Below are 72,089 nucleotides of genomic sequence, written 5' to 3'. Positions count from 1 at the left end.
CACCACTGACCCACTCACTGCCTCAGTTCTCATGGTCACTCACTAGAAAGCTCATAGCTCCACAGCTTCCTTGACCATCTGTCACCTGGAAATTCTTCATTGACCTCCTAAAACCACAGCTCTTGGCAATCTCCAGATTATTCTGGCATTCTCACTATTCTTCATGATCTGCCCTGTGACCCGTAACCCCCCATAGGAAAAAAAATAAATCCCAGTATCAGCAAAGGCTACAAAGAACATTTTTCTCTGAAGAAAGGCCTGCTTTTGCCTTTCTCAGCCTAGGTTTTTCTAAAAACAAAAGCATAAGTGGAGATTATTTTCTGAGTACCTAGCAAATTGTGCTTTTGGTCAGTCAACACAAAAGAACCTTGGGGCACAACAATTGGCTACCTTCGTGAGATACAAAAGTGATAGTTCTTTACATTTCTTCCAGATTCCTATGGCAGAGAATAAAACAAAATAATAACAGAGTATCCTGCCATAGGTATGTGTGTTTATTTAGGAAAAAATAGAATTGGAGAATTGATACCAAAAGATTAGCCATATTACTTTTTTTTCTCCTAAGTAGTAAATTAATGGATAATATTTTAAATTTTATATTCCTTCCTCATTTCCTTTGATTTTTCTGTATCTTTTATGATAGCCAGCAAAATAACGTGGATTTCTTTTGAAATGAGAACGTAACAAAAGTCCAAGAAATCTTTAAAAAAAAGAAAGTGGAAAAAGCTTCATATCAATAATTTTAGCAGTCTCAGAAAATGCATTTTTTAGGAGAAAACTTGAAATGATCAGCTAATATGAGATTTAGGCATAGCGATCCAAATTTTTTTTTTCCATAATGATCTTATCTACAGTTGCCTTAGGGGATATTCAATGGTGAAAAGTCATACATAATGATAGAAACTTAAGCATGCACTGGGACATTCCAGGACTCAAAGCCTCTGCTAATAACCTGTGTGTGTCTCTGACAGCAGAATATCTGTTAGAAACATGTTTCCATCTTTTGTTGTCCACGCTGTACCAAGCCACCACTGTGGCCTCATCTACTGAAATAGTCCAGTAAATGTTCGTCTAGTAGGCTATATCTTCTCCCTAAAATTGTGCTTCAAAACGTAAAGAAATCTCTGCATTCTATGGGGAATTTGTCAGATAAAAAAGCTGCTACTGAGAAGAGAACAAAGCTACCATATTGCAAAGAGGTTTCTTATTCTCACATTTGCATTGTCTATTATTCTTTCTTTTCCAGGGCTTGTCCCTGAGTTCCTGCAACAAAGCTTCCAATGAACTAAAAGGAAGTGCTGTTGAGACTAGATAACATCAAGTTTTTCACATCTAAAGGATAACACTTCTTTTTCTCTCCTGTTAATGTTATTGATATATTGCCTAAATGTCAGCTAGAATGTTGCGATTCTTACAATCTTGTTCCTGAACTCAGTGACCAAGGAAAGCAGCTTCAGAATAACTAGGGATACTACAAATGGCTAATTTTTATTTTTAAGATTCAAGAAATTTTTACTTGGAAAATTGATTCCAAAATTGCATTTAGTTAACTGGATCACATATATTTAGTCAATATAGAATCTACTCTAAAGTCAGTACACTGAAAAAAATAAAATGATAGACAGGTAGATAGATAGATGATAGGCGCATGGGTAGATAAATAGACGGATGAATGGATGCATGGAGGAGGGGAGAGAGAGAGAGAGATACTAGACTATTTCCTAACAATATTAGAATTATTCCTTCCTTGCCATTCTACTTCTTTTCTCATGACTGCTCAATTTATTTTTTGTTACTTGTTGGTGAGGAAGATTTAGCCCTGAGCTAACATCAGTGCCAATCTTCCTCTATTTTTTGTATGTGGGACACCTCCACAGCATGGCTGGTGAGGGGAGCAGGTCCACACCAGGGATCCAAACTCGTGAACCTGGGCCACCGAAGTGGAGCACACAGAACTTTAACCACCCAGCCACAGGGCTAGGCCCATGACTACCCAATTTAAAGCCCCAAATTTCAAATATACATTCACAGAATCTTAATCCTTAGAGACACTTAGTGAAATAAGGATTGAGAATGCCACATGTTCTGTCTTAGATATTCACAGTATATGTTAGAAGTGACTCCTAAGAAACCCTGAAGTAAGGAAGTCTGGTTAGGTATGTTTAACCAGCATGTCCTAAACTTATTTGACCTTGGAACTCTCTTTTAGTGTTCACTTTGAGAAAGATGTCTCTTTTTTTATTTAACTTAGTTTCGTAGATCCATTAGCTTTACTTGCTTGGAACAGAAAAGGCAGAAATCAATCAAATCTATCGTATTTAAAAGGAAAACAATATTAAGCAGGTACATCACATTAGCACAGATTTGGGCACACACATCCCTTTTGTTATATTCCTCTGCATTACTATTTGTTCCTATTTTTATAAATTAATACACGCTCACTGTAAAACAACTCAGGCACTACATTTCAACAAATGGTTCCTGATTAAACTCTCTTCCCCAGATAATATCATCTAATTGGGCACATACGGATCCTGGTCCTACCCCCTTTGCCTGAAATAGGAGTGTGAATCAGACATGGCATCTGTGCCTTCCTGAAGACAAACAGCAGGGGAGGTGGCACTCAGCAGCTGCGCGTCACCATCAGTCACCCTCCTGCAGCAGGTGAGGGGCCAAATGTACTGGTGCAAGAGGCAGACGGAGGACTGAATTGGAATCATTTTCAATACTAATGAAAAACAAAATCCTGGTCACTTTGATCCAAATAGAGCAAAATACTTTCAATAACCCAACAGGGTAGAAATACCATTAGAGGGGTAATTTTTTTCAATATTTTTTTTTTCATTTCAAGCAATATCTTTATTTGATGATAACAAAAAGAATAGCCTTTTATATTTTAATTTTTATTAAAGCAACATGCGTATATGGTTTAAAAAAATAAGCACTATAAAAGGATCTTAAAACGAAAAGCAATAGTCTCGAGCCCCACTCCTACCCACTAACCTCAGGTACCACTTCCTACTTCTGTTTGTTTCTAATCTCTTGTCATGGTTCCCTCTCCCACTCAAAATAATATGCTTATGGCATAATTTTTTGATTTAAGCATTGAAGGCATTATCTATTTACTTCTGCTCTAAGAAAGAGAATTTTTATTTTATTGTCTTTGTTTTAGTTCTATTGGTTACATTTGTGTCTGTTAATAATATACTTATTTTGTTATTCTGTGTACCTTAAACATTGATAATATTTATATTCTGTGCTATAGCTACTTTTTACATCTTCCCTATTTTGCCTGTAGGTTGATTTTAAAATTGGAAATAAATTAACTGATACTATCCTTAGTGGAGGATTTTGCTTATTGGTAATCCACGGTATTCCCCATCTGTTCTAAACTCTGCCTGCTATTTCTGGGGCGGGGTTGGGGGGGTCACCTGGAAACCACATTTCCCTGACACTCGCTCACCAAGAGGATTCTAGAATCAATTTAGAGTGGTCCAGTGAGATGCATTTGGAGAAATGTTGGAAGGCAGTGTAGGGGAGGAAGACATTTCCTCTACCCTCTCTGGGTTCTTCTGGCCGGAGAATGAATTAAATTCACATGAGACAGAATAACAGGAGAAAATTAAACAAAGCTTCATAATATGTATTCATGGGAGAGGCTCAGGCAACCTGAGCAACTCACCAAAATGGCTGAAGCCACCACCTTAAATATCCTCCTCAGCTAAAGACAAAGGAGGATGTTGGCAGTGGGGGGAGTCAGTTACAGGAGGTTACCAGAAAAGTACAGTAAACAAGATGCAAGACTTGCCTTTGGCATTGATTAAGAGTTTCTAGGGGCCGGCTCCATGGCCGAGTGGTTAAGTTCGCACGCTCTGCTGCAGCGGCCCAGGGTTCAGATCCTGGGCGTGGACATGGCACCACTCGTCAGGCCACGTTGAGGTGGCATCCCACATCCCACAACTAGAAGGACCTGCAGCTAAGATATACAACTATGTACGGGGTGGGGGTGGGGGTAGGGGTTGAGGAGATAAAGCAGAAAAAAAAAAAAGATTGGCAACAGTTGTTAGCTCAGGTGCCAATCTTTAAAAAAAAGAGAAAAATCTGAAAAAAAAAAAAGTTTCTAGAGATAAGGTCATCCCCACTTCTTCCTGGTACAGAGAGGGAGACACCCTTACAGATGGAGATTTCCTTTACAAGTGTAAATGTCTCTTAACAAAGGGTAAGTAAATTCTACTTTTCAGAGTTTCTTTCCTGTCTTCAGTTTTTAAAAGTAACCAGCCCAAAATAATCCTCATGCCAAAGAGACATATCTTGGGGTGGCCAATTCCAGTCCCCCACAGCAGAAAGGAGGCAGAAGCCATTCTTTCTCTGACAGAGGTGGTGGCTGGCACACTGGACTACAGTGACGTGTTTGCAGCAGCCAGCTAGGTTCCATATTCCCTGCCAGTCCCCTGCTCTGGGCCAGCAGAGTACCTAGCAACTTCTGTGATGATTTCACAGCTTTCTTCCATCTGGGGCAGCTTCCAGACCTCTAGATCCCACTTGTAAAGGTTTGACCAAAGATTGGTGGCTTAATTTTCACTCCACTGGCCCTTTCAATGATTATGCAAGCAATTAATTGTCTGCCCCACTCTCCTTAAAAGACTTTTCAGTGTTTTTCCCACAATGAAACTCACTGGTACATGTTTATGTATATTTCATTCACAGAAGAGCCAGTTTCTTCTCCATAGGTCCAATGTCATTACCTCTATGCCAGTCAAAAGAGAACATTATCTTGCTCCACATGGGTTGGTCAACATCATGCCTCATTTGTGTTTGTTTCACATCTGAGCCACAGCTTTGTTTATCATGGAATTGGCCTATTTCCTAGTTGAGGAAAACTAACACAGGCTTTTGTCACCATGTCATTAATATCATCCAGCATCTTAATCGTACCCATTTCAGTTTTCTTCTTTAAAACAATGCGATGTACTCTTTAGAACTACTGTGTTCCAGGTCTGCTAACACAACTGCCATTCCAGGATTAACTCAAACCAAACACCTGATTAGTGCCACTGTTTACCATATCCTATGAAATCTTTCCTTCCTTTCCTCTTCCCCTCCTTCCCTCCTTTTCCTTTCCTTTTTTTCTGAGCATATTTCTTTGACTAATTTCTTCCAAATAAAGCTACACAGAAACTACGCTTTCTAAGTTCCAGTGTTCTTGAGATATTTTAGTGTGCGTTCTCATTTGATTAACAGTTTGGCTGAGCATAAAATTCTAGGTTCAGTCCTTCTTTTCTCCAACCTTTCGTGGCGTTAATCTGTTGTCCCTTGCCTCCAGGATTGCTGTGCTGTTCTGATTCTTCATAACCTGTGCGAGCATTTCCCCCCCCCCACCCCCCCGACTCTCCAGAAGCATTTAAGAACTTCTCTTTATCCTGAGCATGCAAAATGTCACAAATGTGAATCCAGGTGTGTCTTTTTCACTTATTCTGACCATCAGGAACCCTTTGACTCTGAAGATTCAGTTCTCTCTTCAGCCATGGGAAATTCTTTTCTCATATTTCTTCAAAAATGTCCATGCCACACTTTTCTTTGTTCCCCATTTCTGGACCTCCTCCGTTATAACACTTAGATTGATTTTTCTGTTTTACATTTTCTTTCAAGTTTCCTTTAGTTTTGTAATTGCTTTATTTTTTTAGACAATTTCCTCAGTGTTATCTTCAAACTCTAGAATGGAAGATTTTACTTTAGTAAAGACATGTATAATTCCTAAAACTTCTCTCTTGTTCTCTACATTTTCATAGGTTCTTGATTTTTTTTGCTGTTACATTATCCTCTGTTTACTGAATTATCTCTGTTTCTATTGGAATCTATTTTCTTTCTTTTTCTTGACTTTTCTCTTTCGTGCTATTGGTCTTCTTCATATATTTTGGATGTTTTCCAAGTCTGAGAATGAGGGCCTGGATTGTGTTTCCTAAGGAGTTGGTGAGTTTCCTCTGCCTGCTATGTGTTGACTTCCTTTTCTTGGGCATATCAATATATGCATTCATATTTTAACTTTAGTTCTTCTCAGCATATAGGAATGTATGTACCTGAGCAGGACGTGGGACTGTCTGCCTTCGCTTGGGCCCTCAGATAGGAAATGAAGCTCTAGGTAAAGAAGTTGTCCTAACGCCAGAATGGGGAAGGTTTTAATCTAGGACAGAAGCACCCACCCTGAGAGCCTTACATTTTAGAACAGAAATTCCATATTTTTTCGTCTGGTCTGACCACAGTGACAGGAATGGGGGCAAGGCAAGGAAGATAAGAAGCAAACAGTTGTAGAAAAAATGAAGACCTACCTGGTGAGGATGTTTAGAAGGAGCTTGAGTTAAGGAGAAAATCACAGCAGAAAGCCTGAGGTAACATCACACATCCTCAGTAGATGTGAATGAGAAAAAAATGTAAAAAAGAAGATAGTACCTTAATGGAATAAAATACACTAAAGTGCTCAACCATTTAAATATTCAGTAAATAATAATTGAGCACCCCCACTGTGCTTAGTCTTGTTCAATGTCATCTATTCTTTAATTTGACTGTTTCATCCTTGCCTGTAGCTGAGGAACTCTTCTTACTCCTGTCTTCGCCTATCTAAGTAAAGGGTTTTCTTCCTGCTCCCTGCCTCTCAGAAGAATACAGCACAGGTAAGTGTGGCCTAGACATGTCCTTACCTGTGGGCTGACCCTGGCACCTGGGTGAGGCAGAATCTTGGCGCCATTAACATTTACGTCATCACCACTTCAGAAAGCCGAACTCTGTGAGGAAGTTGCAAAAATGAGAGCCAGCCCAAGGACTACTCCTGACTTTGATCATGTTATGTGTATTTCCAATTACATGCATTATTTACATGGTATTATTTGGAATTATTGTAACAGCTTGGAAATTTATTACTTGATTTTTATAAGCTTTTGCATATACCAAAGGTCTCCCTATTATATTTTTATTATAAATGTAGGTCTTTATTGTTTTGTTTACTCTTTAGTCCTTGGAAAATCTGATGGATCTTTTTTACTTTGTAAATTTTTTTCCCAAGTTAAGGTTTCACAAAATGTGGTCTGTGACTCTAACAATGGGTGCTTGGGAACAGACTGGTCTCCTGGGAAGTTACTCCAAACTCAGGCTACTAAGAACGGGCCTCCCAGGCATCTGAACTTTAACGTGTTCCCCCATGGTGATACCTTGATGCTGGAATCTTCATGTGCATAATTAAGTACCATGGGGGATGCAAAAGAAATGCCTTGAGCAACCCACGTGCTGTGGGGACTGCACACACAGGAAGAGCCCACAATCTTTCATTGTCAAATGCAAAAGGAGTGGTAATAGCAGCTGTACCCCCGGTGGCTCCAGTGCCCTTAGGCCTTTTGAGTGGAGCTGCCAGTGTGAGAGTGCAAGCTTGAGGTAGCCCGAGGGGACTGAGAAAGTGTCAAGTCCAGGTTTTGTCAAGGATAAGCCTGGACAGGAATGAGAAAACCTGTTGGTCAGTATTATCATTGGCAATTTCTTAATTAGGAAGCCATTGTTTCCCTTTACCACTCTACCTTAGTATAAATTACACACATGAAAAGGCAAAATCCATTCCTCCTTGCTTGCCAGGTGAGTTAGCATCTTGCTAACCTTTTCTAGAAGGACCTGTACTTCAGGACTGCAAGTGTACATACATAAGGAGAATTAAATAGCCATAGACCAGGGGTGGGAAAATTCTCCAGAGGGTGGTAAACATTTGCATTTTTTGTTTATATAGGAATGTTGATTCCCTTCCTTAAAGAGTGGAAAAGAGGTTTGTTTCAATTAAGACCTAATGACTATTGAAATATAAATATGCATTAATAGTTAGCATGCAGCCCCACCTGCACAGCCAAACATGTCACCCTATTACCTCCCATGTTGCAAAAAACTTTCAGCCAAAGTGATGGGTGATTTTAAGGTAGAATCTAATGTAAGTGAGTGGGCATTTCCGTGTCCCAACCCCCACCTTATAAATAACTTGAGTTCTTTTGAAAGTAATGGACTTCCTAGTTAACAGGGATGAATTCATATGAAACAAAAAATTTGTTTTTTCAAATTTTGATACACTGTGAGTCAGTATACAGTCACAAACATCATGGATAGGGGAAGGGAGGAATTACACTCAGGAGAAGCCCGAAGGAAAGAGGAAGCTGGATACCAAAAAGGGAAGCAGCTGGGGAGAGGTAGTGGGGCAGAGGAAGTGGCTGTGCCCGGCCCCCAGCCCACAGCCATTTACCTAAGAGACAAACACCCCTCCAGCCTAGGCACAGATGTTTTAAGGTACAGATGCTGAAAAGTGCAGCCGTTTCCGTGGCCTATCCCCCAACGTCTGAAACAGCTGATATTTGCCCTTTTGGGTTAAAACCTGAGAAAACCGGTGCACGAAAATGTCTACTTTTTTGACAATGTTTTCTGACTCAGATGAAAACCTGTAAGAGCCCTCGAAAAGATTTCAAGCTTTCGTTGTTGTGGTGGTTCCATTCTGCTGTTGGCAGGATCAAAGCACACACACGAGAGGCTTTCTTTGATCCTAAGGTGGGGATACTTATTCCAGTCTAAGTACCGTGGTCCTCAAAGTGGAGAAGCAAAAGAAAAGCAACGTGAGGACAGAAACAAGGATATAAAAGCCACATGCCTCCTAGTACTGAAGTCATTTCCCATTTGGTCTCACCTTCCTAAGTTTTAGCTAATTTAAAAAAATGTTTGGGGGCCGGCCCCGTGGCTGACTGGTTAGGTTCGCGCGCTCTGCTTCGGCGGCCCAGGGTTTTGCCGGTTTGCATCCTGGGTGCAGACATGGCACCGCTCATCAGGCCATGCTGAGGAGGCATCCCACATGCCACAACCGGAAGGACCCACAACTGAAATATACAACTATGTACTGGGGGAATTTTGGGAGAAAAAGCAGGAAAAAAAAAAGTTTGCCTTAGCATGGCTTTACGATATTCTGATCCACTGAGGATTTTATTTACAGTTGGTTTTGGTTGTTCTTCAAAGGTAGAAACCGTATCTCTCTGTTCTTTTTTCACATTTACTTCGAGCGAAACCAACTCACCCTGTCTTTTTGAGAAACACAAGCCATATTCCTTCTGAGAAAAGTAAAGAAGACATTTTTATTTTATTTTTAGCCCCTGTTTCTAAAATAAAGCACAGCAAAAAAGGGCTGTTGGCAGAAAGAAACAAAAAGTTCTATCAAGCAAAAATAGACCCACACCAGGTCCCATGCTGCTCCCTTTTCCCATCAGTGTGGATAGTTGTCCCCACAGACATTCTTCACAAACTAATAGCATTGGGAGTACTCTGGCCTGGTGCTCACCCAGCTGGGCCTGGTAACCACACAGGAGAATACCCTCCCAACAGTAAGAGTGAAGCCTTTGCAAAGAATACCAGGAGAAATGCAAAGCTCTCCCAGCAGCCTACATGGCTCAAAGCACTCTGGGCTGAGTGGTACTACTTAAATAAAAAAGAAACTACAGTCTTCATTTTGTTTCAAGGCTTTATAATCATGACCAACTTATAAACTCAGAAATGCCTATCTCCAGTGTTAACAAAGTAAACACAACTAAAGAAAACTGATGCATGTGCCGTCTCAATCTATACCTAAAACATGTTAATACTATTATTTAAATTTTAAATATACATATTTATTATGGAAAATTTTAGAAAATACTTTAATTTTATGTAAAAGATTTTTGCTTCTGTCATATCACTGGATAGTTGTTGGTTTTTTTTAAATTCTAAATCCCTTGCATGGCAAACATAAAGCATTTTGAAAGTAGTGTTAACATCAGAAAACAATGATTACTAAATATTAAGATTCCTATATGAATTGAATGTTTTTTGGGGAGAAGACAGATAAACTCCAAAAACCATTCTCTCTTTTCTTCCTGCATCCGCTTTCATAATGGTGTCAGTATTATCTTTCTTAACAATTACAGGGTTTAGTGGGAAAATGGTTGAATTGTTTTCTTATGATGTTTCTTTCTAGTAAGAGTAAAATGCAGTGTGTCAGATGAAGGCCTTTAGGAAAAAAGAAAGGCTAGGATTTGGAATAAAACACTTCAAATAAGGAAGGTAGAAGTACACTCATATTTAGGACCACAAGATAGGGCTTGGAATGAAGGTGAAAGAGAGCTGGGTAAGAAATCAGTGGAGAGAAGTTTCTGTAATACGGTCAGCTATGTCTAACAGAACTACGGAAAATCATGCTGGGAAAGCATATTTGGAAGAGCAGAGAGGGAATTCACGAATAAAATCTTGAACTAGCCTGGACAATCAAAATGCTGTACGCAGTAAAGTTAGTAAAAGCATTAATTCTTCAAGGAATTTAAAGAGCACATTAGAAAAGTAGTGTAACTTCATTTATACAAGAAGTTCTGGAACTTGTGAAATCAGACAGCAAAACATAAACACCAGGTGCTGGCGACTCGAAGGCAGGCCCCCTGTGGTCCGTCAAACTGGTGGACTGCTTCCTTTTCTGAACTGTTCAGCACCTGCCTTCTCTGCCAACTCTTTAGCCCCTTGAGTGTTCTACTTAACATGTTTAACTCTCTTTGGACAGGTGTCTGAACTCCCATCAATAAACTTGGAGATTCTAGGGAGCAAAGAATGTGCCTTCTATTTCTGGACTACGAGCCTTTACAATGTAGAGGGAAATGATGTTTGTTTGGTGTTAGCGGTGTCCCTTAAAACATTAATGGAGAACATTATATTTTCCTTGTAAAGGTATCTTTAAAATTAAGAGGAAAATGCTTGATGTTCAATAAATATCCAGTGACTGAACTTAGTATAGAATCCAGTTGAGAGATTTAAAAAACTAAGGAAAAAAAAAAGACATAGGTGTGTACGTTGCACCAAATTCTTGGTAAACATAATGTAATTGGATCATGATATGGTAAGTACTATATGCAAGTGCCATTCTCTCCTTCCAAGTGTGTAAAAAACACAGGGAATGGCTCTCTGTGTATGCAAATTGGACTGAAAGGGAATGTACAAAATATAATTTAAGTGATAGGATTTTAAAAATTGACATAGTTCTTTATAACACTGATTTAACTTCAAAACATCACAATTTTGACCAAGAAATGAAAGGGAAATATCACTAATGTATTTATTGCTAAGACTTCCTCTGTCTATGATTTTGGCCAAGTCTCAAAGTATGGTTTTCAAATCTTTTAATTCATTCCTTTAACAAACATTTACAAAGCCCTTTTTACTGGGAACTATGATTCATGCCAGGTACATACACGTCAGCAAGACAGACACAATCCCTGCTTACTTTTTAGAGAGGGAGACAGATGATGAAGGTAATGATTTCTCAATTATCCCCTCATGCAACAGATATTCAGTGAGTGCTTAATACCTGCCTCTACCGGACCCTTGAAATACAGCGACAAACAGAACAGAACAAACAAGCTCCTTGCTCTCATGGAACTCAGCTTATACTGAGAAAGAGATATCATCAATTAAAAGGTAAATATATAAAAAGTTTTAAAATGTTATGGAGATAAATAAGGCAGATCCACGGGCCAGGAAATGGAATCCTGCGGTGTGTGACACGAGTTTATGTAGGATGGTCTGGGAAGCCCTCCCTGGAGGAAGGGAGAGAGGGAAGGGTGCAGTTAGCAGGGAAGAATGTTCCACCGCCCAGAGATGGTGATTGCGATAGCACCAACAATTGCTGACAGGCGCTGAGGCCTTGTTACGTGCCAGGTAGTGTTCTACACACTTCACGTGTATTAATGTGTTTATTCCTCATGACAACCCTAGGAGGTAAACATTATGCTCACTTTACAGTAAAGAAACTGAGGCATAGACAAGTCACGTGATTGGTCAAGGTCCACGTTTCTTAATATGTAGAACTACAATTTGAACCCAGGTAGAATAAAATTCCTTTTTAAAAATAAGTAAACAGCAACAAAAATAATTACAGGCTTTGGTAAGTGGAAAAATAGTGAGTGGGGAAAAAAGTCTGAAAATAACAGGGAAACCACTTAAGATAAGGTCAAAAGAGAAGGCCTTTCTAAGAAGACCACGTTTCACCTGAAAACAGAAGGATGAAGAGGAGTCATCTAAAAAAAGATCTGAGGCAGGGGCATTCCAGAAGAGGGAAGAGCATGTGCCTACGTCCTGTGGCCAGGAGGAGCTGGGCAAATAGGAGGAGCTTGAGGAAAACCAGTGAATATGGAGCCCAACGAATAAAGAGAAGCTTCATAAGAGATGAGGCAGAAGAAACAGGCATGTTGGCCTGACGGGAAGTTTGGATTTTATTCTAAGTCATTGGGAAGCCATTTATTCAGGGTATTATCTGGTTTTGTTTTTAAAGATCACTTTGTTTCTACGTGAGGAACGAATTTGATTTTCATGACATAGAAAATGCGTTGAAGAAAAGGTTAAGGCTCGCATTTTCTTCAACTACACAACATAAAGACAGATGAGGAACAGGCAAACAGCTTCTATGTGCATGTACAGATGCACTCATAATATATGAATCCTAGTGTCCAATATTTACTTATAAATGAGAATTGTTTTTAGAAAAACTGCCCTGGTTGCACTCACTTTGTTTTTTTAAACAGACCTCATGCAAGAGGGATATTCTGCCTATGTTCCCTAGGATTTCTGAATCCTTGCATCACTGGATTTACTGAGTGAGAAAGAGAATATGTTCCTTGTTCCTCATAAACCTCACTCTTTCATTTTTTGACTAATCCTCTAACTAGAGAAGGTCATTAGAATGTTAGTTATGGTTTGCTTGGACTTAACATGTTAAAATACCTTTTAGCCACACATTGAATATATAATTTTCTGTTTGTGAGAAAAGGCTGTTGACAGAAGACTGTTCCGGAACAATACAAACGAGCTCCACCTCAATCTGTTTTCGCAGGAATGTCCGATGTTTTACAGTACTCTGTGGTTTTGCATTTAGGATCACATTTGGAACTGAACCGCTTTCTCTTCAGTAAAGCAGAACTAAAATGACACAGCTGTGAAGACGTGCGTGGTTTTTAGAAGAGAGCGCTGCCCCGTCATGAGCACCACCAAGTGGCCAGTGCAGATCCTGCAAGTCTCCCAAGCTGTCACTTGGTTGCAAGGTTCTATCCAAAGAGCCGACCGGCTGTCCGCTCAGAGTATGGATTTTTAAGCACATCTTCTGAGAAATGAAGTTAATGACTGAGAGAATCCACTTGTTAGACTTCTTCAGAACTTACCCAAAGAATAAGAATTGCTGATGTGGTCTGAAGTCCCAAATGTGGTACTAAAAGTACTGTTTGATGCAGTGACTATCTTATACAAATAGGCACAATGATAAAAGGGGACCGAAAATGAGCCCCAAACTTTGGATCATCTCTCTCCGTCCTGATGTGGACTGACACCCTTTCACAAGCTGAAGAAACATACTCCTGTCTGCTCCTGGGGTGTAACCCCCCTTCCTCAAGCGACTTTAACCTAAGAACAGGAAGGAGATGAACTCCCATATTCTCAGTTTCACGTCATAATATTTCTCGTCCCATATATGTACAAACATAAAGTGAAAGATTTTTCACATTAACGCCTTGTCTAATTTTTCTTTTTTTTAACTATGTAAAATCTAGGTTTGAAAGCACTAGAATATGTGGCCTCTGCCCTACAGACAGTGAGACTCAAAGGACAAAACAATACTGTCATCCTCTTCTCTGGTTGCAAATGTAAACTGTGTCCCGAGGGGAGGAGGTGGCGCATGCTGGGTGGCCTTAGGTAAAGAGAGTTGATCTGAAAGCAGTACTTCAAAGAACGCCTCCCAGACCCTTGATCTTGAGCCCAGCCCATTCCATTCATGCCTCCCTTCCATTGTGACAAACAAAATTAAAACAAATTTTCATTGATCAGGATTTATTCAATATTTTAGGAATTTTAACTTATTTTAGAATCAAAGAATGTTGTCTGGAAATCATTTCTATAAGTAATAAACAAAAGATTGAGATTTCATGAAGGAATTAAAAACAAATGTCATTATAGTTGAAGAAAGCATGTCATGACACACTTGCACAGTATTTCAGAATCTGAAATATATTGCTATTATTGAGAAAAATACATATATATGTGTCAATATAAACAGATTTCTAACTAGACGGTGATTAAAAGTTCCCTCAGGCCCTGGAAGAAGTGGAGGCTGCTGGGGGTGGGGGTGGGGGCCTGAGTGGCCTGAGGACACAGAACAGGGAAGTGGCAGAATGCTCTCCTGCCCACTTTGCATTCATGTGGTATTTTGCAGTTTACAGAATGCTTTCAGGTCCTCTTGTCCCCTTCATTTGAGCCTTACAAAAAAGAGTGACGCACCCCCCACTTAGAGTTAAGGAGACTGTGATTATCTCAGAGAAAATAAATGATTTGTTAGTGGCTGAAAGCTGCGGGCTGAGCTAGAATCAGGCCAGGCTTGCTTCACTCTGCAACAATTTACATTGACTTTATAGTTTTCCAGACACTATAGTGTTTCATTTACTGCCCCCAGGAATGCTGCAAAATGGATAAAGCAGACATCATTCGTAATTAACAAGTGAAAAAACTGGCCTTGAAGGGGGAAGTGATCTGCCCCAGGTCAGGCAGGGCTAGAGCTGGGAGTAGACTTAATCTCCTGAATTCTGACCCAGTTTTCTTCCTACATTTCTCCACTGCTTCCCTCTGATTCTAACAGTCATCTACCCCAAGAATCAATGTTGAAGTGACTCAGAGATCCAAAGAAACCAGAAAACATAATTAGATAAAATTTTTCCAGTGAGAAAGTTGGCCCAGAAAAGGAGATTACTTACATTATAAGTTTTTATTTATATCAATCATCAGAAGGTGCAAAAAAGGCATAAAATGCACAAAAGTCATAAAGTCTTACTTTAAAGAAAAAATGCCTATGAAGGGTAGAGAGTTAGAAGACAATAAAGAAAAGAGAAGTGGGGAGATCTGAAATTCTATCAGTGAATTAGACCTCAATCTAAATTGCTACACATCATTTTATTTGCAAATACTGACCTGAGAAAAATATTCTGGTCTGTAACAAGGCAACTTGCCTGGAGATTTTATATTAAGTAGCAAAAGTTTTCGAAAGAGGTGGATTCCAGAACTACGTCTTCCAGTCTGGCGAATAATCAGATGTGACAGTTAGACTTGTACTTTCAAGTGTTGACGCAAATAATCCATACCCAGCCTATAAATCTACATTGGTGTCAGTTTATTATGAGTGAGGATTATAACCTGGAAAGGCCTTAGAAGGCTTCCAGTGAAGCATGGGTTTCAGTACAGTCTTATATCTTTTTAGAACAAAGAAGATGCATTAAATACACCCAGGATATGTTTTCAAAGAAGTATTCAGTTGAAAATAGCAGGTCAACATGACCAAGATGCCAGGAAAGGGACTAATCCAGGCATTACCAATAGGGCGTTCCCAATAGGACGTAGGAAGGGAAGTATGCATTATCTTAAGAAAAGTTCATTCTTTAATGGTTAAGCAGATGTACAATGTATGTTTGATAGGCCATAAACCAGGCTTTTTAGTTCAAGCTGAATCAGTTTTGAACTCGAATAGTTACCCCGTATACCTCAACATGTGAATATCTCTTGTCACATATAAGGCAAAATGGGGTAATGGCAGGCAGCTCTTAACAGTGGAATGACCCTCAGTATGCAGCCCACTGCTGAGACCCAGGACAAATAGCTCTTCAGAAACAGGGTCAGAAATCCTGGCTCCAGCTCTACTCTGCCAGTCAGGAGCTAGTCGAATACTCTCAACCTCAGTTTCCTCAGTTGTAAAATGATGAGAATAATGAGCATAATAACAGTGACCCCATTATGCCAACCAAATGCTTCGCAAGCACTCCCACAAGCATTCTACACAGAACCCCATTATGTAGGCACTACATTTACTCCCATTTAACTAAACCAAGGCCACAGAAGGTGCAAGCTTAGAGGCACCACTGGTCTGATTCCAAAAATCATTCCCTTAACCTGACTCATTGGAAACGAATTTTTTTTCATGGAAAGTAATACACTGGGCCGGCCCCGTGGCACAGTGGCTAATTTCGCACATTCTGCTTCGGTGGTCCAGGGTTGGCTGGTTCGGATCCCGGGTGCAGACATGGCACCGCTTGGCAAGCCATGCTGTGGCAGGCGTCCCACGTATAAAGTGGAGGAAGATGGGCATGGATGTTAGCTCAGGGCCAGTCCTCTTCAGCAAAAAGAGGAGGATTGGCAGCAGATGTTCACACAGGGCTAATCTTCCTAAAAAAAAAAAAAAGAAAGAAAGAAAGAAAAGAAAGTAATAAACTAGCATTCTGGCTTTACATGTGCGTATTTCATGAGTTTTGCTTGTGAAGCAGTCCGCGCAAGTCCAGCTCCAAGAGTGACGTCAAATTTCTAACACTTTGAAGCTGAAGATCGGATCCCAAACTATGATAACAATGAAGTTTTTGTGTAATTGGCCAGACAGCCAGTCATTGGAGGTGACCCTCTAGGCCTATTTCAAGCAGAAATTTCAGCAACTTCCATCTTACCGCCATCATCTCTTATAAACAATATGGGATGAGGAAAAGCATGGGATTCAAGCTGAGTTCTCATTCCCAGGCTGCGTGCATTAAACCCACATTTATCATACTGAAACTGCAAGAGTGAAGAAAGCCAGCACCTTGAACTTACCCTCTGATTAAATATCTTTGAGACCTCAGAAGAGATAGTAGGAAGGATAGAAACTGAAAAACTTATTTACCAGAAATGGAAATTTGAACTCAGCTTTGGGACACATTGGTACTACCATACTACCATACTATATTCTGTGAAAAACCAGCTAAGATAGCTTTTGGGGAAACTGAGGGATGGGTCAAGTCTCAGAGGGTGAGTTGTGTTGCTTGAGAAATGAACCTCAGCTGACGAAAGCAGAAAAAAATGCTGATTTTACAGCAAGCCATGATCAGACGATTGGCGGACTGAGGCCACCAGTTCCCAACTGCCTGCAATAGACAGGGATTTAGAGACCAAAGCAAGTCCAAACATTTCTCCTCCTCTTAGAGCAGACACAGGAAAGTTCTGCGTGCATAGTCTGGGGTTAGGTAAGGGGAGGCGTGGAGAGGACAGATATGACCAACCTGAAATGAAAAGGTGTGTGTGTGTGTGTGTGTGTGTGTGTGTGTTTAAAAAGCATTTACATTGGGCTAGAAGTCCTCACTCCTGGGGAATAGAGGTGAGCTGATATATAAGCAGAAACAAAAATCAGTCGTTCACTAGAGAAACACTTTGAACTTATAAGATATTTCAGGTAAGACACATTTCCTGCCTACTCCTTAGGCAAATATTTAAAACAAACAGAAAAAAAAAAAAAAGAGGCGTTTTAATCTCCCTTGTATAGATAACACTCCACCCCGTTTCTCCAAGACAGGTTGGCTCTAGAAAAGATCTGACCCATCAAAAGCCTACAGATTGTTGTACAATTTGTATAATTTCACCCCATCTCTTCATGGCTTGGGTGCTTGGACTATCTGTTGCAAAAACCAAATCATGTGGGAAAAGATTTGCTTGAGAAACTAACCCTCAGTGCAAAGGTAACTTGTGAGACCCAGCACTACTTAGCTCTTTCACGAGGGTCTTCCGTTTGCATGCAGATCTAGCGTAAGACGCTGTGCCTCCTGAAGGATGATTTGTTAAATATTAATGAATCCACAAGCTATAAAGAACTCCTGGGGTGGCCTAATTGCTTTTAGAATTGCTTAATTCCTGTGAGTAATCCACTTCATTAATTTTGCCAAGCAATACTTGCTCTGTGTTCGACCTTTCATGGCTCATTTCCAAAATGTTAACATTAAGGCAACAACATTGTTTGCAAACCACAGTCTGGCAAATAAGTCACTAAAAGAAACGCCAGAAACTTTGAATTACATTCACTTTCCTGAACTGCTCCACTTAATGCTTTAAAGAGTAAAACCCCTTGGTCTAAGCTGTCCGATTTTTCCTTAGTATGACTCTGGTAGACTGAAGAACAACTCCCCAGAGACGCGCACCACCTAATGCCCTGGAGCCGTGGATGGTACTTTACCTGGCACTAGGGACTTCGCAGATATGACTAAGTCAAGGACCTTATGACAGGAAGACTGTCCTGGATTAGCCAGGTGGGGCCAATGTAATCACAAGGTCCTGGCAAGAGGGACACAGGAAGTTCAGGTACAGGAGAAGGCAAAGTGATGAGGGAAGCAGAGATTGGAGTGATGTGGCCTCAAGCCAATGAATATGGCAGCCTCTAGAAGCTGGAAGAGCCAAAGAACAGAGTCTTGCCTGGAGTCTCCTGAAGGAACCAGCCCTTCCAACACTTTGATTTTAATTCTATAAGATTCATTTCAGACTTCTGACCTCCAGAACTGTAAGACAAATTTGTGTTGTTTTTAAGCCACTAAGAGTATGGCAATTTGTATTGTGTTGTTTTTAAATCACTAAGAGTGTGGCAACACACAGCCACAAGAAAACTAAACTAGACCTGTCTGCAAATGTATGAAAGTTTGAAACCTTATAGTAAACAGCCCGTGAAACGTTCCCCGTGTTTGCCTAAACTTCTGTCACTTTTTGAGCACAGCACTCAGTCAGTTCCTCAGGTATAAACTGTCCATTGGGCTGGCTACATCTCACTGGACCACCTATAGTTATATTAATGGAGGTCCAAGGCTATGAGGAAGCCTAGCATGAGAGGTCTGCCCGGTGACATGCACCATTGTAGATAGTGACCAACCAAAGGAATCAGATCCTCTCCCAGGCAGTTTTGAGTAGAAGACACTGAGAAGGCTGTAAAAGTAAAAGAAAAAGAACAGGAACGTAAAATTAGACAGGGAAGATAGAGAGAAAAGCTGAGGGACAAAGAGGACAGAGTGAGTAGAAGAGGGAGAAGTGGACACCAAATTCTAGGGACCATGTCACCACACTTCTCCATGATTCCCGTTGCCAGTGACCCCACATTGATGGGAGTGGAGGGAGGGCGCAAATAACTGTTGAGTGGATGAATGGTAGTAAACTGCATTCCAGTTCGTCATGAGAACCAAGATTACTGCTGAGATTGGTTCTTGTGCTTCCTTATTTCTCCATAAAGCCTTCCAGTTACCACACCCTACCTGAGATGACCTGAGTAGGTTGTCCTTTACAATCTTCAAGATCCTAATCATGATTCTCTCTGCCCTAGTCTCATCCTTTTAAAAGATCACTTAGGGAAAGGGACATGACATTTCTTCAAAGAATGGCCAAGAAGCATTTGAAAAGATGCTCAAGGTCATTAGAGAAATGCAAATCAAAACTACAATCAGCCACTACTTCAAACCCATTAGGACGGGTATACTCCAAAAAGTATTAGTGAGAATGTGGTGAAATTGGAACCTTCATACATTGCTGGTGGAATGTAAAATGGGGGAACCATCACAGAAAACAGTTTGGTGGTTCCTCAGTAAGTTAAACAGAATTATAATTAGACCCAGCAATTCCATTCCTAGGTATATACACAAAATAATCTAAAAAATAGGTGTTCAAACAAAAACTTGTATGCAAATGTTCAAAGTAGCACTGTTCACAATAGCCAAGAGGTAGAAACAACAAAAATGTCCATCAGCAGGTGAATTACTAAGCAAATTTTGGTATATACATACAATGGAATATTATTCATCTACAAAAAGGAATGGAGAACTGCTGCATGCCATAACGTGGATGAACCTAGAAAATATTATGCTAATGAAAGAAGCCAGACACAAAGGTCACATATTGTAGATTCCATTTGTATGAAATATCCATAGTAGGCAAATCCATAGAGAGAGAAAGCAGATCAGCCATTGTTAGCGGTTGTGGGGAAATGAGAGTAACTGCTCAATGGGTAGAGTTTCCTTCGGGAGTGATGAAAATGTTCTGGAACTAGATGGGGGGATAGTTGTACAACATTGTGAATGTATTAATTCTACAGAATTGCATTTTTAAATGGTTAAAATGGTGAATTTTGTGTTATGTGAAATTTATCACAATAAAAAAGATTTTTGGAAATATATTTTATGTGGTGTGGTTATTTCTTTGCCACATTTTATAGATAATCACTTCAACTTCTGGTTATGCTGACAGATACATCAAATCCTGCTCCCGCTCCAAGTAGGCTTTGGGACTCAGGTTATTTCTTCTCTCTCAAGGGTCCAGTCTAGGATGCGGAACAGACGTCCCTCCGAGATTTCTCAGAGTCAGATCCAGGACTGCTTTCGGATGGAACTCTGTTGTCAGTGTATAGCTCATTTTGTAAAAAGGAGTAGAAAGCTAATCAATGGCATCTGTTCAGATGAATCTGATCCTGGACTAGCCTCTGATTGAGCAAGAAAAGCTACGTAAAATTTAGGTTCACGCAGACTTTTCATTTCACAATTTTAATATGAGATCAAGATACTTTAAAGAAATTGATCCTGTAGAGGAGGAAAACTAATTTTCCCTCTACCCTTCTAGGTTCTTGGCTGAGAGCCTCCCCTGAAGGCTGTACTAAAAGATGGATTAACAGGAGGAAAAAGAAGTTAGATAACATGTATACCTCCTGTACAAATGGGAGATACCTGGGAAAACTGAGTAACTCCTTGAAATGGCCCAAGTGACCATCTTAAATACCTTTTTCAGCTTAAGACAAAAGAAGATGTTGGGGGATGAGAAGGGGATGTTCATTTTTGGCAGGTTATCAGGAAAAGCACAGTCAACAATGGTAAGGCTGTCATGCAAATCAAAGTTGTTGCCTTCTCTACAGACAAGAGTTTCTATAGATTTAGAGTCATCCTTCTCCTTCTGGTACAGGGAGAGAGACATCCTTACAAATAGAGATTTCCCTCGTAAATGTAAATGACTCTTACAAAACTGTAACTTCTACTTGGTTTTCAGAGCTTCTCCCTTGCCTGCTGTTTCTTAAAAATAACCAGCCTAAAATAATCCTTACGCCAAAGAGGCATATTTTGGGTTGGCAAATTCTGATCCCCTTCAATTCCTTGATAATAAGAGTCAGTACTAAGTGAATTAAGTGAATTAAGAATTAAGTATGACACCATTAGGGAATTATTTCCTTAAAGACAGTGATTGATACTTCAAAAGAATGTTATAGGTATGTCATCAAGCTCTTCAATAAAATTAAATTTCCCAAGTGAAGAAAATGACAGATTGGCCCACTTCTTTCTGAAAAAGATGGAAAAGAAGATTACATAACATTTCTTGCTTCACAAAATATTCCAAAAGTGTTTTTTCAATCAGCAGATGGCGCTGCCAACATATTGCTGAAATTAAGGAGATGACAATGGCCACTTTCCTTAATCCCTTCGATATATAGGAAATCTGGAATAATGTACTAATTTTTGTATCAATGTCATGTTTGGAATAAAGTACACTACTCTTGGCATTAGTTGGCCGCCTCTGAAGTTCTGAAATACTAAGAAATTTAATTCATTTACCACATAGAAAAAAACCTTTCAAACATGATCTTTATTATTATTAATATTAACTAACTTGGATTGGGTATTTCCTATGGGATAGGCACTTTCCTGGGTCTCACATAGGCTTCTTACTTAATCCAAACAAGTTGAAAGGGTGTTATTTCATTACGCAAAGGAGAAAAAGTGAGGCTTGGGCAAGTTACATTCTTGGCCCAGTCCACATCTCTGTGAAACAGAATCAGGGTTCAAAGTGACGTCTTCCTCCCTCCACAGCCCACATCCTTAGCCACATCACCACCACATCACACATAGTGCCATAATGCTATAGGACTGCCAGCATTTTGGAAAAGGACATTTCAAAAACAGGCTTACTAGATGGATATCAATACAGGTCATCTTAAACCACTGAACACACAGAGAACCCTAATCCACATTATTTAAAAAGCTAATTTGATTTAACTCCTAAATGCTGCCTGTGTCCAGAACTCATTCAAAGCTTAAAACGAGTTTGACCTGATTCCTGTTTTAAGAATATTAAGAATGAAAAGTGAGATCCCACTGAGACAAATGGCTAGGACAAAGACCTTGAACCACATTCAGAATAAAAGGCAGCCTGAAACACGGAAATGAGGGAACTGATGAGGATTTTTAGGCTGCTTAATTTTAAAACGGTTTATGATGAGGATTTTAGGCTGGTTACTTTTGAAGCTACAGATGAGAGGCAGGCTCCGAGGACTGGAATTTTGCTTGCCCTTTTGAGAGACATTTGCATTTGTGAGGGAAGGGGAGATGACCTTGTAGGGACCTGAGCGTCTAACCTTTCTAACCTTTACTTAATCCGATTTGATTCTTGTCTAAAAGTCATGGGATCACCCAATGACCAGACCCCACCTGCACTGATACCATTTTAACTTTTTTTCATGTTCTTTCCTTTGTCTTGTAAAGAGATGAATCATATACCTATGCCTTAAATTTAGCCCTAACCCTCAACTCGGGGCAGCAGCAGGAGCTCTGACTGCCCGTGGGTCCTGTCCCCACGCACCAGCTCTGCCTGCCCATGGTCCTGTCCCCATGCTACACTATTCTCTAAATAAAAGAGCACTACTGCCAGATCTTAAGAGTCTAAGAAATCTTTCTTTCGACTCCTCGGCTCACCGACCCCGCATCAGGAACTCCATTTAGTGTATGAACAAAAAGAAGATAAGAGAATGAGACAGTCTGGCCAGCAGCAGAGAAAGCAGAAAGAAGCATGCTTCCATATTTAACATTTGACCTTTTCATGATCAGATATTTTTCTGAACTGTCCTGGGGAAAAAACCAGTAGTTTGTCTGTTGTGACATTATTCTGAGTAAAAGTTAGAAAGATAATGCAAACATTGAAGAAAAAGCAAGTGAGGCACAGGAGTAAGCGTTGTAGATTTTTCTGATAGACAATCCAAACACAATCCTAATCTCAACACAAATTCCATGTGTTGGTTGTTAAAGGTTATCTGATTTAAAAAGAATTCAATACAGTAAGAGATTTTTTCCTTCAGTCTAAAAAACAAAAATTGTTAGTCATCTCTGAAGTAGAGATACACTGGGGACTTGTCATAACCCACACTCTATGTTCCCCTTCAGTCATTTAATGCCATCGCCTTTCAGGAGAACAGGAGACACTCCAGGGTCACGAATGCTATTTTAATAAATTGAATAAGGTTTTCTTCCCAGGCCCCTAGGATAGATCCTAGAGAGCTGGACTGGACCACATTGTTTCTCTGGCATAACACAAAAACCAATGACTCCCTTTACTAGAGGCTGCACCTGAACACTAGCCCTTGACATTTTACCTTTTCAGGACAGACTCGAGATGAGAGAAACTCTCTCAGGCTTTCCCAGGACAGCGAGGTGCTTCTATGCATGACGGCTCACACAAATTGGCTGGGAGGGACAGGAGGCCAAAAAAACCCTGAGAGGGGGCACACAAAAGCATGGCTTCTAATTTATTCCTTCCTCACCCTGCCCTCCTGTCCCAGCACCACAGTCCATCCATTTTCTTCCTTTCAATACTATTTCTAGTATGTTGACCAAGCACAACTCATGTCATATTCAAAACCCAACTTTATTTTGGCCTCCTGTCACACTGTAAAATGTATTCAGTGGGGATAATCATTTCTTGCTCCTGTCTACATACATTGGAAGTGGCAAACAAACCAATTTCAAAAATTAAAAGTTTCCATCCAAAATATTAATCAAAATTCCTCTGATTAAATACCCCTTCTCTCTTCCCCTGGCTTAGGCTAGCTTCAAGGAAAGCCTACAATGGAAAAAGGAAGCGCCGTTGGATTCTTCTGTATTTCTCCCACTTGCACATTTCTGCCTCCTGTCTCTTTCCCGATTTTGTAGCTAGTTTCTTCTTCCTTCTGAGTGGGAGTGAGCATGGCAGAGTGAGGGAGCTAGAAACAAGAGAGAAGGTGCAAAGTGTCGAAAACGGCTGGGGAATATCTTACCTGAACTGGTACTGTTTTCAGCTGGCTTCCCACACGCAAGGTCTGGCAGAAGTTTAGGGCTCACTCTTGTTAGGGATACCTTCTGAGGCTCTTCAGAAGGGCTCATCACTGGAGATTCTCTCCTGAAGTTCCCTTGACTAAGGCAGATGCTTCTCCATGCTGGGTGGTTACTTGCAACTCCCTCCTTGACCCTTAAGTATTGGGTCTTTTCTCCCTTTATGTTGCTGCTCCCCTCTAGGCAGTGCTCTTTGGACGCAAGATATTTCTGCCAGTAGAGTCCACATCTAGACCACAGGAAGCAACTCTGCATCCCGTATCCCTTCCAGTAAACCTGGGGGTAAGGCTGAGCCTACTGCGACAGCAGCGCTCTTGGCTTCATCAGCAGCACAGAGACTCCATCCAAATATTTTATATTCATGAAGATACTAGAGTTCTGGAGTTGCAGATCCGGTTCTGGACCATTTTGTACCCACAGCGTACGGTATGTGTTACATCACACATTTTAACACTTTGTGACAATGTTTTAACCAGTTCTATAATTCCTCACAGTAGATAGTCATGGCTTCCCAGAAATTGCTGGAGTAACATAGTGAAGACTGAAACCACTCTGGCTTGTAGACTCATAATTTTTATCTACTTCACGACACATGCCAACATCATGAGAGTAGTAAAGGGAACATAATTTCAGCTCAATTAATATTCACCAAATTTATCATAGGTTGAACCCTGCCCTACTTTATAGAACCTTTCACAAATCTCCTTCCCCAACAATTTAGCCCCTAAATAATCAGAATCTTAAAATAGGAACTTTGAGAATTGTTGTACATTGGGAGTATACTCCGGTGATCACGCAGCCCTTGATATGCTAATGAAAACAGCAAAAGCCAATGAACACTTGAAAGTAGCTGAGTGGATCCGGACATCCCAGTTTTCTTTCTTCCTATCTGTCTTTTTAAAGATTGGCACTTGAGGTAACATCTGGTGCCAATCTTTCTTTTCTTTTTTTTCTCTTCTTCTCCCCAAGGCCCCCCCCCAGTACATAGTTGTATATTCTAGATGCAGGTCCTTCTAATTGAGCTGTGGGACACCACCTCAGCATGGCCTGATGAGCAGTGCTAGTGCCACTCCTGGGATCCTAACTGGCGAAACCCTGGGCCACCCAAGGAGAGCATGCAAACTTAACCATTCGGCCACAGGGCCAGCCCCCCAGCTTTCTTGATGATGGAGACACTGCTCAGAGCTAGAGAGCTCCTCCCCAACATCTAACATCAATCGAGGCTGTGATCACGGAGCAACATCTGCACGGGCATGGAATAAAGGAGTGGTGGTACTCATACTGTGTATTTACCATGACTGATCTAGAAGCAGACTGTTGAGTCAACTACACACAATAACAGAGAGTCTGTTATCTGAGAGAAGTGAATAGATTGAAAATAGAAGGGAAAAAGAAAGACTTTATGGATTTTTTTTGCCAGTTTGGCAATAAATCTTAATTTTCCACAGTAGCCCATCTATAAATTTAAATGAACTTGGACTTGGAGAAATCTATCAAGAAGTAAATGGTGCCACTCTGATCTTGTATTCACCTTATCTGAGAAAACAATAGCCATCTTTCAAAAATTGGCATCTGAGATACACTAGTTGTCTCTTAAAGTCAGAATTTGCAGTGGTGACACCACTAATCCCTATCTATTTCCCAAATTTTCTTCTCTGTATTTAACAACTAGTCCATATATCTAGAAATATGTCCTCTGTTTCTGGTAACACTTTGACTCGCATTTCCACGACTTCAATATTCACTTGACAGAGGGTCCTCTTTAGGAAGCTGGTGTCAATCTTTTGTGAGCAGATTACCCCTATTTTTTTTTTTTTTTTGGAGGAAGATTAGCCCTGAGCTAACTACTGCCAATCCTCCTCTTTTTGCTGAGGAAGACTGGCTCTGAGCTAGCATTCATGCCCACCTTCCTCTATTTTATATGTGGGACACCTACCACAGCATCGCGTGCCAAACCATGCCATGTCCACACCCGGGATCCCAAACAGTGAACCCCAGGCCACTGAGAAGCGGAACGTGTGCACTTAACAGCTGCGCCACCAGCCGGCCCCAAGATTACCCCTATTTTTAACAGGTAGCTTCCTCCAAAACAGAGAGTTAATGGCCTGGTAGGCACAACACTGTCCCTCTCAAGCCTCTTTTGCTATGGGCCATGAGAACCAAATTATTCTTTAACACATGCTCCCCCCTAAAAGATTTGCCTTTCCTCAGCTCTTCAATTCTTCTGACCCTGAGTGCTTGCCACCTCATTGACAGACATAACTTCAATGAGCTTCCCTTTTTCTGCAGCAGCAAGGCTGAGCTTTTCCTCTAGTCATCTACTATCTCCCTAACTTTTTTAGTTGGCTTTAAAAAATATTTTAACTTGTTTTTTGTACTGCACAAATACCGTTTGTTCAGTCTGAGTCTCTTCCTCCTTTTCTGTTTCTTTTTCCCACAGTCCTTCTTTGAACTCTCACCCTTACGTTTAGAATCTGTCAAGTTTTTCTTCTACCTCTACTCAAACTGGTATAAACTAGCTGGTATAAATGCCCTCCATTGTCTTTATCTGTCCATGGACCAGCTCCATTATCTGTAAGTGGCTGGCCCACATTCTGAGTCCCTGAAATGGCAGCCATGAGCAAGGCTTCATGGATGTCACTGACAATCCCTGAGCAGAAACGGAATCCTTGGATAGCACATGTTCAGATCACTCAGATCACTACAACGTGGTCATTTCTCTTCTCTCTTTGGATACACTCATACACACAATTCCAGAAATCAGAGAATATGGAAGATATAAATCAGAGTTAAACTAATGGCTTGTAGAAGTGATACTGAATCTCTTAATCTCAAATTTGTGTGCCCAATGCACAGTAAGCCAATCACTGAGACATTGGTGCTTGGAGATGGAAAAAGGTTTATTTGAATTGGCCAAAGTGAGAAGGTGGAAGCATAGGTTCTGTCAAATCTGCCTTAACAAGAGAAGAAAGCAGGGGGGTTTATAGAGCCAAGGGGTGTGGCAGGAGGAGTTTCGAGAAATAAAGGGGTAATCATGTTTCTTTCACTCCCAATAAACCATTGGGTAATCTGACTTCTGGGCCCCAACAGCAGCTGGGGACTGGTTACCTGGTGATCCTTGAAGATACTCTCTTTTTTCTGTAAAACAAGCTCATAAATCCTTGTAACCCTTGAGTTACCCCTCAGGGAAAACAGCAAATTGACAAGATTAACTTCTTTTCATAAGGAGGTTGAAAGGTGATCTTACTGAATGTTTACAGTAACCCTCAGATACATGGCTTCAGAAGAATGGGGGAAATTAGGAAACTATTCCTCCTCTGACTGCCTCTTTGCTCCTAGATGTTGGCAGGTGGATATTAGCTGTGTTGACATAATGGAAACTAAAGCTGAAATAGAACACTCTAGGTTAGGAAATCCTGTACAACCCACCAATCATGGCACCATCAATCCAAAATCCAAGAGTTACATATTTAAGTGCTACCTGTTTTGAGGGGAGCCTTTTCTAGTCCCCTAAAATAATTAACTGGTATCATTTTTCTACTAACAAGAGGCAGGGATCAAAATGTTCTCTCAGCCAAGCTTTTTTTTCCACATGGTACTTTGACCTAAGGGTTCAGAATTACTTTTTCATCAGTCCAGATTTCATAAACTGTACCCACCAGTTACAATACTTGCAGGTTGCGGTATTAACAACAGAGGCTGCTTCTGATGCCAGAGTTCTAAACTCTCTGAGGGACTTTTCTTCCCAAATATGTGGATCTTGCCCATACTAATGACAATGTGTTAAATTATGCCAAAATTTACCCATGACTCCATGGTAGAAAAAGCTAAAATAAATAGAGTTCAGAATGCTAAAGTTTTGACCAAGCTGCTACCATCAGCACTGGTTTTTGAAGAAGATTCACAAAGTAGACACTCCAGACAATGTCCATTTTTGTTACTATAAGGCATTGAAGTTGAAGTCTTCTGTAAAAAACAGAGCCAGCTCCAGTGAGGTGCTGTACTGCTTTGGTGCCTTGGCCTCAGGCCTAGGAAAGTCTTAACCAATGGTGCGTGGACCTCCAGACTCTCACCCATATCCCGGCCCTTTGCATTTTGCCACTCTATCAAGAAGAATCAAAGAAAGATAAACCTGAGGAGAACAATAAGGGGAAAAAAGCTAAGCCAGCTCCCACAATCATCCTTGAAAAGGCTCTCCCAAGAAAGAAGCACCTCGGGCTGTTTTACCATGTCTGCTTCATGCGAACACCATGAGGATAGTAATGAAATGTGGTGCACCCTGAGGAAACAAAAGCTTTTACAAACTTTAACTTTACAAAGAAATCTCCATCCCTTAGTACAATAGCCCAGTAATAACTTTACCCTTGATCCAAATCAGAAATCTACCTTATTAGGAATAGACTAAGTCAAAAAGAATTTTAAACATCTAAAAGAAAGGGATCAGACTTCAGATTGGCCAATGGGATTAGAATTTGCAGGGCAGAATACTGGGAAGAAGGGTAGAATATAATATCAGCAGAGTAATTCAAACCTACGTCTGTTATTGCAATTCTATCCAACCAGACCCAAAGAGATTTATTTAGCAAATGCCTAATAAGGCACCTATGATTGCTTTTTTCTAAAATGTCAGCCAACTTTAGAAAATCATTTTTACTAGAAAAAAGTTGATAGATCCAGAACAATTTTACAAAGTTACCCTGACCTGAATAAGTCTTATAGGAAAAGATGATGCCAGTGATGCTTGGCCAAAAATGAATGAGTCTCATAATGTACCATGGATTTTACTGACTAAAAAATGTTAAAGATATTCTTTCCTTATATCCAAGAAAAAGCCACATGCTTACATCTGTGAATAAACTGATCATTCTATAATAGTTGTCATCACAATTCTTAATAGGTACTAGAAAAATTTAAGCACAAAACATATACTACAGAATTGCTGTAGAGAATAAGAAAAATAAATGGGATGGGAAAACATGTAAGATGTGTCCATTATAAATAACAAGTAAGTAAACTGCAAAACATGTTAGAGATAGAATAAATGGAATAAGAAAGTAACACATGTGTGTTTTTGCATAGATTTATAAGGATAGGGAAAAAAAGAAGAGAATTACTTATGGATAAGAAGGGATAAGAGGGGCCGGCCCCGTGGTGCAGTGGTTAAGTGCACACGTTCTGCTTCATTGGCCTGGTGTTCCCCGGTTCGGATCCCAGGTGCGGACATGGCATCGCTTGGCACGCCATGCTGTGGCAGCCATCCCACATATAAAGTAGAGGAAGATGGGCATGGATGCTAGCTCAGGGCCAGTCTTCCTGAGCAAAAAGAGGAGGATTGGCAGCAGTTGGCCCAGAACTAATCTTCCTCAAAAAAAAAAAAGAAGGGATAAGAGAACCAAGTAAACATTAAATATTCCTAAGCACAGAGATTTCCACTTCTTTCCATAAAGGAGTATCTATTACAAGATTAGACAACAAGACAAACGGACAAAACATTAAAACAACTGTTTCCAAAGGTCACACAACAAGCAATACAGGATGTAAGCACTGAGAGACAGAAAAATAGTAAAGTGAGTCCTATAATCACCCTAGATTTTTGCCTGGAGGTAATTTCTGGACCATAGCAAAGGAAGGGTGACATTAATAGAGTTAAAGGGAAGTGTTCAAGTTCAAGAAGCTTATAATTTGTTGGACAAAACACTGTAGAGGAAGGGTTATGTAGAAAAAGAACTACAGAAATATGCATAGGGCTTGCCTTAAGTTTTTGGCTGAACACCAATTTGCAAATGTATAAAGTGACATTCCAGTAGGCCAGGGAAGAACAACTTCTAGGAAAAAACAAATACTAGGGATCTATATGCTAAACAATTCTCCAAGTTCACACTGGGCTGGGAATTGTTTGAGTTTCCAGCGGGTAAAGAGATCTCATTGAACATTTGGGGCATTCAGTAGAAATCTCATGGGTCACATTTTACTAGTAGGATTAAACTAGCCCTAGAGTAAAAGTTACACCAGAACCACCTTCAAAAAGCCTAAAAACAAGCCTTGAAATAATCAAGCCTACAGGAAAGAGTCCTACACTTTTTAAAGGAATTAAAAATTTCCTCACTCAACAATATAAAATTTTAAATCTGTCATCCAGTTAAAAATTACTAGACTTGCAGGGAAGCAGAATATATGACCAATATACAGGAGAAAAATCAATCAATATAAACAGATCCAGGAATTACAGTGAAGAAGGACTTAACAGAGAAGAACTTTAAATAAGCTTTTATAAATATAAAAAGGATACTTTTAAGGACATAAAGGAAAACATACAAAGGTATAAAAAAACATATAAAGAACCTAGTCAGGAGAGAAATGGAAGATATAAAAATAACCAAATGGAACTGCTATAGATGAAATACACAATATATGAAATAAAAATTTCACTGGATATGATCACTAGCATGCATTAGACACTGTGGGAGAAATGATTGATGAACTTGCCCTATGACAACAGAAGCTATACATAGTGGAGCACAGAGAATAACACACTAAAAAAATAATAAATAGTAACTTCTGGAACAATATCAGTTAGAGATATATATATATATATATATATATATGGAGAGAGAGTCTGTCTGTCTGTCTGTCTGTCTATCTGTCTGTCTATCTATCTGGAGTCATAAAAGGATAGGGAGCAGGGAGAGAAAGAGAGAGAGATTTGAAAAAAAAAATGGCTGAAAAATTTTCCAAGTTTCTAAAATTTTAAATACACATATACAAGAAACTCAATTCATCCAAAGCAGGAAAAATTCAGAAAATCACAGCAAGTCACATCATATTAAAATTCCTAAAAAACAGTGATAAAGAGAAAATTTTAAAACTAGCCAGAGAAAAAGGATTCAATATTAAAAAGAAAAAACCAAAGCATTATTACAGAAAACTTGTCAGAAACAATCAACACAAAAGACAATGTAACAATATCCTAAAGTTCTGGAAGAATGGAATTTCAATCTAGAATTCTAAAGCCAGTAAAAAAAAAAAAAATTAAATAAAGGCAAATAAAGACATTTCTGAAAATTGAGAGCTAAAAGAATGCATCAACAGCAAATATGCACTAAAATAACTGATAAAGGAAGTTCTTATGGCAAAAAGAAATTTATACCAATGGAAACTTGGGTCTACACAAAGAAATGAAGAATGCTAGAAATAGCAAATATGTAAGTAAACATAAATAAATTTTCTAATGTTTTAATTTCTCTAAATGGTAATTGACAGTGTAAAGCAAAATTTACAGCAATGTATTATATGGTTAAAACATAAATAGAAATAAAATATATGGCCACAATAACACAAAAGACAGAAGAGGCAGTGATTGTACATTGATGTAAGGCTCTTATATCATACATGAAGTGATAGAATACATGAAGCTAGACTGATGCATTAGATGAATGCTGTAGACACTACAGCAATATTGAAAACTACATTAAAGAAGAAGTCCAGTTAATGTCAATAGTGGAAGTAAATTCTCAACTGAAAAAGATACAAACAACAGATGAGACAAATGGACAACAAACAACAAAATGATAGATATAAACCCATTTTTCTGTATTCATATTAAATGTAAATGCTCTAAACACTCCATTTAAAAGACAGAGATTATCAGACTAGATTACAAAAGCAAAACAAGACTATTTCCTATCCACAAGAAATCCACTTTAGCTATGAATACTAAGATAGATTTACAGTCAAAAGATAGAAATAGAACATAACATGCAAACACAAATCATAAGAAAATGAGAGGTGCTATACTAACGTCAGACATAGTAAACTTCAGGATAAGGATATCAACAGAGATAAAGAGGGACAATTCATAAAGATAAGAGTTAATTTTTTGTAAAGATATAACAATCCTAAGAGTCAATAAAGAGTCAATAAATTTAAAATAATTAAAATCAGACACAGATATATATTCTGTGTTGTCTAACCATATCAGTGAAATTAAAAATCAATAATAGGGGCTGGCCCTGTGGCCAAGTGGTTAAGTTCACGCGCTCTACTCAGTGGCACAGGGTTTTGCTGGTTCGGATGTTGGGCGAGGACATGGCACCGCTTATCAGGCCATGCTGAGGTGGCATCCCACACGCCGCCACTAGAAGGACTCACAACTAAAAATATACAACTATGTACTGGGGGGCTTTGTGGAGAAAAAGGAAAAATAAAAATCTTAAAAAAAAAACATCAATAATAGAGGGCCAGCCTGGTGGCATAGTGGTTAAGTTTGCATATTCTGCTTCAGCAGCCTGGGGTTTGTGGATTCAGATTCCAGGCATGGACCTGCTCATCAAGACATGCTGTGCCAGCATCCCACATATGAAAAAGAGAGGAGGATTGGCACAGATGTTAGCTCAGGGACAATCCTCCTCAAGCGAAAATAGGCAGATTGGCAATAGATGTGAGCTCAGGGCCAATCTTTCTCACCAAAAAAAAAAATCACTAGAAAGGTATCCAGAAAGTATCCAAATATTTGGAAATTAAACATCACATTTTAACAGCCAACGTGTAAAGAAGGAAATAGGAATAGAAATTTTAAAAGCTTTTGAATTTTTTTAACTCAAAATTTGTGTGGTACAAGTAAAACAATATGTAAAGAGAAATCTGTGACATAAATGTTTTTATTAGAGAAGGAAAAAGATGTGAAATCAGTGCCCTATGCTCCTACTTGACGAGTCAGAAAATGAGGAGCAAATTAAACTGAAAGGAAACAGAAATAATGAAATAGTAAAGATAAAATGTAAAGCAGTGAAACAGATGACAGAAAATAGAGAAAAATCAATGAAACCAAAAGTTGGTTAAATAAAGATTAATAGGGGTCGGGCCCATGGCCGAGTGGTTAAGTTTGCACGCTCTGCCTTTGGTGGCCCAGGGTTTCACAGGTTCAGATCCTGGGCACGGCCATGGCACCACTCATCAGGCCACGTTGAAGCGGCATCCCACATGCCACAACTAGGACAACCCACAACTAAAAATACACAACTATGTACTTGGGGGATTGAGGGAGGAGAATAGAATAGAATAGACTAGAATAGAATAGAATATACAACTACGTACTGGGAGGCTTTGGGGAGAAGAAGAACAAAAAAACAAAACCTGAATAGCATTGTACAAATTTAACAAAATTGAATTCATAATTAAAAACTTTACATTCCACTTCTGGAAATATGAAGTAGAAGTACTTTTTTCTATTATACCCACTAAGCACAACTAAAAGGCCTGGACAATATATATAAAATGAACATAAGAAGACTCTGAAAAGTGGAAAGATGATATCCAGAATCATTGCATTTCTGTAATCTAACAACAAATAATTGGAAAATGAACTGATTTTTAAAAAACATTTTTTGGGCTGGTCCCATGGCATAGTGGTTAAGTTCAGCATGCTCTGCTTTGGCAGCTGGGTTCATGGGTTTGGATTCTGGGTCCAAACCTACACCATTTGTCAGCCATGCTGTGGTGGCGACCCACATACAAAATAGAGAAGGACTGGCACAGATGTTAACTCAGGGCTAATCATCCTCAAGCAAAAAAAGAGGAAGACTGGCAACAGACGGTTAGCTCAAGGTGAATCTTCCTCAGGGAAAAAAAAAAATTAATATCATCCACAAATATGAACTACTTCAGGATAAGTTTAACAAAATATATGCAAGAAGTATACACTGAAAACTATAAAACATCACTGAGAGAAGTTAAAGAAGACTTAAAGGTGTGGAGAGATATACAATGTTTGTGAATTGGAAGACTGAATTTTTTAAGATGCCAATTCATCTCAAATTAATCTGTAGATTCAATGCAATCTCAATCAAAATTCCCACAGGATTTTTTTGTGTGTGGAAATTGACAAGCTGATATTTACATGAAAAGGCAAAAGATCTAGAATAGCCAAACAATTATGAAAAGAAAGAAGATTTACACTGCCTGATTTCAAGAGTTACTGTATCAGCAAGCAAGAGAGTATGGCACTGGCATAAAGATAAACATATGGACCAGTGGCCGAGAATAGAGTCCAGAGTCAGACTCACAGGTATATGGTAAATTAATTTGTGACAAATGTGTCAAAGTAATTCTTCAGAAAAAGATGAGTCTTTTCAACAAATGGGGCTGGAACAACTAGATAGCCATATGTAAAGAAAATGAACCTCATGCTCTCATGCCAACTCAAAAACTAATTCAAAGTGGATTATAGACCTAACATAAAAGCTAAAACTATATAATTTCTAAAATGAATACAGAAAAACATTTTCTTGCAACATTTGAGTAGGCAAAGATTTCTTAGAACACAGAAAACAAAAAATCAAAATTTAAAAAATAATAAATTGGAACTCATACAAATTAGAACTTCTGTTCTTAGTAAGACATAGTTAGGAAAATGAAAAGGCAAGCTACACGTTGGGAAACAATATTCTCTCTAACAAAGAAGCTGTATAGAGAATATAAAACTACTCTTATCAACTCAAGATTATTTTTTAAAAATAAGAAAAATATTTTAGTAGACTTTTCACCAAAGAAGATATATGAATGACCAAGAAGTACATGAAAAGATGCTCTACATCATTAGTCATTAGAAAAATGAAAATTTGGGGCGGGCCCAGTGGCGCAGCGGTTAAGTTCGCATGTTCCACTTCGGCAGTCAGGGGTTCGCCGGTTCAGATCCCGGGTGCGGACATGGCACCGCTTGGCAAGTCATGCTGTGGTAGGCGTCCCACATATAAAAAGTAGAGGAAGCCATCTTCTAACATGAATGTTAGCTCAGGGCCAGTCTTCCTTAGCAAAAAGAGGAGGATTGGCAGCAGTTAGCTCAGGGCTAATCTTCCTCAAAAAAAAAAAAAAAAAGGAAAATTAAAACTACAATGAGATGTAATTAAACACCCATAGAATGTCTAAAATTAAAGATTCACAATACCAAGCGTTGACAAGGATGTGCAACAACTGATGACAATGTAAATTGGTACCACAATTTTGGAAAACAGTTTGGGAGTTTGTTATTAAGTTAAACATACATTCACCATATGACCCTGCAATTCCACTTGCAGGTATTTGTCCAAGAGAAATGAAAACATAGATCCACACAAAGACTGCTGCTTTGATACCTATAGCAGCTTTATTCACAATAACCCAAAGCTAGAAACAACCCAAATGTTTAACAATAGGTGAGTAAACACGTTGTGGTATATGCATATAGTGGAATAATACTCAGCAAGAACAAGGAATGATCTACTGATACACGCAACAACATGGACGAATCTCAAAAACATCGTGGTTAGTAAAAGAAGCTAAACACGAAAGACGACATCGTATACAATTTTATTTAGAAAAGACAAAACTAATCTATAGTTTAGACAGAAAGCTGACTAGTGGTTGCCTAGGTGCAAAGGAATTTTTTGAGCTGATGGAAATATTCTATATCTTAACTGTGCAGGTGGTTACACGAGTATATACTTTCCCCAAAATTCATTGAAGTGTAACTTAAAATGGATGTATTTAATTGTATGCAAATTGTCTCAGTAAAGGTAGGAAAATATATATAAATTTCCTAGGTTCGAATCATGCCACCTCTCATAATGTCATCCTTAAATCAGTCACCCATTGATGACACTCACACTGGCCCCTCACGTTTTCTACCCCATACAGATAAAAGCCGTTGCTACTTGATGAGAGCTACTGATCAGACGTTTTGCCCTATGTCTCTGATAGTACAAGTTGACTCTGGGCACCTTCCTTCTGCTAAACCCCCTTGCCTATCTCCAACTTCAATCAGCATAAATCCACCATTAGCAAGGAAGAGTAATGTAGTACAAAGGGGCAGGAATTGTGGATATAGTGTAGCACAGGATTAGGCATTGTGGTCCTTCCTCCCCATTTGTATCCCATCCAAGTCATGTTAATCTGCTCCATCCCTTTCCCCTTGCTTCTCTCTGTGTGTTGATTCAACAAACCATATAATCTGAGATTCTTAATTTAGTCTGTGAAATTTTCCATCCTCTGACCTCTAAATAGTTTGTTGGTAGCATGCCTTGGAGCTACCATAGCATCAAGGTAATTTCACATCTGACAAGAATACAAGCAACTTATACTGTGAAATCCATAAATGTACAATGGGATCAACCTTAAGAATTGGAATTGTCAAGACATTGGAACAAAAAGAACACACGTATCAATGAAATTTAGAGGAAAAAACCTCCTAAGTGAAAGTGGTAGATAAAGAATGCTAAATGGTGGAATCAAAAGAAGGTAATTTCACATACAATGAAAAAATACAGCTTATTATGACATCAATAGGTGCCTGATGTTGGTGAGACAGTCCCTAATCATGACGATAATCATTAATTTTTAAAGGCAGAATGTCAAAGAATACATTCATACTTTTATAAACATATGACATCCATATTTTTGGCAGTAAACATAATTGTTGAAACAGCTTGGCAGGGGCAGATGAGGATATGTAGACATTTTGGATGTAGACAAGTCCTCTATCCAGCTCGAGGAAGGAAGACGTAGAAATTTACAGACCAAGTTTCTTTCCACAGTTTTTCCCCAGGTACCACCTTCCCAACACTAAGACATTCCTGTGCATACATCAGCAATAGGGAACATTATCAAGAGGGAAACAAGACTGAACTTTGATACTTTTACTTGGAGTCTAAATCAGAGAACTTGTGGGCTGACATCCATACACACAAGGCTGATATTCAACCAGTAGGTACTGGTACCACCAGTCCAGTTGTTAATATGTTCAAATACTTCCTCCACGTGTTGATAAATAGGGGCTACCACAATTGCTCACCATCAAGTCCCCTCCCACACACATACAGAACGGCCTGCTTATCCCCTGGACCTCCCAGCTGCCACTAGAGTTAGCATTCATTTGATTCATCAGTACCTAAGGCATATCAATTGCTAAATACTCAATTTATTGCAATAGCGCATGCCAATTCATACACACGGGAAAATGAATTTAATACATCTCTTGGGAGGATGGAATTTTCAGGTCACTGTGTTGCCTAACAATAAAAGGAAACATTAGACAGGCTACATTCTCTCCATTGTTTGCTTAAATAAACAAATGGGGATGTATCTGGGACCTATACACTTGACATGGAGAAAAACAACCTAACTACCTTCCAAGTATAAAACACATTTTGAACGTAAGGTTATTGAATCTTTTGGTTCTTCACATCTTTATCAAGCAAAGGAACTTTCAAAACACCTGATAGGTTACATAATTAAGAATATTTAAAAGAAGATTTAAAGTTTAAGCTCATTAGCAGAACTAGATTCTCAGCAAGCCAGTCTGTGAAATTGTCTTTTATAGCCTACTAGAATTACTCTGCTTTCAAAAGCCTTGAGGGCTTCTGTTAGTTTGATCATCTATTAGGAGAACTATCAAGATATGCCAAGTGGCCAGTAGTTGTTCCCAATCAACCTTTTAGAAAAATGGATGCCGTTGCCAAACACCTATTAAGATCTTTCCTTTCTGCTACGGCAATGTGGATATGCAAATCTTGACATCACAGGTTCTCTAGGTACTTCCTACCACAATTTAAAAATGTATCTTTCCTCCTCCATATTCAAGTTTCACTTCACTGCTCATTTGCCTGCTGTGCTTTCCTTTGATTGTAGTGACACCTAATGTCAGAATCAGAAAGTACCTTCAGCTCAGCCCCTGTCCAGCTTGCCAAGTGACCGGGCTCATCAGGTTATAACTTCACCTTCTCAGCAGACAGAGTTTACTAGAATAATTTGTTGAACTGTGAAAAACATAACCAAAACTGAGTTAAACTTGTTTAAAATGAAAATGGAATTAGTACTTGAAACTATGTGAATCATAAGTTTTCAAAACTGGTTGTTTCTTGAGAGAAGTCTCCTCCTTACAAAATTGAACTTTTGGAAAATTCCTAATACATTATATCAGGCCATCCTATTGACAAAGAGTTTTCTAACTTAGTTTCTGGGCTTAGTGGGCTCATTTGAATAATAGTTGTACTAATAAATAAGGGAACTAATATTTATTGGGAAGCCATCAAATATCTTTTTTAAATGACATTTATTGTTTAAAAGTTAACATGTGCATAATAGGAAACTGAAAAACACGAGAAGCAAAGAACAAAGTCATCCATAATCACAAGCAGTTTACAGTCTGACATGTCCTTCTAGGTCCTGTGTGTTCATCTACACAACTAAGCATCCATTCTTATGTAATTAAGATTATACAGTTATGTATCATGCTTTTTCACACATAATGAATATTTATCATTTCAAAGTCCCAAAGCTATATGAGTATTTTGATAACCAAGAATATACTACACCAACTCAATCTGGAAAAAAAAAATGTAATTGTGCCTTTCTTGGCGACAAAAATGGCAAGAAGCCTCTAGATAAAGATACTGGCAGCGTTATGATTAGAATACTGCATTCCCTTAATGTTCAATTAAAAATGAGACATAAAGCAAGAGTACACAAAATACTTCTAATAGAACTCGATATCCGATCTATACTGTTAAAATATTAGCAAGGAGGTATGTTTCCACTGAATTACTTAACAAAGTATTCCTACAGGACAGCCAAAAGAGGTGCACAGAGATCAATGGTTATCATCAAAATGTAAATATGAACACATCTTCATACATCCGTCCCCCTATACTTCCTTTCGCTCCTCTGCTGCCAACCTAACAAACAAGTCCTCAAGTACATTTCTCAGAGCTGGTTTAACAATTCCTCGTCCAAGATGGTTCTTTTCTATCAATTAGAACAAAAAGATACTTACAAATTGGTTAATTCACTAGCTCTACTTTTTACCATACATTGTCACCTCAGGACATCTAAAAAGCTTAGATGCTGCAAAATAAAGAACAAACCCTGTCTACAATAAACACAGGTACTTTACAAAAATGCACTTATAGACCTATGCTATTACCTAAAACTGTCTTCTAGATATGGAGATACCAGCAAAGAGCCCTTCCCTGCACCCTTCCGCTTCTCCCTCCTCCACCATTTCAACGACTAACTGTAGGACTGCATCTAGCTCCAAGAGGGGGATTAACAAAGACATTCCAGAAGACAGTCCTTCCTAAAAACTAACAAAAGGGCATTTATAAACGTGTTACTACCTCTACTTTTACTATACTTTGGGCATTAGGACTTGTTTATCCTTTAATACACGGCAATATTAACTAAAATGCACATACAGAACAATGGTTAGACAGTCTAAACTTATCTAAAGACTCATGAGCACAGAACCCTTCTCTCAGCACTTCCTTCCCTGCCCCTCGCCCCCACACCCAGTGAACAGTCAGCATACCCTCTAAGACATCAAGGTTAACGATCCCATTCCGAAAACGCAACCATTCCTACGAATTAACTGAAAAAATACTTAAAGAGTATTACTTTAACACTCTACTTTTAACATGTGTTGTACGCTTTTAAACATCTAGAAAGACTAATGTTTCAAATAAGGATTTAAGTTTGTCCACCACACACACAGTAGCACTGAATAGACTGCACAGAAAGGCTATAATCTGCAAGTGTCTTCCAAACAGCATCATTCTAGCCTAGAACCCTTCCCCCTCTCTCTCAACCCAGTGCACAAGCATTTGTAATGCTTCGAGGGGATTTGAACTATTTCACTTCCCTCAAGTCGTTTTCAGAACAGTCTTTCCTATTGATTTTAACACAAAGTATACACAATATTTGTTTTCTAACTCTACGTTTGTCATACACTGGCAACCTCTTTAACATCTAGAAAGACTAGATGTTGTAAATTAGGACGCTTGTCTTTTACATACCCTATATACACAGCTAAGTAAAACAAAACGCACAGACATATGGGACAATGGTTAATCTTGGCTAACTATAAACATACTGGTATAAAGCCCTTTGTACTTTCTTCTCCTTCCTCCCCAAACCAGCACAAATATAATAGGTACTGCTCAGAGAGGTGGTTTGATCATTTTGATCAGTCCATTTCTAAAAGACAATATTTCATATGAATTTAACAAAAGGGTGTCTACAAAATGTGTTATTTTACTACCTCTACTTTTAACATACTTTGTGCACTTCTAAACATCTAGAAAGACCAGATGTTTCAAATAAGGACTTATATTTGTCCACTATATACACAGTAGTGTTGAATAAACTACACACACGTAGCAACAGTTACATCTGAAGGCGTCTTCTACTTCGGACATTCTAATCTAGAATCCTTCATTTCTCCCAACTCCTCCTCTCTACCACCAACTCAGAGGGTGAGTACAGGCACATGTGTCACTTGGATGTGATTTTACAATTTCATTTCCAAAAGTCCTTTTCAGAAGACAGCCTTTTGATGAATTTTAACACAAAATGTACAAAATGTGTTAGTTTACTAACTCTACTTTTGTCATACATTGGCAACCTCTTTAATATCTAGAGACTAGATATTATAAAATTAGGACCCATTTGTCCAGTATATACACAATATATACAGAAAAGTTCAATGAAATGTGCATAACATATAGAGCAATAGATACGCGGGCATTTTCTAGTACACACTAGCAAAACATCTTTTGCAATTTCTTCCCTCCCACCTCCCTCAACCCAATGAACAAGTACAGGGTATACTGTTCAGAGAGGTGCTTTAACAATTTCATTTCCAAAGACAACATTTCCCCTCAGTTTTGAAAAGCTATTTATAAGAAGTGTTATTTTACTTACTCCTACTTTTAAAAAAATCAAGCACTTCTAAATATCTAGAAAGACTAGATACTTTATATAAGAACTTACTCGTCCACTATGTACACAGCACTATTAAATAAAATTGCACACACGTAACAATGGTTATAATCTGAGGTATTTCTAAATATGACCATTTTGGCCTGAACCATTCCCTCCCTCACCTCCTCCTCTCCACAACCAATCCAGCAGACAAGTACAGGCATGAGTAATGCTGAGAGGTGGTTGCACAAATTCCTATCTGAAAGTCATTCACAGAAGGCAACACAAAGTGAATTTCAACACAAAGCGGACAAAGTGTGCTAGTTTTACTAACCATTTTGTCATACACTGGCAACCTCTTTTAACATCTAGAGACTAGATGCTGTAAAGTTAGGACTCATTTGTCCATTACATACATTATATACACAGCAAAACAAAATGTACATAACACACAAAAAATGGTTTTGTCTGAAAATGTCCAAGTATGCACACACTAGCATATTACCATTTGCAATTCTTTCCCTCCCACCTCCTCCAAACCACTGAGCAAGTATAAACAATAATATACTGTTCACAGAGAGGGCTTAACAATTCCATTTCCAAAAAGCAATATTTCCCATGAATTTTAGCAAAAAAATATTTACAAAGTGATATTTTACTACCTGTACATTTAACATACGTCGGGCACTTCTAAACATCTAGATGGACTAGATGTTTCAAATAAGGACTGAATTTGTCCACTATATACACAGCAGTCTTGACTAAACTGCACACATGGAGCAGAATCCGAAAGTCTTTGGAACGTGAACGTTCTAGCCCAAGACCAACCTTTCCCTTCTCTCCCTCTTCCACCAACCCAGTGGGCTAGAATGCTCAGAGTTCAGGAGACAATCTTTCCTAGGAATTTTAACACAAAACGTACAAAATGTATTAGTTTACTAACTCTATTTTTGTCATACATTGGCGACCTCTTTAACATCTAGAAAGACTACATGTTGTAAATTAGGACTCATTGGTCCCTTATATACATTACATACACAGCAAAGCAAAACAAAATGCAGGAACATCAGGGACAATGGTTAATCCTGCTCACTATCAACACGCTGGCACAGAGCTCTCTGCACCTCCCCCCCCCCCCCCCCCCACCCCCCGGGAACCAGCGCACAAACACGACGTGCACTGTTCAAAGAGGCAGTCTGGCCCTTCCCCCAAAAGAAACAGTATTTCATAAGAATCTTAAAAAGATATTTACAAAATGTCTTTTTACTACCTCTACTTTTAACATCTATCAGGCACTTCAGAACATCTAGAAAGACTAGATATTGCAGAAAAGTACTTAGCACTATCAACCTCATATACAGTAGCGAGGAATAAAATGCACACACAAAACAATGTCATAAAATGAAAATGTCTTCCAAACATGACCACTCTGGCACCGAGCCTTCGTTTCTTCCTCCTCAAGGTCTTCCACGCCACGTCCTCTAACCCACTGCACAACGGTGGACGCGCGTCGCTCCTGCTGTCGCTTCCAGCGGTGGTCTAACAATTCCATTTCAAAAAGTCATTTCCGGAAGACATTTTTATGATGTTTTTGAAAACAAACGGGCATTTTACAAGACGTGTGATTTTCTAACTCTACTTTATCATACGTCGGCCACCTCTTCCCATCTAGAAGACCTAGATGTAGCCAAAGTTTTCTTTTGAAAGGTTGAGAGAAAAGTTGAGAGCAGCTTTTTCATATTATATACACAGGCCTTCCATAAACGGCCAGTAAATCTTCCCAAAGGGTGGCGGTCACTTCCCGTGGGCCAAACGTGGTCTTTTCCTACCATTTCTGTCTTGCAAGGTCAAGGTCTGACGGAACTGAAACCGAAAGCCCGAGGGCCCGCCGACCCTTCCACCGCCATCAACCGGGGCGCCTCACCTTCGGCCCGAAGGCCTTTGTCCGGTGTCGTCCGGACGAGGGGAGATCTCGTCCCACTGGGACAGAGCAGTCACCGCCATGTCCCGGATCCGCGCGGCTCCAAGGCCTACGGGTGGCCGAGCCCGTGTCCAGCAGAGACGCCTAACGACGCTCCTCGGGGTTCGAACGGCCGCCATTCTTCTGCCCCGCCACGCCCAAAGGCACGACGTCCTCGGCGGCCCGGCGGGAGGCTGCGCCGCGGCCCGGCAAGGTTGGGCAGGGAGACCGGGCTCGGCAGAGTCCAGCCCAGAGAGGCCGCCGCCATTACGACTCGGAGGTGGGGGTGGGGCCAGAGAGTCGCTCCTGCTTCACGGTCGGCCAGCCCGCGGGCAGCCGCGGCAGAGGCTCTGGGCTCTGCAGGACAGAGCCCCCTATGGCCTGGCCGCGGGCCCCCCAGCCCACCCCCTGGCCCCAGGCCGGAGGGCCCCGGGAGACAAGGCCGTGGTCCGCTTCTCACCGCGCTCTCTGCCGGAACTCAAATATCATTTTTTATATTCGTTTATTTTCCCTTCAAAAAAGAGAGCAACTTGAACTTTATACTGTCTTATCTCCGGTAACCATAAGCCAGCCTGGTCCAGAGTAGGACCACACATCTAGGAAATAACTGTTCACTTTGTCGCTTTTCTTGTTCTCTCTCATTTAATCTTCACAACTCTGTAGGATGAACATTATCATCATTTCTACTTACGTTAATAACTTGTCTGGGGCTTCAGTGGCTACTGATCAGGTATTCGAACCCAGGCAACCTGGTCCTAGAGAAGGACAACTGGAGGCTGGGTGCAGAGGGCAAATGGCCCCATGATCATTGTTCCTCAAGTGACTCTTAAGTTATGACAATTGTTAAGGCAATGACAAAAATGTTACAGGAATTATTATGAAATATGTGATTAAAATCAGGGGTTCCGCTGCGAAGTATGCAGTAAACGAGAAAATATTCCTTTCATGTTCTTGCTTTCCCTCCAAGCAGCACTGGAGAATCAGTTCCCCAACTGGCCCACAGCGGCCCACTCCTCCAGAAGTTAGAACCTGTCTAGTCTTCTCCAGGGCCCCCGCTCTTAACCACTGTGAATCCTGACTCCCTTAGTGGGAAAAACACAAAATTTGGGTTCAAAAGATCTAAGTTTGACACGAGGCTCTGTCACATACTGAGCTTGGGCAAGTCACTGAACTCAGTTTAATCTCAATTTAAAGTGGAGCAGGGGGCCGGCCATGTGGCACAGCGGTGAAGTGTGCAGGTTCTGCTTTGGCGGCCCAGGGTTCACCAGTTCAGATCCAGGGTGCAGACACGGCACTGCTTGGCACGCCATGCTGTGGTAGGCGTCCCACATATAAAGTAGAGGAAGATGGGCATGGATGTTAGCTCAGGGCCAGTCTTCCTCAGCAAAAAGAGGAGGATTGGCAGCAGATGTTAGCTCAGAGCTAGTATTCCTCAAAAAAAGAAAAGAGAGAGGATCAGAAGTATTGATAAAATGGCACCATTTTGTGTTAATAAAAAATACATAGGTAGATATATCCAGAGAGGATAGATACAGATAATAAATTAGATAGGTAGTAAATGGATAGGGACATGCTTGAACATAGAGAAAATATTTCTGGAAGAAGGCTCAAGAATTGATAATTATCGCCTCTAGGAAGGAGACCCATAGACTGGAAGATGGGTGGGGGAGAGAACTGTTTTACACTCTTGACATTTTTGTGTTGTTTATTTTTTATATATCCTCAATAAGCTACTGACCAACAGAAACAGATGGACATACAAACACCCACATGCGTACAAAGTGGATAAGTAATCCTAACCCTAAATTCAATTATGACTTATGTGATCAATTAATCTTGTAAAAATATGTCACTACTTTTGAAAGAATTAACCCCTAGTGTGGAGTATCTTAAATTTTCTCAAGCTTACCAGGTAACCAAGCATCTGTGGGAAGAGTATCTTCTTCATTAAAAATAGTGTGGTCTACAGAGAAGTGCCAACTGAAGCTGATGACAATCCCACATGTATTAACCATAAGGACAACTTTGAAGATGATTGCAGGCAATTTCATGAAAAAATAAATATAAGATCACATTGAAACAATAAAGATCAATAATATCAGAAAAATACCAGCGACCTGATATCAGAAACAAGTACAGCTAAGAAACTGAGTAACATAAACATAAAAAAGAATTTTTTAAATTTTGCCATAATGTACATGAATTTTTAAAACTTTTGAGAATAATGTTTAATAGAACTATTTGTAATCTATTATACAATAAATCCAATTTTGGCTGACATACATATTTCAAAATATTATTTTAAAAATTATATAATTCCAATGGCTTTTATTATCTCCTTTTACTCTCAAAGTTGTACTGGATTAGAGGGTACATTACGTGGTCACACTAGTGGGAGAAAACCAATGACACTGATCAGTTCAGACCCCACGTGACCTCGTTTCACTACCTCTTAGATATTTGACTTCTTTCTCATTCTTATCTCTTTATCATTAATAGAGATAATACGTGAGGAGTTTAACAAGGATGTCAGAATATTTTGAGATTTCTCTATAAACCACTACCCGTCAAGACCAAGGTGACAACTTTCCCACTCTCTGTAAAAGGAAAACTTAGGGATCACTGCCCGGTTGTTTCTTTGCATTATAAATTCTGGATTTCAAATTAAAATTGTAGGTCAAGTTTCTAAACCTTCAGCAGGAAGAATTCCACTTGACTAGCATGTCCCAAGCACATCTCCTCTGAGAATCCTACATAAGGAAGAAAGCATGATTAAACACACACACAAATCAGTGGCACAGTAAAAGAACCATACAACCTGGTTACATGAGGTTTCTCTCAGGGTGACAAGAAAGGTTCAACTAGGAAAACTATAAATTTGCAGTAGGAGTCTCTCCTTATCCAACCAAGCTCTCCAGTGGCTGCCTGAAACCGTGGTTAGTACTGAATCCTAAATATGCTATGTTTTTCCTATACATACATACCTAAGATAAAGTTTAACTTATAAATTAGGCACAGTAAGAGATTAATGGCACTTTGGGGCCATTATTAAGTAAAATAAGGGTTATTTGAACACAAGCACTGTGATACTGTGACATTTGATCTGATAATGGAGGCTACTAAGTGACTAATGGGCAGTAGTGCATACAGCGTGAATACACTGGACAAAAGGATGTTTCACTTCCTGGGTAGGACAGGAGTGGGACAGCATGAGATTTTTTCACACTACTCAGAACGGCTTGTAATTTGAAACTTATGAATTGTTTATTTCTAGAATTTTCCTTTTAATATTTTTGGATCGTAGTTGACACAGTAACTGAAACCACAGAAAGTGAAATTGAGGATAAGGGAAGATTACTGCATATGAAATGAGAAAACTCACATACTCATCTTTATAGAACAAAATCCAACATTCTTGCTTTTAAGAGATGTAGTACAGGAACAACGGCTACCTTCTTAACATGGGAAATCAAACCACCCCTATGTCTCAAGTTAAAAATACTAGAATCATACTCTTCTTAAGGTCAGAAGCAAGACAACCATCACCCCCATTCTTTAGCAGTGCATTTGTTAATATATCGATTAATAAGAGAAAAAGAGAAAGGAAGGCATGGAGGGAAGGAGGGAAAGGAGCTGGGAGGAGGAGGGAGAGAAGAGGAGGGAGAGAGGAAGGAAGAAAATTTACTGAACAGTAGCCCAGATTAGGGACCAGCAACTGGATTTGCAGCTCATACAGTCCGTGTCACAGTACTCAACTTTGCTGTTATTGTGCAAGAGTAACCATAGACAATATGGAAGGAAATAAACATGGCCGCACTCCGTCCAGTAATCTCTATGGACACTGAAATTTGAATTTCGTGTAATTTTCACATACCACAAAAGATTCTTCTTTTAATTTTTTTCCCAGCTATTTAAAAATCTAAAAACCATTCTTAGCTCCTGGGTTGTACAAAAAGAGGTGGGCTAGATTTGATGACCCTACCCTGGATCACTTTAACAGTAATTAACTCCAGGAAGTGGAACTTGGGATATGTGTGTGTGTGTGTGTGTGTGTGTTTTGCGGTGGGGTGCATAGGAAAAGGCAGTACTGGTGAAGGGAGAGAGAATTTTACTTTTTATTTTGACACAACGCTATACTTTAAAAGTGTTTTACCATAATCATGAATTCTAAAATTTTTAAATCTATTAGACAAATATAAACAAACTTATCTAATTGTCTGTTTTCCTATTTTTTCCATAGTAAGGGTTTTACAGAAGGACTGTAAAGAGCAATCAAATTATAAAAATGTTGACTTTTACAACAGCATTTTCATTTTCTTCTCTCAGAAAAAAAGGACCTGCTTTCTCTAGCTGTTAATTACCTTCCTGTAAACAGAGTGACCCTTAGGAATTCTATTTGCGTTATAGCTTATCTGCAAGCCTCACTGAACTTTCATCACGAACAATGGAGCACACACAGCTCCTACATTTATACCAGGTTTGTTCTTCCTTTTTTTTTTTTTTTTTTTTGATGTTGAACTCCAGCCAAACATTAATTACCTTGGGAAGTAAAAGGTAGAAAAGAAAAAAGCTCAAAGATGGTATTTGGCCTCATTTTATGAGGATACTCAATCTCATTTTAGAGAAAGGGAGAAGAGTTTTTTTTAGCGTGAGAAGCATGGGAACAAGACAGAAGTACAGAGTTGTTCAGACAAACCTGTTGGTGTAAGTTTGCAGGTGACCGTGCTCTTGTTTCCATGCAGGTGGGGCTGGAGGTCAGTGGGGTGTGTGTGTGTGTGTCTGCATATCTATAAATCCACACCCATTTTTAACCAGAAACATCCAGAATACACTTCCAGCAAGAGCACTGGCAAGTTCAGGTAAGCAAGCAAAATTTCCGGATTATTTAATCAGTGGTCAAGCTCTGCTATATTTAAATCAGCAATTTATCGCTATTCAAAAGTGAGGTCTTCAGGGAAGGGTGGGGAAAGTTCAGTTAAATTGTATTTTTCTTCTTTTAATGAACTGGATTTCTTTTGCTGGTTTTATACTTTTATTCTCTACTTATATTAATGATATTATAATAAACTGACATTTACCGAAAATGACCCTTTAAAAATTATGCTACCAGTAACTATTTTTCTTCCCTGTTTTCTTTTAAATTTTATTTTAAAATAGGAAATATTGCTATGTGATAGCTGAGTAAATGACTTAAATTACTTTTGAAAAGTAAAATGCTAGTGTCAGAGAATGCTAACTGGCCAATATTTATAACACGTAATTGTAGGCATTTGGTTATATGGCTCCTGGGTGCACTGTAAGCTGCTCCAGGGCCACAATTGTGTCATATTCGTCTGTGTCCCCAAGTAGATTAACCATACATCTCTTATGAGAGGACCCTCAAGAGTTTGCATTCTATTTTACCAAGGAAAGCATTGTTTGTGTAAAAATAGCAATATATAAATGGATGGGCTTTGTCATAGAATATATTCAATACCTACTTTACAATTTATCAATGTAAACCGGAAAAACAAATATTTTGATTTTTTAAGTAGAACAGTCTTTGACAGTAATACATAATAACTTGAAATTTGAAGGAAAAAATCGTTCCCACTCAATTCTAAACCTGGCAGCTTTAAAATAGGAAAATGGTGAAGTTGTACTTTATTTTAATATAGATTCCATCTACTTATCTCTGTCTCTACCATAGAGAATCTTTTCTGACACTTTCTCCAGATTAACTTTTCTCAACTCTTCTTCATATTCAGGAAAAATCTTAAGGCAATTAGGGACTCTTTTCCCCAGGAAAATGGACAGAGGCACATAAAATTTTAATACAATTGCAAGGTTTTTTGAACCTTTGTAGCTCAGTCATAGACCTCCTAGAGCCCACTGGATCCAAGTTAAGACCCTGCCCTGGGTGGTTGCTTCCGTTTCTCCACAGCAACCTTCCACCTGATTGAGCCTGCGCTTCTCAGATTAGACTTTGCTCCAGATTCAGCTGTCCCCAACCTCTGCTAAAATCTACCCTTTCTTTGTTTCAGTCTCTAAGGTACAAGATGACCAGTCCTTAAGGTAAAAGATGGCATTCTGAAATGTTTTATGGTATTAATAAGTTATGGGAACTTAAATTGAGATCCTTATCAGGCACCACGGTTATTGTTTAACAAGGTTTTCAATGCTTGAACACAAAGAAATTCAAAAACGGATCCACTGCAGATTAGGGAGGGAAATAATTTAAATAGGGTCAACCTGGAGTGGCAACCGTTTTCAATCCAGACGGGGACTGAAGGGATACACCACTGGCAAGGGAAGAGACTAGAATGAGAGGAATGAGGAAGTGTCTGGAGAAATCTAGACACTATTAACTCCTCCGCCACCAAGTCGCTGCTCTCCTTCATGACTGTGGTTGCTGTAGGGCATATGTTGCCTATTACCATTGTGAGGCAGGAAATTATTTTAAGGAGGGTTTGTGTCCTATTAGTCTTTCAATTTTCCACAGTGCCTAGTACAGTTACACACAGCAACTTCCGTGTTTGAGCAGAATCACCAAACAGTCACTCACTATTTTGATGGAGAATTCACTACTAAATAATGTTTATTTAGGAAAATGTTAAAAGGAAAATGTTATTTAAAACATTTAAATTTAAAACATAAACATGAAAGATTTCTGTACATTGATCTCATATTTTGAGGTGATTTCAAAGCTGCATATGTCAACTATTTTCACGTGAGTTTTATATGCTACAAATGCTGTAACCAAATAACACCTCACAAGTACTAAATACTCCCTGTAATGTATTTATCAAGTGGTTTAAGACAGCTCAGGTCCAACTCCAGACTTTTGATTATATCTTAACATACAGAGTGTAAGTGACAGCACGTTGAATTAAAAATCAATTTGAGCTCTAGCTAACTAAGGGAGAATGTCATTGCAGCAAGTCTGCTCTATTTTACACATATAATTAATTTATAAATAAACATAACTATATAATTTATAAATAAATGTAACAACAATCTAGTATAGTAACAACTATACTACATTTTTAAAAAGAGCTGGGTTGTAAACTGAAGGGAAAAAGAGTAAGGAACTGATGGAAGGATGAGAAAGATAAGTGACTGTGGAGGAATTGAAGACCAAGAATATTCCATATTCTATTTTTCCTCTGAATTCTATTTTAAGCAATATTTGTTTATGCCTAATCTTAGCTTGGTATAGAGTTAAAATGTTATTTTAATCTATTAGATCAAGAAGGATCAAAAGGCAAAGAATATTTATGTATGCCAAAAGTCCCCTTTGCACTGCACTTAACAGTTGCAAGGCCTTTAATAACGTGATCTTGAGTTTCACTGCAGTGCTGTGAGCACAACAATGAAGTCGGAAGTGAGCTTCGGGTGCCCTGCTCTAGTTCTCTTTCACCTTCATTGTGCTGCTCCCAAGATGCCCAAGCTGTGGCTTTTCACCAAGTGCACATTTATTGAGTTGATTGCCCTTTCAAAATAAAACATGAATGAAAGTTCTAGGTAGTTCTACCATGTCATCTCACACAATCACAGCAATCTATCAGCATAGGTTTGGTCTAACTCTTAACACATGTCTTAAGGACAGCCTGAAGTAACTTACTAGATTCTGAAAATTATTTTCTACCCTCTAGCTTCATTTGAATGATTCTCAAAAGACATGATGTTGCACTCGGCTTTGGTCTTCTGCCTCTTACTCATCACAGTTTCTTCCAACCTTGCCATTGCAATCAAAAAGGAAAAGAGACCTCCTCAGACGCTTTCAAGAGGTACTAGAATCTCATTTTATTTTCTAAACTCAGTCATTTGGATTGTTTTAAAGTTCCTAGTCTCTTACTCATAGTGTAGTTATAAAACAAACTCAATTAACTGAATATTTTGTTGTGTACTACCTTAAAATAGGCAACCCCCCCCCCCCAAAAAAAAACAGAAAGGACCAGTCAATGGTAAAGAGTGAAACAAACCAACTGAAAAACAATAGCAAGTTGCTGTATCTTTGTAAAAATAGTAGAGGTTTGGTTTGGATGCATATAACTTTGGTAACCAGAGTTCTAGAAAATAATATTAATTGGTATGTTGTAATGATGTCCTAAAGCCAATTAATATCCCTCAAAATCTGCTCCAATTCCCTGCCCTTTAGTTAGTCAGGCAAGAAATAATTCGGAATAATTTTATCCAAGCATCTCCAGAAACTTATACTTCATTCTACCCTCTGAGAATTTTGGTTAACCAAGTGTTTGCTATATTGACTCCAGAAAGCAGCTACAGTGGTTTTAGACATCATAATCTAGATTTGTCATTGGCTACATGTTTAGAAAACATTTCAATTTTGTAGTCACTGTTCTCCTTTGGCCTAAGAAACAAATACATCTTCATCTGTAAAGAAGCATTTCATTTAAAAAATTCTCAAGATTTGTTTCTGTAATAGAAATGGGAACAAAATCACTTATCTCCACACAGTTAATTCAAAACTTGTAGTGCAAACCATTACATCCTAGTGACCACTACTTGGGGTGGTAATGTAAATAGAGCAAACAAATGGAGACCAATTGTAGTATAATTTCAAATTCTAAAATATTGACTTTCTTTCCAAGTTCATTCATTCCTTAATAGATGTATTGAGCACCAGTCAATTGCCCATCAATGTTCAATCAAGTTAATTTATTCTACTTCAGTTTAAAATCACAGAAACTATAAATCTAAAAAAACCCAATATTTTTACAAAATAAATTAAAAGAGGAAAATATTTTAAGTATAATTTACCATGTATCTCCATATATAAACACAATAGTTATAAAACAATGAGCTCAGAAGCCTTCAAGTGCCTAAGACTGAACTAGTCGTACTCTTAAAGACCCTCCAGGATGGAGTTAAACAGCATGCTGTTAACATACCATAAGGCACAAACATTTCGTGTATTCACCTTTATTAAAACTTTTTGGTGAATTTTCTGAAAAATATGCTCAATAGCGTGGTAAATTTTAAACAATTTGATGATTCTGCTACTTTAGTTATTTAGAAACTATTTTAATAGGGAAGATGACTGATGTTATCTGGGAACTCCATTATTAAGAATTGATTTACATTCGGTTAAGCCTTTTACCATCTGCTGGTAACTGGTAACATCCTAACTTCTTTTTGAATCAATAGAACTGCCCAGCACCCAGCCCAGTGCCTGGCATATAATAGATGCTCAAAAACATATTGGATGAATGAATAAAATCTCAGAAGACAAGCAAGCATAGCTAGAAATAGAATTATGGTAATGAACAGAGACCTTGAGGAGAGCTTAAACTCTGTACCACCTTTGGCCTACTGTGATTACGAGACCATGTGTATAACAAATAATTCTAATCCAATCTGGCTCCCCTACAAGGCCATGCATGCATTGTTTGAGAGCAGGGATTGTTCTGTCTTACCTTTGTACACCCAGTGCTACGTGAGGAAGGCATACAGCAGATGTTCCTTTAATGTTTGTGGGACTAAGTTGAACGGAAGCAAAGAATAGTAATTGTTCCCTTTGCTGACGTCCCAGCACTGAATGATATTTGCAACAGAATAGGGAAATTAAGTAGGAGCCCAGTAGGAGCTGTTTCTAAAATAACTCATTTAATGCAAAATGTGGTGTGAAGTTACTACGTGTGTTCAAGCAAAATTGTAAAGAAAACTTTTCAGGATTATTACAGATAGATGGGGTATTAAACTAACACAAGACGTCTTCAACTATTAAGATTCTGAAATCAGGCAGAAACAAAACAACAACACTGCTGGTAAGAGAGGAAAATAGTGCAACCCCTTGGAAACAATTTGGCAGTTCCTTAAATGATTAGATATAGAGCTACCATATGATCCAGCAACTCCACTCCTGGGTATATACCCAAGAGAAATTAAAACCTATATCCACACAAAAACTGATACACAAATGTTCATAGCAGCATTATTCGTAAATGCCAAGAAGTAGAAACAACCCAAATGTCCATCCCTGGATGAACAGATACATAAAATGTAGTATATTCATACAATGGAATATTTGGCCACGTAAAAAAGTGAAGTACTAACACCTGCCACAGCATGGATGCACCTTGAAAACATTATATTAAGTAAAAGCATCCAGTCACAAAAGAGCACACATTGTATGAGTCCACCTATATGAAATATCCAACAAGAAAGTCTACAGAGTCAGAAGGCAGATTAGGTGTTTCTTAGGTCTGGAGGAGATAGATGGATTAGGGGGTGACAGCTAAAGGGTACAGGATTTCTTTTTGAAATGATGAAAGTGTTCTAAAATTGATTATGATGCCCAGCTCTAAATATGCAAAAGTTACACTTTCCAAGGATGAATTGTATCGGTATGTGAATTATATTTTAATACAGCTGTTACCGAAAAGCCAACAAGCAAAATCATGGAATTGTTTTTGTCTTGCTTCATAATTCTGCATCTTAATTCTTGGCCATCTTTTAGCCATGGTATCAAAACCAGAAACTGCAGTCTGACAGTATGAAACATACAAGAAAATCTGAGTCCAAACTAGCCTGCAAATATTTCTATTTTCAAATTAATTCAATCTCTCTCATCTGTAGACCAAGACATTTCCTAAAAACACTCTGCAGTATTTCTGAATGTGTTGTGCATTCTTCTCCTCAATGATCTCATTCTTTAATGTCTAATACACATTCCCAACTACTTATATCACTTCTTTAAAGGCTAGTGGGTTCTCTCTCTACTCATTGCTTTCTATTTCCCTCTCCTCCACTCTTCTGGGTGCTTCCAAAATACCTGTATTTTATTGTGTCTCTCAACCATAAAATTCCCATACCAGTATTTTTTCCATGTCAGAACTCAAAGCAAAATTTGGAATTCCTTTTTTTCATGATGTATACTAACCTAGAAGTGTCTGCATGTCTTGGCACTCAAGATCCTAGCATACTGTACAGTCCAGTCCAAAATATTCCTGATAGATTTACAAAACGTGCGAAGATTAACTGTAACTTCCTCTTGTTTATTCTGAAAGCCAGAGCTCTTGCATGGTCCAGAGATGTCTTTGCAATTATCAGTAATCACAGCGTTTGTTGAGCACTTACTGGGTTCAAGGCTATGCACCTTGAGGTTTGAAACACAGTCACCAAACCTCAGCACTATAATCTGAAAGGACACCACCTCTTTATAGCTGGTTATAATTACGTATCCTGTATACCATATGTCAGACAGCTGCTTGGTGGCTTAGTTAAATATCTGTCGACAGAGATCTGCTTATCACATGCCCATTTCAGAGCTCTTCTGTGAGGTAATGCATTGATTTCTTCTGTTTTAGGATGGGGTGATGACATTACTTGGGTACAGACTTATGAAGAAGGTCTCTTTCATATTCAAAAAAGGTAAAACACCTCTCAGTTAAATTTGACAGATCATATAGATTCCTCCCCATAGAGGAGCCCAAAACTAGCGCGTTAGCTTTTGAAACGATATCACAAGTATTTACTCTGCTATTCGATGCTCCTTAGACTAAGAGTTGCCATTAGAATGTTTTTTGTAAACAAGAGCTCTAAATACCTTTGTATTAATTTCTTAATTACCCAAGCAAGCTTTTGAATATAAGTTGTATTAAAAAAACAGTCTGTAGGCATTACACAAGCTTAAATAGGAAACTGGTTTAGAGCAGCAGTTCTCAAGCCTGTCTGATCATCAGAACAATTCAGGAAGTTTTCTTTAACATTCGTATTTATAATCGATCAGTCAAGTACTTCCCAACTATCCCCTGCTAGGTGCCAGGCACTGCTCTATGCTCAGTGACCAAGAGTGATGTGATTTTTATCCTTAAAGAGCTACTAAATCTTTGGGTATGGAGCTGAGAAACTTGTACTTTTTTTTTTTTAAGATTGGCACCTGAGCTAACAACTGTTGCCAATCGTTTTTTTCTTCTGCTTTTTCTTCCCAAAAGAAACTTGTATTTTTAAAAGCTCCCCAAGAACTTATCAAATATCTAAAGAACATTCAATTCCAGTACTCTTTTAAAGAACAAGATCCCAAATGAGAATTGAGTAAAACACTGTCTCAAAACTGGACAAGTATTGCCAAAAAAAGTCTGTAGAATAATCTCATTTCCAAATAGGAATGTAACAAATAAACAACATATTGGCAAAGAGCACCAGCAGAGCATTTAAAGAATACACCCCAATAAAGTGAGACCTAGTCTGGGAATAGCCAGCCCTGATGCTCTAGTGGTTAAGATGCAGTGTTCTCACCTCCACAGCCCAGGCTTGTTTCCCCATCCATCTGTCGGTTGTCGTACTGTGGCGGCTCTATGTTGCTGTGATGCTGAAAGCTACGCCATCAGTATTTCAAATACCAGCAGGGTCACCCATGGTAGATAGGTTTCAGTGGAGCTTCCAGACTAAGACAGACTAGGAAGAAGGACCTGGCCACCCATTCCCAAAGAAATGGGCTGTGAAAACCCTATGAATAGCCACAGAGCATTGTCTGATATAGACCCGGAAGGTAAGAGGACAGCACAAAAAGGACCAGACAAGACTCCACTGTGCTGTACACAGGGTCCAGGATCTCCAAGAGTTGGAATCCACTTGATGGCGCTAACAACAAAGTCTTGGAATGCCAAGAAGATTCAAGATTAAGAAATCTAATAATTAAAATAATTGAATATTTATAAGGAGACAAGTCATAGAAGTATCTCCTATCTCCATAAATGCTGAAAAAGCATTTAAAAGAATGCAAAATCTACATGTGAATTTTAAAACAACTTTTATTTAACAATATTAATTTTTTTTTGAGGAAGATTAGCCTGAGCTAACATTTGCCACCAATCCTCCTCTTTTTGCTGAGGAAGACTGGCCCTGAGCTAACATCCATGCCCATCTTCCTCTACTTTATATGTAGGATGCCTGCCACAGCATGGCTTGATTAGTGGTGCATAGGTCTGCCCCCAGGATCCAAACCAGTGAACCCTGGGCCACCAAAGCAGAGCGTGCAAACTCAACTGCTATCCCACCAGGCCAGCCCCAACAATATTAAGTTTTTTTCGTTTATCCTAAGAAGGAAATATCCATTCCCTCAAAAAAGCCAACATCATGCTTAGTGGGAAAACAAACAGAAGTATCCCATTGAAGTCTGGATAAGACAAGAACGTCTACAATCACTGCAATTATTAATGCTGTCCTGGAGGTAGCAACCAATGCAATTCGATGAGGAAAATTAAAAGTACAAAACTCGGAAGGCAGAAGGTAAAATATCTTTATTTGTAGATGTGTACGTGAAAAACTGATCGTCAACTGAAAGCACTCAGAAAAATGAAGAGTCAGTTAAAGTCGATGAGAACAAATTAATATATAGAAATCAGTAGCATTTATACACAGAAAAAAAAGTGGCCAAAGGAACTTATAAAATACCTCATTTAAAATAGCAACAAAAAAGATAAAATATCCTAGGATAAACTTGACAGAAAATACACAAAATCTACATGAACCCAAAGGTACTACTGAGGAAAAAAATTAAAAAGCAATGAAAGGATCTATTGTGTTCTTGGTAGGGAAGACTCAGCATCATAAAAATGTCAGTTCTCTCCACATTTAAAAAAATTATAAGACAATCAAAATAAATTGATAGAATTTTTTTTAAAGATGATTTCAGAGTTGAATTGAGAAAGACAAGTAGTAACATTCTGAAAAGAAATTAGTGGGGATTAGCCCTTAATTGCTATAAAACATTTGGCAAAACTACAATAAAACAACATGTTACTGGTAAATGAATCAGATGGAGAGTATAGAAATAAAAATGGAGACTATAGAAAATTTTACACAATAAAGTAGTGTTTTAAATCAGGGGTTGAACAGACAGAGTATGTAAAATAATTAGTGTTAGAGAGAAGTTGGTAGCCATTTGGAAAACAATTTGGATCCATTCCTCACATTTTATATTACAACAAATTACAAAGATTTAATATTAAAAATGAAACCATTAAGGAACTAAAAGATATTGCAAATTTTATTTCTATAAATTCTTGAAGTAGGGAAGACCTGATACTAGGGTGAGGCAAGAGGAGAACCTAGGATACGAAAATAAACTTTTTGCACCCTAGATGCTCCTCTTGCCTCACCCTACTCCTGTCCTTTACGCTTGAGAATGGCCAAAGAAAAATCCTAAAAGAAACAATATTTTTGACTACATGAATTCTTTGCATAAGCAAAACCTTGTCATAAACAAAGGAAAAAGACAAAAACAAAACAAACCCCAGAAAACTAGAGCACAATAACACAAGGGTGAGTTTCTCTAATATACAAAGTACTCATATCAATTAATAAGAGGTCAACAAGTCGACAGAAGAAAACGAACAGATGATATGAAAGTTCACAGAATAGAGAAAAAAGGTAATTTAAACATTTGAGTGACTATTTTTCCAGCTTTATTGAGATATAATTGACATGTAACATTGTGTAAGTTTAAGGTGTGCAACATGATGATCTGATATATGTAGATATTGCAAAATGATCACTACCGTAATTAACACATCCATCACCTCACAATTACCATTTTGTTTTTGTTGTGATAACTTTTTAAGATCTACTCTCTTAGCAACTTTCAAGTGTACAGTAGAGTATGGTTACTGTAGTCACCGTGCCGTACACTGTAGCCCCAGAACTTATTCACCTTATCACTGGAAGTTTGTGCCCCTTGACCATCTTCACTGATTTCATTGCCCTGCCCCTGGGAACCACCAATCCTACCAACCTAGTCTTCATTTCTATGAGTTTGGGTTTTTTTAGATTCCACATATAAGTGAGCTTATAAAGTTTTTGTCTTTCTCTAACTTGTTTCACTCAGCATAATGCGCTCATGTTTCATCCATGTTGTCACAAATGTGTTGACAGACACTTAGGCTATTTCCATGTCTTGCCTATTGTGAATAATGCTGCAATGAAAGTGGGAGTGCAGATATCTCTTCGAGATAGTGATTTTATTTCCTTCAGATATATATCCAGAAGTAGAATTGCTGGATCATATAGTAACTATTTTTTATAAGAAAGGAAAACCACATTAACTTCCCTCTTTTCACCTGTTGGATAAAAGAATTAAAAGTCTGATAAGCAGTTTTCGTGAGATTAGAACAAACAGTTGCCTCTTACATTACCATATGCTTCTATGAAAAGTATATATATCAAAATTATAAATACACATACTCTTTACCCAGAAATTCCACTTTTGGAAATTTATTTACAAATATACCCACTGGTGTGCAAAATCATATATAAATAACATCATCAAAGCGGTGTTTGTAAATGTTTGGAAATAATCTAAACACAAAAAACTGGAAACAATTTAAATAGCTATCTTCAGGGGACCAGTTAAATAAATTAAAGAATATCCATATAATGGAATATTATACAGAAGCACAAGGGAATGATATCCAAGATTTACCATTATGTTAAAAAAGCAAAATGCAAATACACGTGTATAGTGTGCTAGTATTTATACTTTTTAAAATGAAAGGAATATGCACTTACACATATACATACACATGGACATATACATTTACATATTCATAAACATGCATTTACATAAATATAGACATATTCGTATGCTCCTTCCTATATCTAAACATATACATAAATGCATGCATGTACATATACATATTTGGGTATGTGATCTGAGAACCTCTGGAAAGAAACATAAGAAATGGTAATACTGCTTACTTCTGGAAGGCAGGAGTAGGAGGAAGAATTTTTATATTTTTAACTTTTGAATTTTAAATCATCTGAATTTGTAACCTATTTTAAAAGAAAAAATGTAGAATTTTAAAAGATAATTCACCAAATGATGCTGATAAGCAGCTGGGCTTGGCAGACTCTGGTTTTAGAGAATCTCAGAAGTACAGCTACCTTCTCAATTCAAGTTTCTCACCATCTAATGTGCTAGTTCATGAGATTTTAGACCAGGGATCCTCTGTTTTAATCCGATCTGCAAGCTAAGAATGATTTTTACATTTTTTAATTTTAATAAAAATCAAAAGAATAATATTTTGTGACACATTAAAGTTACATGAAACTCAAGTTTCAGTGCTCACAAGTCAAGTTCTACTGTAGCACAGCCACGCTCATTTGTTGCATTAGTGTCCATGGCTGCTTTTGCGCAATAATGGCAGAGTTGAGTTGTTGCAAATGAGACCACATGGCCTGCAAAACTTCAAATATTTACCATTTGCCTCTTTGCTGAAAAAAATTTTTAGCCCTTTTTAGACATCCTTTTTTAAGACTTCAGTGTCTGCTAGAAACAGAAGCACTTCTTGCTTGTCCTGAAACGGAATAGTGTCCTGATTTGAATGTCTGAACAAGCCTTTCAAAGCTGAACTGTTAAGATGGAGTATTCTGTGGTCTTGATAAATTCTTCCTTGGACTCCATTTACCCAGAAATCTGGTGCTGAAATTAGTTTTCCAAGAGTCTTTGGAAAGACATCAACATCTTTCCCTATACATAGCTGTTCTTGGTTCCAGCTGTTGTGCATGTGCTGGGAAGAAATGGGAGCAGTTCAGGAAATCAGAATGACTCATGCCCTAAACTGTTCTGTGTCTCAGGACACCGCTACCTCCCTAAGCTCAGGCAGAGTCATCTAGTAGAAAGATGACTACTTGATGCTTGGGAGGTCCAAGCTCTATACTTGCCTCTAAAAACGTCAATAAACATTTTTAGGCTTAGTTTTGTACTAATAAAAAGAGAGAATGATATTTTATTCATCAGATCTGCGTTTTCACCAATAAATTTGAAGTTGTTGGCAAATAGCCTTCTATGTCATAAATCTTAAAAGGTAAGTTGTAGGATTTACTCTCACCTAAAATTTACTTATATTCCAAGTTTGAGGATTAAAATTATTATCAATTCAAAGTTTGACACTTGAGACTAAAGTAAAAAATTATGGTTATTCAATGACAAGTACTTTATATGATTACCTCTGTTTTTTAAAAGATTTATGCTTAATATGTATACACTAGTCTATCTCCTTTTGTACCCAGCATCCTCTCAAAATTAAGGAAACATTTTTTAAAACATCCTATGTATCCAAATCATAATTCTTTTTATCCTTCACTGTAGTTAATATTCTAATTTTTCTCCTACTTGAAAGAGCAGGGAAGTCGATCAGCTACCATAAAAACTTTTTTTAGAGAGTTAAAATCAAAATGACACTGAGGGGGTCGGCCCCATGGCTGAGTGGTTAAGTTCACATGCTCCGCTTCTGGCAGCCCAGGGTTCGGATCCTGGGCGCGAACATGGCACCGCTCGTCATGCCATGCTGAGGTGGCATCCCACATGCCACAACTAGAAGGACCCACAACTAAAATATACAACTATGTACCGGAGGGCTTATGGGGAGGAAAAAAAAAAAAGATTGGCAACAGTTGTTAGCTCAGGTGCCAATCTACAAAAAAAATGACACTGAAAAATACACAGATACGGAACTCTCACTGAGATGGTTTGTACGTTGTGAGTTGTTACAAGAATGAAAGGATGTGAAAATAGTCAAATATTAATAGCTGTTTTTGTAAAAACTGGAAAACAATTTTTAAAAAATCTTTAAAAAATTTGACTGTCCTGAAATCGGATACCACATGTTCATCAGAGATAAATATCTTATTCATAATATCCTTTCATCTCTGGAGACAAAATTGATTTTTCTTTTTCTAACTGCACTATGGTGTACATAAGAATCACGTGGTGAACTTGTCAAGCTACAGATTTTTGGAGCCCGGCTCCGAAGATTCTGATTGAGTGGGCCTGGGATGGAGCCTGAGAATTTACACTTCTAATGAGCTGCTTGGTGATGCCCATGCTCCCAGTTCTGGGGCTGTGTTTTGAATAACATTGCCAATAGACTACTTTACTATGATTTATCAATCTGAGATTTTTACTTTGTCTTGTCGAAAGTACTAAAACTTTCAATCTAATTTCACTGTACATTTCTACTCAAAGTTAATTGCCTGACTTAATTCCACACTCTCTCTGTTTAGTAACAAGCCATTGATGGTTATTCATCACTTGGAGGATTGTCAGTACTCCCAAGGTAATGTTAGCTCCTGAGATCTTATTGTATTTCCAGTATGAAGTAGGAAATGGTCCTGGTAAGAATTGTTAAGAAAGCACTTAGCAAATCCCATTAAAAAAAAACAAACACACAACTGCCAGAGTACCACCATTTTATAAAGCACCACCATTTTACAAGACTACAAGTGATTGCTCATGATCTATTAAACATTTATATTTAAATGTCCTTTAAGATTTTATATCCCTCTTTCTCCCACACACACCAAAAAAAGGTGGGAAACCTTGCTGAAAGAAGATGTTGTTTTAACCAATGAGTCAAAGAGTTAGATGAAATTATAAAACTGGTGGCTTTATTAAGTGATTATCCCTTGATATCTTTGTGGACAGACCCTGTCCCTCATTGCTTCCCAATGAGAGACAAAGTGGCAACGGGCCAATGAACTATTTACGTCCAAGTTACAGATGCAAACAAATGCAAAGCACTAGCTTTATTTTACTATGTGCTATTGAAGGCATCTTTATACTTAAAACTAACTGGCGTTATGTTTTCCCCACAGCACTAAAAAAAGTGTTTGCCCAAAATAAAGAAATACAAGAAATGGCTCAGAATAATTTCATCATGCTGAATCTCATGGTACAAAAACCTCTACAATGTTTTCTTAACATCACAATTCAATGGAAAATTTGCATCTCTTTTTTTTTCTATTTTTAAGATACAAAGAGTTAAAGTTTTGGTAGATATAGAAATGTTATATAGAATTGTAAGAGGCCAAAATATACAATTTACTGAAAACCTTGTTCACATACAATACTCCTGAAATTAACTGTCAAAACCAGTCCAGTCACATTCATTTTTTTCTTCTGCGCTAGCATGAGACCACTGATAAGAATTTATCACCTGATGGACAATATGTGCCTAGAATCATGTTTGTGGGTATGTGTATAATCTTATTTCATCTGATTGACAAAATTAATTCGTAGTATTCTTGCTTTCATTTATTTTAAAATGTTAGTTCAAGTACTATTCTTTCTGAAGGTAAGTCATTAGTAACCCTGTTAATAACAGTTCTTGTTAGTTCTACAGTCAAAATTCACCATATCTATAATTTGTAAATTTTAGATTTTTAAAAACATATGCTATTAAATCAATATCCGAACGTACTTTCAGTACAGTTCCCCAGACTGTATTGACAGAGAGGTATGACACACTAAAATGAGAATTCAGGTTAACTCAGGGATTCCCATGTATGAAAACTTATTTTGGGGCCAGCTCTGGTGGTCTAGTGGTTAAGTTCAGCGCACTCCACTTTGGTGTTCCCGGGCACAGACCTACACCACTCTGTTAGCGGCTTTGCTATGCTGGCAGCTCACATACTAAAAAATAGAGGAAGATTGGCACGGATGTTAGCTCCAGGCGAATCTTCCTCAGCAAAAAAGCAAAAAACAAAAACACTGATTTTGATATAAGTTTGCTTAACATTTGTTTTAGAATAAGAGGCAAAAATGATTTTAAGGACATTTTAAGTAATACGTCAGTGACATTTTCTTCTTGGCAGATCCTTCTTTAACAGTCAGAGCTGATTTAACTGGAAAATACTCTAACAGACTGTATACATATGAACCTCAGGATTTACCAGTATGTAAGTATTCACAACTTGTCTTGAACAGTGGTTCTAGCTGACACTTGTCTGTCAGAGGGGTCAGTGATGCCCCATGTCAGTGCTGTCCCTACATCAGAGTCACTGGGGTTGGCAGTGGTGGTAGTGGCCAAAATGCAGACTCTTAGCTCCCACCAAAGTGAAAACTTCTGGGGCACCTTGGAATCTCTATTTTAACAGGAATGTCTAATAGTTCCTATGGTCACTAAATTTCGAGACCACCAAAAAGAATAGAGTATACATTTAAGTTTAACAAACCTCAAGAGAGCCAGTCCATTCTTCTGATGTTAAAGATCACATGTGATTTCCTCAAACTAAGAATTCAATCTTTTTGTCCTCTTTACTGCCTATAAGCAAGGAGATACAGTCTGACTTGAGAATTTAATCTATTTTTTCCACCATTCACTATCAATTATCTTTAATAAGATAACTATGCCTGTCAGATCCAGCGATACAAAATGATCAGTTAAAAAAAATCTCTCAAAATCTGTCCGATAAATTATCATAAAGAAAGTTGATCAACCAGCTCTGAATGGTCCAATCCCTAATTTACATGTACACCTTTAGCATATATTCTTTAATGTTGCAGATAAATTTCCATGTTTTCATAGCTATTAATTTAAATGGTCGAATTTTAGATTCGGGGGTTAACAGATTCTAACATTTGATGCTTTCCTTTACTACTAGAATAACATTTTTTACTTTTATTTCAGTGATAGAAAACATGAAGAAAGCATTAAAACTTATTCAATCAGAGTTATAAAGGATGACCTCTAAGAGGTCAAGTGTCATGAAGAAAATCTTCCGGTTAACTGACTAATACTACATGTGCGAGTATATGGATTTTGTAGCGTTACCATTTAAATTTTTAGTGTGTTTGTAATATTCTTATGCAAGTAAAATGTTTCAATAAATGTTAAAACCTGAGCCTGATGATGTCATAGCTTCATTTTTTCCTGTCTCAGTAGTAAAAAAAAAAAAAGAAGAAGAAGCTTGTCATCAGCTGAGAGTTATGGTGGAGTCAGGAAGACCCAAGAAGAGGTGTCTGCACTGGTGGTCTCTATTTTCTCACCTCTCACTCACTTCACCCAGTAATCTAATCTGCATTCTGCCTCCTCAGCTCTATGGAATCTGTGAGTACAGGTCATAAACGATCTGCACGTTGCCAAAGCAAATGGGTGCATCTCGGTCCACTTATTTGAACTTTTAGCAGCATATTTCAGAGTTAACCGTTTACTTCTTTTCTTCCTTTAAATTAAAAAAGACATTTAACAACTAATTACAATAAATTAAAAATATAGTTTGAAAATTCAACTACATGTTTCCCTTAATTATTGGGTGGATATTGAATACTTTTAACAATTTTAAGAAAAATCTAACTGCCATGGGGAGATTGGAGAACTTCTCCAATTAACTGTAGGAGAGGATTATATCCATTCTGAAATTATCAAACCTCCAACCATCAACTCAATTATTCACAGGGAGCTTCTGGAAGATCAGTTTCATGTCATATCTGTTTAAGTAACACAAAAAATAATTCTAATTCTTTATGGAAAAAATATCATAATCAGCTGGGAGCACTTCTAATTGCTCATGGAAATCCCATAATCAGCTGGGAGTAATTCTCAGAAGGGAGAAATGTTTCAGATGGCCAGAAATTTACCTAATCCATAGAATTCTATTGCATTTAAATAATTTAAATTGTTTGAGAAATAAAAGTACACTTTTATGAGAGATATGTAATATCTATGATACAGATATCTGATTAATTCCAATGTTTTGTGAGTCAGAGAAAGAAAGATTTCTTCCAGGTTTTATTTGATCACTATTCTGAACATTTTAAGCAGACTTTTAGTAACTGATCTATTTGAATATAAATAGATTACATGACCATCAGTACCACGTATCCATGTGTCCTATTTACAAATGAATATTAAATACTCTGTTTTTAAAAAATTTTAAGTCAAAGTCTGGAGTTGACTCTTTTACATAAATGCTAGAAGACCAAAGTGCACCGGCATTCTCTTATTTAATAATTTAATGTTGAAGATTAAAGTAATATAGCTGATTTCATTGTTGCATAAAGAGTGCAGAGGCAGAAAACGTCAGTGGCATTTGCAGTGAACTAAGAGATCAGTTGACTGACTATTTAGTTATTGTTTTAAGAACTGATAAATAAAATATGCACTTATTTTTCTTCAATTAGTGTAAAAGTTACTAAATAAATTGATTATTCCTTATCATAAGAATGTATGTGCCTTTGTATTTTAATATACATATATATTTTATTATACATAATTCAATTATATAAACATATACTAACATTTAATATAGATATATTATACACATATTTGATAATTATTATTATATATAATTTGTATAATATTATATTATTATTACTTGATAATAAGTTAGTCAGTATAGCCTTGTAACCAATTTAGTTTCCTTCTCTACCTTACCTTAACAATGAAACTCTGTATCCTATCGAGTTGTTTCTACCTAATTTCTTCACTTGATAAAATTAGTGGTTTAGATTTGATCAATTCTATGGTTACCCCTAGCTTAGACTACTTATATGTGTATATAACTTTACTTCCATTACTTTTAGCCTTGTAATCTCCAAAAGATTATTTATTCCTTCTCTAACACATCCAATGTTAAGAACTAAATTCCCGACATCCACTCCCTAGAATAATGAGCACAATTCTGTGTGTATGGGCATTTTTATAGAGGAGCTTTTGGAGTTTTCATCTGCATTTCAAAGAGATATGAGTCAAAATTGACATATTCAAAAAGATTAGAATAGGGTTGTCAGTATAGGACATCTAGTTAAATTTAGAAATAAACAACTAGTTTTTTAGCGTCAGTGTTTTTGTTGTTAATGCCATTCAGTCGATTTTGACTCTTAGCGACGCTGTGCACAGCAGAGCAGAAAACTACCTGATCTGTTTGCGCCATCCTCTCACCTTGTGGCACTCTATCAGACAATGCTCTGCTACTATTCACAGGGTTTTCATGGCCAATTTTTCTGGACGTGGGTGGCCAGGTCCTTCTTCCTAGTCTGTCTTAGTCTGGAAGCTCCCCTGAAACCTGTCTACCATGGATGACCCTGCTGGTATTTGAAATCCCTGTGGCATAGCTTTCAGCATCACAGCTACATGCAGCCGCCACAGTATGACAACTGACAGACAGGTGGTGCAGTTCCCTGACTAGGAAACAATTCAGGCCATGGCTGTGAGAGCCCCAAATCTTAACCACCAGACCACCTGAGCTGGCACAGTATCTGTCCCCTATGCCATATTTGGGACATATTTATGCTAAAAATGTATTTGTTGTTTGTGTCAAATTCACATTTAACTGGGTTACCTGTACTTTTATTTGCTAACATTGGCAACCCTAGTTTAGAATTACTGTATTAGATGCTATTTCTCCTCCTCCTCTTTCTCCTTCCTCTTATTTTTTGCCTAAAATTGAAACGTTTATATTTCAATTCAGTCTCTCAATTTCTGAGTTCAAAAAAAAAATTCAATTATTTTATTGCATTTGGCCTTTCCCAATTTCTACTCTGTGCAGATACTGTATTTGATATTATGAATCCAAAGATGAGCTAGATACTAATAAGGCAATTTTGTTCCCCTGAGGAGTCCAATAATCTAGAGGAAAGATGTATTACTGATGAGAAACAATTCCTTATTAAATAATATAATAGGATGATATGGGAGCACTGGAAAGATGGGCCAGCCTTCAAGATGAGCTGTCAGGCTTCACACAACAATGCAGCACCCATGAATCTTGAATGACACAAGGATGTACTTCACCATTACGGAAACTAACATGATGAAATAGAGAATAAAGCATATAATAGGGGCTAAACAAATTCTCGTTCATTGGCTTAACTATAAAATACAAAGGTCTACATGGTTTTCTTGGTAGAGTCTTTCAGAATTTTAGATTAGGCTTAATAAGATATTGTGCTAAGCTTCAGACAAACCTACCTTTTTAACATATTGATTTACATACTATAAAGTATTATAGAGATTTGCTTGAGAATTTAGAGCAGTATTCCTTAAAACACAATTGCACTTAAAACGATGCATAACACATGACCCGTACATTCACGAACGTCCTTACTGAGTAAAGAAAGATCAGCGTTTTTTTTTTTCTGTTTTCTAAACACTGTTTCTTATGCAATATCCATCTTTTTCTCGAAATGGAAAGCCCTTGGGTGCAGAAAGTCAGTAAGTCTCTCTCCCTCTCTCTTTCTCATACACACACAAGCTCACAAGATAGCGAGCGTTGGTGGGGAGGCAGGATTGTGGTAAGCATCCACAACTGGATGCCATTAAACTCCCCTGGTTGTTAGCAGTGGTTATCTTTACAAAAACCAGTTTATGAACTTCTTTTCATAAAAAATCCAACGAATCTGCTGCCCACAGCTTTGTAATCATGCAACTGGATTTTTGCTGAGTAATGATTACTGCAACTTCTAGAACTATACTGTAGTGGTTTTGCATGATAGGATGCTGATACAGGTTGAATTGTGTCCCTCTAAAATTCATAGATTGAAGTCCTAAACCCCCAATACCTCAGAATGTGACCTTATTTGGAAATAAAGTCATTGAAGATAATTCACTAAGTGAAGATGAGGTCATGCTGGAGTAGGGTGGGCCCCTAATCCAATAGGACTGGTGCCTCATAAAAAGGAGAGGTTTGGACACAGAGACTTGCATAAGAGAGAGAGAGAGAATCGTGTGAAGATGAAGGCAGAGATCAGGGTGATGCTGTGGAAGCCGAGGAATACCAAAGTTTGCCAGCAAACCACCGGAAGTTAGGTGAGAGGCACGGAACAGATCCTCCTTCTCAGCTCTCAGAAGGAACCAGTCTTGCCAATACCTTGACCTCCAATTTCTAGCCTCCAGAACTGGAAGATAATGAATTCTGTTGTTTAAGCCCCCGCTGTGTCCGGTACTTTGTTACAACAGCCCTAGCAAACCAATACAGATGATTTCCCCTCCCATCTCCAATTTGCACGATTCCCAGGATGGATAAGGAAATGCCAAAACTTCTCATCACACACTTAAAAAGAAGCCCTGTGAGAATGGAAGAATCCTTCCTCACAATAAATTTGTCAGGTTCCAGTTCTACCCTCCAAACAAATTTCTGCCCAATTAAATGTTCTCTCAGTACTCAGAGTTTTATATAATTGATTAAGTTAGTTGGGTTTATGAAATAGCTACATCCAATGCTGTGGTTTTAATTGAAAAGTGAAAAGCATATCCAGAGAAAGCTGATTATCATATTTGGTGTTTTTTGTTATTAAAGCAAACATATTGATCCCCTTCAACGTTCCAGGCACTGAGCTGTGGCCCTTGCGTAGATTATCTCATTAATACATTAATGTTTCACCACAAATGTGAAATACTGTTACCTCATTTTACTTATGAGTTAGCTGGGGCCTGAAGATGTCCTAAAACTTGATTTTAAAAAAAGGCTCACACAGCTGATTAGTGGAGCCAATCCTCAGACCCAGCAAGTTTGGCTCTGGAGTCAACACACTTACCCGCCATACTGTTCTACTTTGGACTTGTATGTTGTGAAAAATGTAAGATTTAATCAAAACTGACATTGTGCAACAACTGAAAATATTTAGAGTATGTCCTTTATAAAGGAAAGGCAGTTCACATTGACTTCAATTAACGTTTTATAGGAAAACTGTAGGTTGTCCTGCCATCCCCAGTTTCGAGGCTCCGTCCCCAACAAACCAAAGGACAAGCATCTAACCAGCTTCTGGTGACTCCATAGCTGTGATGCTCAACCTGAAAATCTTGGGGGCCAGGAGAGGAGGGAGAGGATCTTGTGATTCCAATATCCCAGACACACCTCCTCATTAAAACTCACAGATTTGAATGAGCCCATAGTTTTAATAATGCTATGCACAGTACCCATAGGAAAATTTTAAAGAAGACAGTTTACCTTTGGCAGCACTCCTTGCTTTCTTAAAGAGCTCTTCCCAAGTCACACATTGCCCTCTTGAAGTCATCCACATCCAGAGCCTCTCCCTACCAGACCGGCTCTAGGTAAACCCTTACTTCAGCACTTTTTGCTCTCCTCCATGAGCTATTTGTGATTAATGCTTTCACCTGAGTTTCCAAGGTTAACGATGGAAAGCTGGAGCTATCAAAGCTTTAGTGGTTCCAGGTGCTAACAATAAGTGGGCTTTCAACTACCCCTTAAAACCACCTGTTCTGGGGGCTGGCCCCGTGGCTGAGTGGTTAAGTTTGTGCACTCCACTTCTGCGGCCCAGGGTTTCACCCGTTGGAATCCTGGGCGCCGACATGGCACTGCTCATCAAGCCATGCTGAGGTGGCGTCCCACATGCCACAGCTGGAAGGACCCACAACTATAAATACACAACTATGTACCCGGGGGCTTTGGGGAGAAAAAGGAAAAATAAAATCTAAAAAAAAACCCCAAAAAACCAGCTGTTCTGTCTACCTAAAACCTGGATCCCATATTGAAGTCACTCTCTTCTGACTTTATTAATCCTAAGAGGCACTTAATAATTTTATTTATGCTAATCATGTAAGTCTTTGATATCCTAAGAAAAATTGCAGAGTAAAGCACATGCTCTAAAAGGGCAGGTATATGTAGCTTGACTCACTTTGATTTGGCAAATAATCTGTATAAACTCAACTAAATCACCCAGGAGTCTTAGACAATCATTTTTCTTGGTTCAGGCTTGTTAATATCAATCTAAAATCTTCATTAAAAATTCCTTGATAATTTGTTTCAAAATTTCATCTCTAAATATAATAACTAGTCATCTTCCTATCTTCATTTTGTGTTACAGTTTTTCCAAAGACGGACAATCCCTCAAGGGGACACTTTGTATAATGTGAACGTCCTGATATTTTTTGTCCTCTGGAGGTCTTCTTTAGAAAACAATGGCAGCTGCTTCAAGGAACAATGCTCCACTATAAATTCATTTTCCAGATCCTTATTTTTTTTATTGAGGTAGCATTTGTTTATAGCATTATATAAATTTCAGTTGGACATCATTATATTTCACTTTCTTTATAGGCTGCATCATGTTCACCACCCAAAGACTAATTACCATCCATCACCATACACATGTGCCTAGTCACCCCTTTCGTCTTCCTCCCTTCCCCCTTCCCCTCTAGTAACCACCAATTCAGCCTCTGTCTCTATGTGTTTGTTTGTTGTTCTTTTTATCTTCTATTTATGAGTGAGATCATACTGTATTTCTCTTTGTCCCTCTGACTTATTTCACTTAGCATAATACCATGAAGATCCATCCATGTTGTCACAAATGGCAAGATTTCATCTTTTTTATGGCTGAATAATATTGCATTGTGTATATATACCACATCTTCTTTATCCATTTGTCCCTTGATGGGCAGCTACGTTGCTTCCAAGTCTTGGCTATTGTGAATAATACCTCAGTGGACATAGGGGTGCATATATCTTTACACATTCATGTTTTCATGTTCTTTGGATAAATACCCAGCAATGGAATAGCTGGATGGTATGGTAGTTCTGTTCTTCACTTTTTGAGGAATCTCCATACTATTTTCCATAGTGGCCAGTTTGCATTCCCACCGGCAGTGTATGAGAATTCCCTTTGTCATTTTCCAGATTTTGTAAGCTTATTGTTAGTAATGAGAGCAAGCTGTTCGGTGAGAACTCTAAGGTGAAGCGTCAGCCTAACATCTTTGTCAGTTAAAGACTTATGATCACTTAAGAAGACAAACCACTGTGAGTAGTGTCCTTTTTTGCTATCATCCTTTCCAACAGTGAAGATCTCTTTCTCTCTCAGCTAATGTGGACAGTCAGACCTTGTCATAATTGCAAAACATGAGGTGATTTATCCGTTTATTTCATTCCTTGACCTAGATCATCAGCATGAAGAATTCGTGAAATACACCCACGTATCCAAAGCTGATGGTATTTTTTACCCTCCTTTTGATCCTATTACCATAGAAAGATTTCTCAAAGAGAACCTGAAAGTAATCTTTATGGGCTGCAACAAAAATACACACCCTTTTGTAATTTTATCAGGCAATCTTAGCATGGGGCAGCTCAAACAAACCAGGGCCCTACAGCGTCACTGCCTTCACTTAGGAGCTGGAGGAACAGGATACCGGCCTGTATCCGTTCTCCTTACAGGTGGGTGTTGGCTCACTTTAAGCAGATGGTGGGTTTACAATTCCAATGTGTTATATATTTCTCAATAGGCAAACATTTGCACAGGACCAGAATCAACAAGAAAAAAATTCCTTAGCTTAGTGTCCAAAGAATATCCAAAGTTTAGGACACCTCAGCATTTAAACCATTGCAGCAGGTGGGTGAATGAGCTATGAGTCCCCTCTTTCCTTTTTCTTCTGCTTAAAACCTGCCCCGACCAATAAAAGAAGATTGGAAGGCAGATGAGTAGTGAGGTGTACTGGGCAGTTACTAGATTTCTGCCGTTGGAGAGCTCTTTGATGTGTACAGCATAAGCATACTTTAGCTCTAATAAAAGGATACGAGTCAAGTTCCCAACTTAAGCCAGCAAGGGTGGTCTACCCAGTTTTCTTTCTCTAGTAATTTATGTTGTTTCTTCCCCCCGTATAACATGGCCATTTTTTGTCCTAAATGTGAATGCACTGATGAAGGAATTTGCATAAATGTTCAACAGGTTCAACAGAATATTAATTTCACATTACACCTTTCTAACACAACTATGCATACGTGTCTCTTCCCTGTAGGCCTGGTTTTTTACTTTTGTTTTTCATACGCTTACTGAAAAGGTGGAGATTAGTATTTGATTTGGCTTCCCTGCTGAACGTGAGAGAGCTGTCCCACTGCAGGGGGAGGAGACAGATGGATTTCGATCAGACGATGGCATTATGGAAAATATATAACCTTCTCCAAAGCAGCAAGAGAAGAAAAGCAAGAGTCAGCCATTGGAATGAAAATTAATTTCACAAATGCAGTAAATGTTTTAAGTCCCCTAAAATGTGGGATTTTGACTTTCAAAAATTAGTAACAGTAGGAAAACTTATTTAAATAAATACTCCCCCCAAAAGCAAAACAGTTTCACCCACAAACTTTCTCATCCAGCATGACTAGAAAATTAGATTTAAGAAGGAAGATAATTAGATTCATCTGAATTTCTCTACAGGGAAAAAGCAATCCGAGCGAGATACAATTTCCAAGAGGCTTCTTACATTTCCCTCCAGGAAGAAGGTCCAGAGAAATGTAGTAACTGAGTCTTCCAATAATCCAAGAGTGGCCCAAGATGGCTGATACTAGGAGCACAGATCTCAGCAACCACTGGGAGAAGGCAGTGTGGTGAGACATGCCGGAAAGTGAAATAAAAGAGAAAGTCAAGGATGGGTATGGGCAGGCCCTGTGGCACAGTGGTTAAGTTCGCACGTTCCGCTTCTCAGTGGCCCAGGGTTCGCTGGTTCAGATCCCGGGTGCGGACATGGCACCGCTTGGCACGCCATGCTGTGGTAGGCATCCCACATACAAAGTAGAGGAAGATGGGCACGGATGTTAGCTCAGGGCCAGTCTTCCTCAGCAAAAAGAGGAGGACTGGCAGTAGTTAGCTCAGGGCTAGTCTTCCTCAAAAAAAAGGATGGGTATATGGGAGAGATTTGGCGAAAATATTAGGGAGAGACAGACAGACACATACACAT

The 72,089-nt window shown here is 38.4% G+C and overlaps 1 protein-coding gene across 10 annotated transcripts; it reads left to right on the top strand.

Annotated features, from left to right (window-relative positions):
- Positions 1 to 42,805: 42,805 nt before the first annotated feature.
- Positions 42,806 to 63,312, top strand: AGR3 (anterior gradient 3, protein disulphide isomerase family member). 10 transcript variants are annotated; one of them, XM_070264580.1, is made up of 10 exons: positions 42,806 to 47,161; positions 47,427 to 47,543; positions 48,708 to 48,738; positions 50,319 to 50,453; positions 53,997 to 54,060; positions 60,694 to 60,746; positions 61,285 to 61,361; positions 61,598 to 61,661; positions 62,284 to 62,367; positions 63,099 to 63,312. In XM_070264580.1, exons 4-10 carry the CDS (start codon positions 50,345 to 50,347, stop codon positions 63,146 to 63,148), a joined length of 501 nt encoding a protein of 166 aa, XP_070120681.1. In that variant the 5' UTR covers positions 42,806 to 47,161; positions 47,427 to 47,543; positions 48,708 to 48,738; positions 50,319 to 50,344; the 3' UTR covers positions 63,149 to 63,312. The 10 variants fall into 10 exon arrangements, with proteins under 10 accessions (XP_070120681.1, XP_070120678.1, XP_070120685.1 ...); XM_070264581.1 differs by lacking the exon at positions 42,806 to 47,161 and adding an exon at positions 47,241 to 47,388 and having other exon boundaries at positions 47,500 to 47,543; XM_070264577.1 differs by lacking the exon at positions 48,708 to 48,738.
- Positions 63,313 to 72,089: the final 8,777 nt, after the last annotated feature.

The sequence above is a fragment of the Equus caballus genome, chromosome 4, assembly GCF_041296265.1.
Source record: "Equus caballus isolate H_3958 breed thoroughbred chromosome 4, TB-T2T, whole genome shotgun sequence".
Classification (NCBI taxonomy): Eukaryota; Metazoa; Chordata; class Mammalia; order Perissodactyla; family Equidae; genus Equus; species Equus caballus.
The sequence above is the reverse complement of the archived record's forward strand: the minus strand, read 5'-3'. Positions and strand labels throughout refer to the sequence as shown.

Bases quoted from the DNA above. Each gene is read 5' to 3' on its own strand.
- AGR3 (XM_070264576.1), top strand. From the start codon at position 47,282: ATGAGGATACTCAATCTCATTTTAGAGAAAGGGAGAAGAGTTTTTTTT. The intron at 47,389-47,499 runs GTAAGTTTGCAG...ATTTTTAACCAG, and splicing joins GTTCAGACAAACCTGTTGGT to AAACATCCAGAATACACTTC. The intron at 62,368-63,098 runs GTAAGTATTCAC...CTTTTATTTCAG, and splicing joins ACCTCAGGATTTACCAGTAT to TGATAGAAAACATGAAGAAA.